The following is a 69,881-nucleotide window of genomic DNA, read 5'->3' as shown; positions in this document are numbered from 1 at the left end:
AAGTATCCCTTCCAATTCATGATAAAGTGGGAGGTGAAGTAGCCATATGTCTCCCATGCGTAGTCCTTACCTGCTCCTTTTTATCTTGCCTCCCTCTGCTGCATGCTCCATTGTGGCCAGAGATCTGATATGCACATTCTCTTAGGTCAAGGGTGTTGAACCTCTTTCAACCTGAGGGCTGAATACCATTCAGAGATGCTCTTGGGGGCCAAGTTCCAGTGGTGGGTGGAGCCAAAGGCAAAAGGGGTGGAGCCAAAATACCAGCATGTTGTAACTTAAAGCTCTTATTCTCAGTTACCAAGCCTTAAGAGAGGCCTTTCAACCTTTTAGAAGGGAGAAAAACTGCACAAAAGTTGGGAAAGTACCAAAAGATCAGTGGTTTGGGGGTGGGGGGACAGAGGGCCTGGACTGGGAATCCCGGGGGGGGGAGGGGCAGATGAATTCTGGTTTCGACCAATGAACTGCCAGTCACTGCAAGTCCCTAGATTATGAGATCTCTGAACCAGGACAATTCCCCTTCAACCAGATTCGCTTGAGGGACAGGACCACTCCGCACCAGTGCCTGCTCACAGATGTAGGCAACACACTAGATGGGAACGGGGAGTGCTTGGCTCTAGCTGCAAGGGTTGCCCCTTTAAGGCTGTTCACTCCTCAGCAAAGCGGTGGATCCCAGGAGGGGTAATCCGGTCCAGGAGGGATATAAGGGCTCAGTTGGCAGGGAGAGGCTGTCTGGCAAACAGACAAGCCTGGGGATCTGTCCAGGGTCCTGAAATCCCTGTATTTGACTGCCCTTGTTCTCCAAGAATCTTCATCTTGAACTGTATTCTGCCTGCCTGTTTCCTGCACCATCCACTGCCCTCAGCTTCTCGGATCTTGATTGCAGATTAGCCAGTGCCTAGTTGCTTCTTGCTCTCCCTCACATCAGCTACGGATCAGGTCTCCCCTCCTCCCTTCTCCAATTCTTTTGCCCCAAATGGCACATATCCCAGGCCCATGTACTAAGTAGAAGCAATGATAGACAAGTATGACAATGGCTGAGGCCCACATGCCACAGGATTTGCCATTACTGTCATTGTACCACTTCTGTGCCCCATCCTGCAGGGATCAGTTGTGGTACATATTGTATTTGCATCCCAGGCTTCCATCAGGGTGGATTCATGGATCAGGGTTACTCTGCTTTAGCCTCACAATCGTCCAATTGAGAGGTTGAGCAAAAGTGGGTGACACAGCTCAGCTCATGGCTGAGCAGCAACTTCATCTCTGAGGGCCAACCCTCTATCCATTGCTGCACCCTACCATTCTATACATCATGATTACAGGACACTGCAGTGTAACACTGAATTGCCCCTCCGTAGGCCAGATACAGGAACGACAGGCTCATTTAGGTTCTAGTTGAACAGAGAAAGAACCATGCAATGCTAGGCCAAGATCTTGGGGATTCATTACAGCCACAGGATATGGGGGTTCCTCCATTGTTACAGTAGGGGTGCACCCCATTCTTCAGTGGCAGCCACCAAGACTGTGTATATATGGGTGCACATGCAATGCTGATGGATGTACAATACTTTAGACATGCGTTAGCAAGAAAGCTGTGCATAGGTCTATTTTTAAGCTTCCTTGTAATCTAAACTTATGTATATTTACTTGGAAGCAAGTCCTACTGAGTTACATAAGGTTTCCTCCCAAGAATAGGTGCACAGGATTGCAGCCTAAATTCCCCAGCTCACTTTGCCAAATGGGATGTAGGTTCTGGAAAGCCTGATCACTTAAAGTCTTAGCCTAGGGGTGGGCAATTTGTGGCCCTCTAGATGTTTTGGCCTATAACTCCCATCAGCCCTAGCCAGCATAGCCAGTGGTGAGGGATGATGGGAGTTGTAGGCCAAAACATCTGGAAGGCCACAAACTCCCCACTCCTGGATTAAATTAAAGTACTCGCATTAAACCTCTATTTGCATGGTTATGTTTTGTTGTTGTTCAGTCATTCAGTCGTGTCCGACTCTTCGTGAACCCATGGACCATAGCACACCAGGCCTTCCTGTCCTGTGCTGTCTCCCGGAGCGTGCTCAAGTTCATATTCATTGCATCGGTGATGCTATCTAGCCATCTCATCCTCTGCCCTCCCCTTCTCCTTTTGCCTTCAATCTTTCCCAGCATCAGGGTCTTTTCCAGGGAGTTTCCTCTTCGCATTAGGTGGCCAAAATATTGGAGCTTCAGCTTCAGTATCTGTCCTTCCAATGAGCACTCAGGGTTGATTTCCTTTAGGATGGACTGATTTGACCTCCTTGCAGTCCAGGGGACTCGTAAGAGTCTTCTCCAGCACCACAGTTCAAAAGCATCAATTCTTCGGCGCTCAGCCTTCCTTATAGTCCAGCTCTCATAGCCATACGTTGCTACTGGGAAAACCATAGCTTTGATAGACGGACCTTTGTTGGCAAGGTGATGTCTCTGCTTCTTACTATGCTGTCTAGGTTTGCCACAGCTTTCCTCTCAAGGAGCAAGCGTCTTTTAATTTCACGGCTACGGTCACCATCTGCGGTGATCTTGGAGCCCAAGAAAATAAAATCTGTCACTGCTGCCATTTCTTCCCCTTCTATATGCCAGGAAGTGATGGGGCCAGATGCCATGATCTTCGTTTTTTTAATGTTGGGTTTCAAACCAGCTTTTGCACTCTCCACTTTCACCCTCAACAAGAGGCTCTTGAGATCCTCTTCGCTTTCTGCCATTAGGGTGGTATCGTCTGTGTATCGGAGGTTGTTGATAATTCTCCCGGCAATCTTAATTCTGACCTGTGATTCATCCAACCCGGCATTTCTCATGATGTACTCTGCATATAAATTAAATAAGCAGGGTGACAATATACAGCGTTGTCATACTCCTTTCCCAATTTTGAACCAATCGGTTGTTCCTTGTCCGGTTCTTACTGTTGCTTCTTGACCCTCGTACAGGTTTCTCAGGAGACAGGTAAGGTGGTCTGGTACTCCCATCTCTTTAAGAATTTCCCACAGTTTGTTGTGATCCACACAATCAAAGGCTTTAGCGTAGTCAATGAAGCAGACATAGACATTTTTCTGGATTTCTCTTGCTTTCTCCATGATCCAGTGAATGTTGGCGATTTGATCTCTAGTTCCTCTGCCTCTTCGAAACCCAGCTTGGACTTCCGGTAGTTCGCGGTTCGCATACTGCTGAAGCCTAGCTTGTAGGATTTTGAGCATCACCTTGCTGGCATGTGAAATGAGCGCAATTGTATGGTAGTTTGAACACTCTTTGGCATTGCCCTTCTTTGGAATTGGAATGTAAACTGACGTTTTCCAGTCTTGTGGCCACCGTTGAGTGTTCCAAATTTGTTGGCATATTGAGTGCAGCACTTTAACAGCATCATCTTGTAGGATTTTAAATAGCTCAGCTGGAATACTGTCATCTCCGCTAGCTTTGTTGTTACTAATGCTTCCTAAGGCCCACTTGACTTCACTCTCGAGGATGTCCGGCTCAAGTTCAGTGACTGCACTATCATGGCTATCAGGGACATTCAGATCTTTCCTGTGTAGTTCTTCTGTGCATTCTTTCCACCTCTTCTTAATCTCATCTGCTTCTGTTAGGTCCCTGCCTTCTTTGTCCTTTATCATGCCCATCTTTGCACAAAATGTTCCCTTGAGATCTCCGATTTTCTTGAAGAGATCTCTAGTCTTTCCCATTCTGTTGTTTTCCTCGATTTCTTTGCATTGTTCATTTAAGAAGGCCTTCTTGTCTCTCCTTGCTATTCTCTGGAACTCTGCATTCAGTTGGATATATCTTCCCCTTTCTCCCTTGCTTTTTGCTTCCCTTCTTTCCTCAGCTACTTGTAAAGCCTCCTCAGACAGCCACTTGGCTTTCTTGCATTTCTTTTTCTTTGGGATGGATTTAGATGCTGCCTCCTGAACAATGTTATGGACCTCCGTCCATAGTTCCTCAGGCACTCTATCAGGTCTAATCCCTTAAATCTCTTCCTCACCTCCACTGTATATTCATAAGGGATATGATTTAGGTCATACCTGAATAATGGTTATGTTTACTCTGGGCTAAAAGAAATCAATCATATTGTACACCAGAGTAACATAATTCTGCATTAAGAAAAGCTGAATCCTGCAACCTGTATAAGTTAAGCAAATTGTTTATTTGGTAGCATTTTGCATAATGTATTCTCTCTGTTTGAGTTACAGTGAAGGGTAAGGGGCTACAACAAGTCTTGAATGCTTCTTCCAGATACCTAGAAATCTTTCACCAGGTGTTGCCCACACGCTTTCAAGAGGACTGGAAACTTATTTTTTAAAAGGAAAAGAAAGCAAGCTAAGAATCTCAAGTTTTGATTTCTACTCCAAGCACCAAACTATGCAGATGAGCTGAATTATTACTGAATCTACACAGCTGTACCTGTTACGTTCAACTGCAAATATATGTGTGTGTATATATATGTATGTATATATATATAGATATATAGATATATATACACACACACACACACATACATACACACACACACACCTACTTTGGCTTAACAATTTTGTGATCTGGACTATTAGCCTGCAATCCATAAATAATTTATGGCAGAATATTTCCATTCAGATATCTACAGTAGCCTCTTTTCCTTTGGCCTGAGGTGCCTCACGGTCCCATTTCCATCTTCCAGCTCTCCTATGGATGTCAGCAGCAGTTAATGCCTTGCATAACTCTTTGCCAAACCCTCTAGTCCAGGGAGGGGCAGAAAGTAGAAAGCCCCTGCCAGTATGGCCAATGGTCAAGAATGCTAGGAACTGATGTCCAAAATGTCTGAATATCTTCCTTCCTTTTCTAGTCATCTGGGTTAACCCCATTCTAAATTTGGAGGAAGGCAAATCAAATTTGGCCCTTGTCCACTTCTATCTTGAGTGGGTTCTCTGGTGTATAAGGAAGTTTGAGAAATGCATGTAGGTTCTCTCACTGGTTGCACAGTCATGGTGCCTCTTCCCTTGGTAGGTTCTCAGGTGCTTGAGAAGGGCCAAGCTGACATTGAAACTCCTCTGACACTGAGGGCATTCATGGGGTCTCTCTCCTGTGTGGATTCTCTGATGTATTGTCAGGTTTGAACTACGATGAAAGCTTTTCCTGCAGTCTGAGCATTTAAAGGGCTTCTCTCTGGTGTGGGCCCCCTGTTCCCTAATAAGATCTGAACTGTTCCTGAACCACTTCCCGTGCACTCACAGGGCCTCTTTCCTGTGTGAATCCTCTGATGGACAAAGAAGCTCGAACTTTGGCTAAAAGACATTTGGTACCACTCACATGCATATAGCCTGTCTCCCATGTGTGTTTTCTGGTCCCTGATCAGATAGGAGCTGATGCTGAAGGTTTTCCTGCAGTCTGGGCACTTGTGGGGCTTTTCTCTGGTATGGGTTCTCTGATGGGATGTGAGATTTCAGCTCTGATGGAATCCTTTCCTGCAGTTGGGGCATCTATAGGACTTACCTCCCACATGGAGACTCTGATGGTTAATGTGGGTCGAGTGGTCACTGAAGCTTTCCCCACACACGGGGCACACATAAGGCTTCTCCCCAGAGTGGAGCCTTTGGTGAGTCATCAGGTATGATACTTGGCCACAACCTTCCCAACATTCTGGGCAGAGACAGAGCTTCTCTCCTGTGTGGCTTCATTGATAAGTCAGCGATGCACTGACGCTTTTGCCACAGTCCCTGCAGAAGGCTGGCCTCTCTTCGATGCAGAGGCTTGGCGGGAAGAATCCTTTTGGTTCCTGGTCCGCACTTCTCCTTGGATAACCATCAGGCGAAGGGGATCCCCTCTGGAAGTCCTGCCCATGCACCCAGGAGCTTCCTGGAGGAAGATTCTGGGAAACAGCTATTTCAGATTCTCCAGTATCAACCTGTTCAGCTCCAACTGCTCTGGGTCCTCCAGCTGAGACTCTTGTCCTCATTTTCCATTGTTTTCACTAGCAGGCGAAATAATTCGCATTGACCTGAGACTTAATAAGGAACTTTTTCACAAGACCTGGTCATGCAAAAATCAAGCAGGTGAAGCTTTTTTCACCACATATATTTGTACTTATGTTGTTAATAATAATAATGATAATGATAATATCAGCAGCAGCAACAACAACAATATAATAATTTTTAGCAACTGTAAGAATTAAAGCACTGCACGTGCATTACCTAGTAGTAATCCTTACAACTCACTGGAAAAGACCCTGATGCTGGGAAAGACTGAATGCAAAAGGAGAAGGGGGCGGCAGAGGAGGAGATGGCTAGATAGCATCATCGATGCAATGAATATGGACTTGAGCACGCTCTGGGAGAAAGCGCAGGACAGGAAGGCCTGGCGTGCTATGGTCCATGGGGTCACGAAGGGTCGGACACGACTTAACGACTGAACAGCAATCCTTACAACAGGGGTGGGAAATGTGACACACACACACACACACACACACAGTGTTGTTGGAGTGCAACTCCCATCAGCCCAAGCCAGCAAGGGCAATGGTGAGGGATGATGGAAGTTGTAGTCCAATAACATCTGGGGGACCACACATTCCCCATCCCCTGCCTTACAACAACCCTCTAAGGGAAGTCAACATTATTATGGCCATATAACAGGTATTGCAACAGAAGTTGACATCTGACAACATCTGGAGGGCCAAGTGTTCCCCATCCCTGGCATATACATACTATCACTGAAACTGAAGATGTTTGTCATTATTTACTGCACTGACCCATCTACAATTTCCCAAGCAAGAAATTCATGGGCAGTGCAGGGGGGTGGGGTGGACGGGACACACAAATGCCCCTGCAGACAAGTAGCTCACTTCCTAGACCCCTGCGGATATTTGAAGGAAAGTCACTTTTCACATACAAATTATAATTGAATCATAAATTAACATAAGGCTGCATCCCTAAGTGGTGCTGCAGTGAATTTTATCTCCATCAAAATCAATAGGATACACGTCAGAAAAAATAAATTTAGGATGGGTCTGTTAATGTCCCATTGTACTATCATTTCTCTTTCAGAAATCTAACAGGTGGAATAAATTTTGCCCCAAGAATTGTTCTTTTTCTGTTCTTTTCTTCTGGGGCTGCTACTGAAGAAACTGCTTGGAGGTTAGGGGAATTTATTATTTGTGGTATTTATATACTGTTTTTCAGGTGAACCTGACAAAGAGGTTTACATAGTGAAATGGCCCCCTCAAACCTGGCAGTGGCACTGTTCGATGGATTTCGATCTAATCCAAGAAGGTATTTCTTATGTTAACTGTAACTGGGTCCCAGGGAAGTCTGTCTGCCTACAGGTCAAGGAAAAACTGAGCAGATGTGGCACTCTAGAGCCTCCTTTCCCAGTCTTCAGTGACTCCCTGCATACATATCTCCCCAATCCTAGCAGGGCTGTAGCCATGGGTGGGGAGGTACTATGGGCCTGGTCCTTCTCAAGAATATTCAGACCCCTCCCCTGAATTGTCAGCTTTCTTGCTTGCAAGTCCCTAGTCCTGTTGGTGAAAATATAAAGGCAATGTTATACCCAATTGCTCACTAAGAAGTAAGCCTGCTATCTTCCCATGCTCTGTCCAGTGTACAAAGGCACTGAGATAACAGGCAAGAATTAAGTGCTTATGTTTACATTTGGAATTTTAAAAGATTTTTTTAAAAAACATATTAGTCATCTTTAAACAAAGTTAAAACGATTTGGCTGGATTTACATTCTGCCTGTTCTGCATTCAGTCCCCTTGGCCATGGTGTACTCTTAGCTCCCCTCAACCAAATTTCTGGCTGCTGGACTACTTCCAAGAGGCGAAGTACTTTATGGCTCTTTTCTGCATGTCCCCCGGTTTGGAAGTCTGCAGCTGTTACAGCATCAAGGGCTTCAGAGTCGAGGATTAGTTCTAGATGGAAGAGTCCCCACCACAGGGCATCTCCTCTCCTGTGTGAATTCTCTGACGAATCACAAGGACTGAGCTCTGACCAAAGCTTTTTCCATATTTGCGGTCCTTATCAGGGGATCTCTGCAGAGGGGCTTTTCTGAGCTCAAGAGAGAGGCCCTCATACAGAACCATTTATTGCAATGATTACATTTCTAGGGCTTGACCCACATCTGGGTGGTCTGACAGGAAGCCAGGTTGGGAAGCCAGGGCAAGGGCACACAACAGACCAAGTGAGGTGATATTTAAGCATTTTTATCCCACTTCTAAGGCACCTTACAGAACATTATAAAATACGAATAAAACATCACCAAAATATAAAATTCAACAGTTAACAAAATGTTACCATCCATTCAACAAAATGAACAACTCAAATACCACTTTAATGTCTGAGAAGAAACAGCAATGTTTTAACTTCGCACCTAAAGTCTAGCCTGGCAAATTGTTTGATGGGGGCAGACAAACAAAAAATTGTTTAACTCCCATAACTAGGCATACCCACCACCTTGGAGTAACTCAACATGGTGGGGCACCTTGGAGTAACTCAAAGGTGTGCATGGTTGCATACCAACAGAAATTGCTCCCAGATCTTCTCTACCTCTCCTGTGCTTTTGAAGTTTTTTGAATAAACAGTATGTGTTTTCTGTTACTTTTTATATAGCCAAGAGCTGGCTCTTTTACCATTATGTGCTATATAAAATACTTACTGTTTATTCAAAAAACTTCAAATGTTAAGCAATGGAATTTTGTACCACAAGGCGAGAAGATGACCACCAACTTAGATGGCTTCAAAAGTAAAAGGGTTAGACAAATTCATGGAAGATAACGCTACCAATGGCTCCTAGTCATGTTGGCTGCATACTACCTCCAGAAACAGAGACAGCATGCCTCTGTATACCTGCTGCTGGGGAACAGCAGCAGGAGGTTATTGCTCATGTCCTGCTTATGGGCTTTGCATAGGCATCTGGTTGGCCATGTTAGACTGGTGAGGCCTTTGATTTGATGTCCAGCAGGATTCTTCTTATGCTTTTGTTGCATTGATTTCTCTTCCTCCTCCTCCTCCTCCTCCTAATAGATTTTAGTATTTTTACTTATAGTCTTCTGGTATGCCGCTTTGGATGCATTTTTATTTAGAAAAAGCAGGATACAAGGAAATAAATAAATAAATAAATAAATACAACTTTGAACAGTGATTTAGGGAGCAATCCTATGGCCACTAGTCAGTGGCTCGATAGCCATAGGATATCTGGTTTTCCAGGAACCGACCTCAGAGCCCACGCTCTGAACTTCCCACACTTCCGCATTGCCTTGCAGGCAGCGCGGAACAGCCCTGTCCTCTGTGCTCGCAAGAGGAGTGAGGAGTGGCCAAAATGGGGTGTTCCAGGGCGGGGAGGGTGGAAATGCCTGTACGACACATCCAATGTGTCATACAGCAGGCTCCTCCCCCGCTCTGCCCTCCAATTGGCTGTTGACAATTGGCTGTCTAGCTGAAAATGCAGGGCAGGAGAAGCGTGGAGGGAACGATCCCCTCCATGCTTCTCCTGCCCTGCATTGGATAGGCGGTCACCTCTGAGTTCGGAGGCGGCCACCTATCTGCATAGGATTGCGCCCTTAAAATATTATTTATTTATTTGATCTGTACCCCGCCTTTCCACCAACCTAATAGCCCTCAAGCTGGCTTACAATATAGGAGCTAGAAAGCATTTACATAAAAACTTAATAGTAATTTTGCAAAGTGAAGTTTCTTCCCTTCTCAAATATAGTTTTTTAAAAATGTAATGATTATCAGATTACCAAGTGGCTGATGAAGCATTCATTGGCAATTGTTCAGGGCCGGGCTAATTTGACTTCAAGGAGAGTTAGGGTGCAATCCTATGCATATTTAGGCAGAAAAAAGTCCTACAACCCTCAGCATTCCTCCACTCAAACATGCTGGGAATTGTTTAGACAGAAAAAACGCCTACAACCCTCAGCATTCCCCAGCCAGCACGTGTGGCTGGAGGAATGCAGGGAGTTGTAGGACTTTTTCTTGTTTTAAACATGTATAGGATTGCACCCGAATAACATCGACAGTGCAATCTAAAGCCATGCCTGCTCGGAAGTAAGTTCCGCGGAAGCCAAGGCGTTTAGGGCCGCAGCCTCACAGGACGAAAATATCCCCTGCAGTTTGTGTTTTAGAATTACAGGAATTTCCACTGCCTAGACGAGGCCATCTCGCGGGGAAGGCCGGGTTTATACGGGAAAGCGCTTTCAGTCTCGGGTTAACTCCACGGCACTTGTCCGTAACTCAGTATGGCGCTTCCCACTCCGACTTATGAAGTCGTCCCGCGGAAGACTAACGGCTTGTCCTTTTCCTTCGTGTTTACATATTCCCGCGGCGAGCAGCCTGGCGAACAACTCCCAGGCCTACAGGCCCCTTATACTCCCCCCTCCCCCTGGATGATGGGAAACATCGAAGGCGCAAAACGGCGCCGCTGGCTGGACGACGGACGCCCCCATGTTGTACGGACAAGGGACAGGTAACGGGAAGGGCGGCTGCTCGGCGCGGCGCTTCCGCTTCCGCCTGGGCTGGGGTTGGCAATTGGAGCTCAAGGTAAATAGAACAGTCTCCCCCCCCCCCCCCCCCCGTAAGCGTTTAGCTGGGAGCGTCTCTGGGTGGGGAAACGGGGAAATAATGCAGAGGAGGGGGTGCCGCGGGCGCCGGTGCAGAAGGTAGCAGGGGCGCTTGAGCCAGGGCGGCCCCGCGGTGGGAGAGCGCGCTGGGGTTTAGGCTGGGGCCACTCGGGCTCAAGTCTACGCTCGAGCCTGAAAGCTCGCCGGGCTGGGCTGGGCTGGGCTGGGCTTGGGCGGTCATGGTCTCGTAGCCTCCGCGCCTCGCCTCCAAAACACGAGTGAGAGGGATAGCCGTGCTCAGCCTGTGCTGCAGCCAAAACACGAGGAGCCCCTTAAAAGGCTAACAAATGTATTCTGGCGTAAGCTTTTGTGGATTAGAAGCCACTTCATCGAATACATGAAGTGCTATCCTATTATTATTATTATTTGGTGCCACCGATGGACAGAGTGCTTTCGCAGGGATGGGGAATGTTTGTTGGACTCCAACCCCCATTAGCCCCAGACAGCATGGGCAATGGTCAGAAATGCTGGGAGCCGAAGTCCAGCAACCTCTGGAGGGCCACAGATTCCCTGTTCTCACCCCTGCTTTACAGAGTAATAAGAAAAAGTGATAGATCTCTGTCTTGAGGAGCTTACCACTTTGACTGGGATGTGAGTGGAGATAACACATGAAGGGATGGGACGATGGAAGTGTTGGTAAACGAGGGAGGTATATACCCTCAGTTCAAGTGTACGTATTTAGTCTTCGCTTCAGTAGTGGATGGAAGCTGGGGGATTATGCCCAAGGCATCATGCAAAAGGTGGGCTTTGAGGAGAGATTTAAAGAAAGTGGGAGAGGGAGCATCATAAAGGGGATCAGGGGGTCAGTTCTAGACACAGAAGGCAATTAAAAGTTTGCCTGTTGTCTCTTCTTTGATAATCATCAGAATCCCATAGAACGTATAATGAGAAACCAGTTCTGAGGTTTGTGCAGTTTTGATTTCACAGCAATAATACACAAAGAAAGAAACAACTTATGTTGCAGGTATGGTGATGGTTGCTGGAAATTAATTTGGTATATATCCTTATAGTTCAAGGTAGCTGGATGTATGTATGTGCCCGTCCATAAATAAACAACTGAACACAGTGCGTGGGTTGTTGATAAGGAGTAGTAGAAACAGAGCTGAGCTGGGGGTCTCAGTCACATGGGCATCACAAGGCACAGAAATAGGCTGCTGGCATTTGAGAACCTGGATTTTCCATTTCAGACACATGTATGTTCGTATGTAACATGTATGTAAGTTTAAAAAGGCTTGGGATGTGTCTACTTGAAGGACCATCACCTGCCTGTCCTTTAAGACAGGGTGGGCAACTTGTGGCCCTCAAAACATTTTGGCCTATGACCCCCATGATCTCTCACCATTGGCTAGGCTGGCTTGGGCTGATGGGAGTTGTAGGCCAAAACATCTGGAGGGCAACAGATTGCCCACTCCTGCTTTAAGATCAACAGCTGCACCCCTCTTGTGTGTGCCATTGCCTTCAGAGACACAGTTGGGACTTTCTCAGTGGTAGCACCCTCTATGTGGTACTCCCTGACCCAGGAAGTTAGGTCATCTTGTTTTTGATCTGTGTTCCATCATCAAGTGAAGGCATTTCTCTTTCAAAAAGCATTTGACTCTGCTTTTGCTTCATTTTATGTATTGGCTATTTAGGGTGGTTCTTGGGGGGGGTGGGTTTGCATTTGCAGCTGCTTTTTGTCTTTTAATAATTAGTTATTTTTATATTTTGTAAGTGACACCTTTTGGGGAAGGTGAAAGCAGGGGTTGAGGGACTTTCTTAAATAAAATAAATCAAATGTGTAAACACACCCTTGGTTTGCACCTGGGAGTGGGACATCTGTTTTCTGTTGCCTTTTCCAAAGTAATTAATTTTTAACTTATCTCCTGTTTTTGTTTCCCGCTCAGCCCCATCTATGCTTGGCTGCTTCAGTTCTGCAGGATTTGCTGCTGGATGCGGCCTTGGAAGAGGTGCCTTAAGGGTGTGCAGTGGATGGGGGGGTGGAGGATATGCCTGGGGGGGAATTTTCTCCACCCCCTCCGTGAGTGAACTTCTGCTGTGTGTGCCTCCCTCAGCTAGGGAATCTTTTGGACCAGAGCACTTTAAGTTTCCCAAAGACTTTGAGCCAATCTGACCACCCTGGAGGTGCCCCATCGCTCCCCAGGCCGGCACTTTAATTTCTGCCTCCTTTCTTTGCTGCATGTGCCAAATGCATCTTTGCGAACCAACAAGCCCCATGCCAGCTCTCTGCAGATGGGCCTGGCATTAAAATGGTGCCTGCATTTCTGTGACAAGGCCGACCCATCCAGAAAGGGAGGTTGCAGAGGGACGGTGGAGGGCCTGGCATGGAGGGCTCCGACCAGCGGTTGGTGCTGGGCATGAACATGGGCGATGGGCGGCAGACGCCCCCTGGGGAGCTGCGGACACCCACAGAAGAGAGGGAGGAGCAGAGAACACCCGTGCCCAACGCCATTTGTGATGGGGATGGGGATGCCAAAAAACCCCAGCGGAAAGAAGAGGAGGAGGAGGAGGAAGAGCTTGACCCCCGCATCCAGGTGAGGCAAAGCTAGATTTTTCTTCTTTCTGTCGTACGCCTGAAGGGCAAGCTTGGGCATCATTGCTGCATGTGAGCTCGTATTCTGGTTCACTCCAAGGTCCTATAGCAGGGGTGCAGAACCTCTTTCATCCTGAGGGCCAAATTCCGTTTTGGAGAAGCTTTCAGGGGCCACATTCCAGTGGTGGGCGTGGCCTAAGCCAAAAAGGGGTGGGGCCAAAAATACCAGCGGATTTTACCGTAAAGCTCTTACTGCTGGTAACTAAGTCTTAGGAGAGGCATTTCAGCCTTTTCAAATGGGGTGGGGGGTGGGACGTAGAAGCCTGGAAACATGGGACCCGTGGTTGGGGGAAATGGGGTGCAACCTTCTGAGAACCCCCATGGGCTAGATTTGGCCTGCGGGCCTGAGGCTGTGCACCCCACCATATACAAAGCGCAGACATAAACTGGCTGAACTGTTCTAGTTCTCCCCTTGCCCCTGTTGCCGTGGAAAGCCGAAGAGTTGCTGACCAACCAGACATCTGTAGAATGTCCCAGTGGGTTGGGGGCTGAGGGGCAGGTTTGGTCTCGGGGCTAGTTGCCAGAAAGTTCTGAGGAAAAGCAAAACTTCTTTGAGCAAAGGTCGGCATTAGTTTGACTCTGGCATCCACGTGTTTGGGCCAGCCTTGGTGGCCAACCTAAAATGTTATAGTCACCTGGACTGTACCGTCTTCCCCAAGGGGCACGGTGTAGCAACCCTTTAGAAACAAAGTGGCTGCCCTTGCACTAGAGTTGTTGCAAGGATGGGGGTTCACTTGGGAACCCCATTCACACTGCCCAAGGAGGAAAGGCAGGATGAAAAATGTAATACATTTAGGGTACGATCCCATGCATACTTAGACAGAAAAATGTCCTACAATTCCCAGTATTCCTCAGCCAGCAGGTTTCTGGCCTTTGTTGTTTTGTAAAAAAAAAAAAAAAGGGAGGGGTTGTGGGCTGGGGAGTCCTATTTAACAAATTTAAAGAAACAAGAGAGGATCTTGACCCTAGACTTCTCTAGGGTCTCTGTGGGTCCTTTTCTAAAATCTCTAGGGTCTTTTCCCATTATTACTTTCGCCCTTTTCACCTGGATGGATTGATTGTTTTCCTAGTGGCCATTTTTGGGGACGGGAAAGCTACTTGATCCATTCATTTTCACTTATTTATTACATTTCTATACCACCCAATAGCCAAAGCTCTCTGGGCAGTTTATAGAAATTGAAAACCTTAAAGACAATATTGTACATAATATAAGAACTGTTTACGTACAAACATATAAACAGACAACACACACACACACACAATTTTAGCAAACAACAATAACAAATCCTAGGAACCAATTAATTCAAAACCTTCTCTATGCGGCTTAATGCCTGAGAGTAAAGGAAGATCTTAAACTGGCGCTGAACAGATAACCATGCTGGTGCCAGACAGGACTTGCTGGGGAGATTGTTCCATAAGCAGGGGCCACCACCAAGATAGCCCTCTCCCTTACTGCCGCCCTCCAAGCCTCCCTTGGAGGAGGGCCTATTTACTCTGATGGCATTAAGAACCAGCAGCAGATAGAACACTTGGGCTGGGGTGGGAACTGTTGCCATCTTGTGTGCCCATGCCTCCTGCCCCCCAGTGGTCTTTCTGCTGCTTGAAGCCATAGCGGAGAGGAAGGACACCCCCCGACACACTCCTTTCAGTGTGATCTGCCGCCAGGTTTTCCTTACAGCCATCTGGGGGTGGTGGCTTTTGGCTGGAGGAAGGCTACCAGATGAAGGTTAATAGTCCTGTTTTGAGGAGCCTGCAATGAGAGGCAGGGCTGATCCATGTTATTGTTTTAACTGTTTGTTGTGAGCATCCCCAGAGACTGATAAGGGTGGAAAGAAGGGCAATGCATGTTTTAAATAGAATTTGTGACTTTCCATCATCCATATTGGGGGGTGGGGGGTGAAATTGGGAGCCTGCATATTTCTTTCCTGCCTTTCCTTTCCTTTCCTTTCCTTTCCTTTCCTTTCCTTTCCTTTCCTTTCCTTTCCTTTCCTTTCCTTTCATTCCATCCATTCTTCTAAAATGGTTTTTGGAAGCTAGCATCTATTAGGCAGAATGGATTATGTCTGGCAAACAGCTGTATGCAATTTTCCAGCACTTATTCTGAGTGAGAAATAGGGGATATAGTGTGTGTGTGTGTGTGTGTGTACACAAGTATGTGTGTACACAAGTACACGCAACCCCTCCCAGTTGAGGAGTTGGCTGAGAAAGGGTTCTGGGCCTCATGTGATCCAAATGGGCCTTTCTGCAAAGACTACAGTGTTTAGCCTGGTGCCTGTCTCTTGAGCCTCGCTTTCCGCCTTTCTGACCACAGGAGGAGCTGGAACACCTCAATCAGGCCAATGAGGAGATCAACCGCGTGGAGCTGCAGCTGGATGTGAGTGAGGCCGTGCTCCCCAAGCCCTTTGAGCTTCCCTTCCCCATCTGAACACACGCTGCCTTCCGTTCCTTCCTTCCCCAGTGCCAGCTGTCTGCTTGATGGATTACTGCAGCCATTCCCAACCCGGTGCCCTCCAGATGTGTGGGATTGCCACTCCCATCATCCCCAGCCAGCATGGCCATTGTCTGGCTGGGAACGATGGGAGTTGCAGTCCAGCTCTTGTTGAGGGTACTAGGTTGGCTGGGCTAGGGTGTGTTTCTGTGAAGCTGCAGGCCAGCGTCTGCGGAATGGAAACGACAGCGCTGCCTTGCACACGGTTTCATGCTCCGCCCTCGCTACGGTGAGTGCCGTAGCCCTCTGGCGAGAGTGAGCTGGTAGGGAGACAGGGATTGTCCCTGCTGTTGCAGTGCACTTGTAAGCGCCGCTCAACCATGGGGAAGTTCTCTGCCCTCCCTCCAGCTAGGAAGACTTGGGTTCCTGACGTCGTCCCCCCGTGCAGCTCTGACTCAGGAGGACCCGCAACGATGGCTGCAGAAGGGCTTGGCCCGGACGTGGGCTGCGACACGGGTCGTGATGAGCCAGAGAGAGCCAGTCTGCCAGTAGACCCCTGCTCGGGGATCCCCAGAGACTGCCTCTCCCCCGTAGCCTCACGCTCCACATTGGTGGAGCAGCAGCACAGGCAACAAGCCAGGAAGGAGCGAATGGTGAGGAGATGGAGTCCTAGGCTCCAGGCCAGGAAAGAGGTAGCGCCTGAGATGGGCCATCTGGCCTGAGTAACCCCAAAGGCCTCGTTTGGACTCCAGGCCTTGTCAGAGCAAGTTGCTCCCTCAGAGCACTCCGAGGGCCTGTGATGCCAGCCTGCCTTGCCCTGTGGGATTCTGCTCCAGCTGTCTTTGTGCTGAGCTGCAGAGGCACTCGGAGCACCCCGGCAGCTCCATGTCAAACCAAGCCCAAGCGTTGTGGCTCTGCGCCAGAGGGGAAGTCTGGGACTCCTTTGGGCACTGAGGGAGGGAGGGAGAGAACAGGAATTAGTCTGGCTGGCACTGCTGCCAGATAAGGTCTTGGCACTGCCCATTCGCCTGGAAGGTTTTGCATTAGAAATATGTTTTTAATGTGGAATTTTATTGTTTTAAACTGTTCTGGTATTGTACATCGCCCAGAGTGGCTGGGTGACCAGCCAGATGGGCGATTAATAAATTTAATAAATAAATAAAATGCCCCCTGACTTCCCTTCCAACCCCTTTCCTCTACCACTGGGGCTACCCCGACAATTTGAGCAATGAAGGGGAAACACCTCCCATTTCCATCTTTCACTCACCCTAAGCCTGCTGTCCTATACTAACTAGCGAGGAAGCCCTGATGAATTCAGTGGAATGTATTTCTGAGGAGACATGTATAGGATTCCACTGGAAGCCGCACTTTGGTTCGCACAGATAGGATGACACAGTGGTGCAAATTACTATTTGAAGCAGCTTCCCCCCACCTGGTTCCCCCAGGATGTGTTGGACAACAACTGGTTCACTGGGGGTTGTAGTCTGACACATCTGGAGGGCACCAGGTTGGGGAACGCTGGTTTAAAGGATGGAGGGGTGATTTCATCTGCATTTACTAATATGAGAATGCAACAGATTTGTTTTTAAATTAGAAGAAATATCAATGAATAAGCACGGCTTAGTTTAAGCTCATTCCAGAGCTTGTTTTAGAGCTTCTCTTGGGAACTCTTGAAATGAGCAATAACATTGGTTCTTGGGCTGATTAAAAATATAACAAATACATTAATTACATAAACTCTGTACACCTCCCTTCCCATGCACACCCATCTTACTCTTTGAGAACTGCTGCTGTAATAGAATTCCATGGGTTGGATCCAGGCTGAGGCATGTGTAAAGTAGACCCATTTAAATCAATGGAGCAAGTAAGCTGTGACTAACTTAAATCCCAATGATTTCAATGGCTCTACTCTAATCATCGCTAAGTCTGGATCCAGCCCTTAATCTTAAGGCTGGGGGGTGGGCAGGAGTTGATGCAGCGATTCCACGGTGCAATTGTCATGTCAGCTTTGAGGCTAGTTTGCTGCCACCAAATTACTTCCTGATCATGTCAGCCACTAGGAATTCATGGGTAATTCATGTGCCATTAATGAACCTCCGTTGGGGCCAGTGATGCTGGTGTGGGAAGTAGCTATGTGATTCAGGTATCCCACATGATCTACACTTGTACATATGACTGATGCAGCATTGGAGTCAACCACAGGAAAGAGGTTTTGGGCAGCCATGCCACAAAGGCTTACAAATCGACCAAAGATCAGGATTTTTTTTTAAAAAGGACTGTTCTCTCCACACTGATGTAGCTTGTGCCCTTGGTTTCAACAGGAAGCCCGTACCACGTACCGGAGGATCTTGTCGGAATCTGCAAGGAAGCTTAATGCTCAGGGCTCCCAGCTGGGCAACTGCATTGAGAAAGCGCGCCCTTATTACGAGGCCAGGCGCTTGGCGAAGGAGGTATACGTTCCACTGCCTTTGCGCTACTGCACTGCTGAGTCTGCCGCTGTGCCCAGCTGTCTTGGAACAAGATGTTTTAAAGGATCAGAGCTTGGGTTCAGGATTCCCCTGGACTCATTTTGGGCAGTAGACTCTCAAGTGGGCTCTCCCACACTGGAGGCATTCAAGATGAGGCTGGACAGCCATCTGTCAGGGATGCTCTGACTTGGATTCCTGCATTGAGCAGGGGGTTGGACTCAGTGGTCTTGTAGGCCCCTTCCAACCCTACTATTCTATGATTCTAAGTGGTTGCCAACGCTCAGAAGGGCCTATCCTGATGTAGTAGCCTCTGTTTGTATGAGCAAGGAATTCTGAGTGGTTTCAGCCCTACAGATCCACCCTACAGGAACAAATAATAACGGTGCTATTTTGTGAGTTGTGTTTTCTTTCAGTTTATGCCTTAGTCCTCTAGGGCAGTGGTTCCCAACACTGAGTCTCACCCAAGGTTGTTGGACTACAGCTCCCATCATCCATAACCATTGACTATGTTGGCTGGGGCTGATGAGAGTTCTGATCCAACAACATCTGGTCCAACAAGGTTGGGAACCGTTGTTCCAGGGGCCCCTGCGGTGGTTTACAAAATAAAAACTGTATGTTTGATTTTACCCCCCAGAAAATATAAGATTCACCAAATGGTACAATTTTAAAAAGGGATTCAGCTGGATCCACTTATGGAAGAGAGCCACTGACCTTGCGGGGGGGGGGGGTAGATTCTCTTTGCATTCAACTCATCCTCTGCCATCCTAAGTGTATAAAATCAGAGGCTGAAATGGGTTTGGCATGTTACTGTCACAGGATAAGCAGCCCCTCAGTGTTTTATGAACCATTTTGAAGAGGGGGGTTGTCATGGGAGGCTTTTTGGCAGAAGCCTGGGTTTTTGAGCTGCTTTTGGCAGGGGACCAGGGCTACCATGCCATCCGCGCCCTTCCTTTTACCTGTGAGAAATCTAGAAAGCTCAGTGGTCACCTAGCAACAGTGACATATGATCCTGCTCCAGCTTTAAAGGGCCAGACATATCCTGTCTGTAGTGTGGAGAAAGGCTGAGGTGACAACTCACCATCAGGAGCCACACAGAATGGGCCTATTCACATGACACATCAGCTCACCATGGGTTATTTAACCCACGATGAGGCTGTGGGGCGCATGTGGCCACCATTTTGAATACACACCCCATCCCGTTTGGAGATTGTCGTGTCATGTGAATCCAGCAAGCCTGGGTTATGTGAGATTTAAAACAGACCATGGGTTATGCGAGGGCTGTTTAACCCTTGCATAAACCACACTCTGGGTTCACGTGACATGACAAACCCCAAGCAGGGGTAAAAAAAACAAATACCTCACAACGAACTGCTGTGCGCTGTCCGAATCTGGTCAATGTGTCTGTTGATGGACTGGCACAGATATGGGGGTTGGGGGGTGGCGGCAGAGTGTGTCACATGCTTGACTGCTCCTCTGTCCAAGATAAAACCTCATTGCATATACAAAACTAGCCTGTTGGAAAGGAGGGGTTTTAATCTAGCCTTTTCTCTGACATGCTAATTTTATATGTGCGCAAAGCTTGTTTGAGGGGATGGGGGAGCAGTCCAAGATGCCCTGCCTGCAGTCTGAAATGGTACAGCCCAGCAAGAGCTGCGCTGTGCGATTCTCCTGATCGTGCATTTCAAGTCGCAGAACAATTTCTCAGATTCACCCTCAAGATAGAAGTGTGTATGAAAGAGACAGGGAGACGACGTGGTTGGGGGAAAGGGAGAGTGTGGTGGGGAACAAAGACTCCTGGTCCTTTTCCCCAGCTGCATGCAGGGAATGTGAGTGTTTTTGTTACATTGACACCTCATCCTCCATCCCGGCAGGCACAGCAGGAGACCCAGAAGGCTGCGCTGCGGTATGAACGGGCGGTTAGCATGCACAACGCAGCCCGTGAGATGGTTTTCGTGGCTGAGCAGGGAGTCATGGCGGACAAGAACCGGCTGGATCCCACGTGGCAGGAGATGCTCAACCATGCAACTTGCAAGGTGAAGTTCCTGTTCTGGGAGACTATCTGGGCCATCCTATCTGGCATAGGATATGGTGCCGCCGCCTCTCTACCGATTGGAGGAAGAATCCACCAGGCACTTGCGGGGAATATGGGAGGACAGGACAATCAGGATACAAGTTAACAGCTGAGACTCAAAGGTTGCAACCCAAATTCCTCTTATTCTGTAGTCACGTAAACAATGCGAGTATGTTCAGTGAGGCCTATCTTGGCCTTGTTTTTTCTATTCTTTGCCCCTCCCCATCGCTAGCAGAGAGAAGAAGAAACATAAGCAAAAATGGGTTTGCTATCGTGCCTGAAGGATAAAGTTTGTTAAGTGTGTGCAATAGATAAAGAATAATGGAATTGCCTTTTTATGGCTCAGAACTTGGCTTATAAGTGGCATGTCAGGCCCATCAACACTTGCTCACATACTCTGTAAGCCGTTGCTGCTTCTCTTTCTTTGCAGTTGCCCATTCGTATTTTAGTGATAGCTGTGAGTAGCCCAGAATGGTCTATATGAGGGATGCATATCTTCTGGCCTGGAGGCCTAATCCAGCCTTCCAACATTCAGCATGGCTTCCAAGCCCCACTCCCTGGAGGAATCCCTGCTGTTACTCCAATCTGAGATTGGAGAGAACAGCAGGGATTCCCCTGTGTGCCCCTCCCAGCTGCTCTTCCCAGCACTAGCTGAGTCCCTTTCTGCCTTGCCTCACTTGGCACGGAGAAAGGCACAATGGGTGGGGTTGGGACAATAACATCAGTGGGCTCAGGCTTGGCCACGCCCACTGACTCCATCCGGCCCGCAGAGAACCTGGTGGAGGGCCCTCCATTCTGGTTCTGCACACTTGGTCTGCAGGTTTGCTTATCGTATTGTGCATGTGCATGCATCATTACAGCTACTGGATCATGTGAGTGGATAGGGCAAGTGACGATCTCTGGGGCAGTAGGTTGGAGAATGGTTGGAGCTGGGGTGTGCGGTGTATCGATCTTGCCTTCCATCCCTGGAAAACCTGCCCAGTGACTTGCTCGTTTCAGCGCCTTGATCAGAGAATATTGCCATGTTACCGAGCTTGTGCCAAAGCCACAGGACGGCCAGGGAGATGTTGCTTTTTAGATGCAAGTGGAGCGGCTGAGGATTGTGTGCGAGGGCAGCTCAACTGCAGGCCTTGTCGTGCCGCATTGCAGCTCTGCACGTGTTTCACATCACCTTAGCTGGTGGGAGCCGAGTGGCCGTGGAGTGGGCCAGGAGGACCTAGAGATCGTGCCCAGTATGGGCTCCTGGACCAGAGGGCATCCTGGCTCTGACCCATTCCCTTCCTTGCCCTACAGGTGAATGAGGCTGAGGAGGAGCGGCTGCGCAGCGAACGAGAACACCAGCGTGTCACCCAGCTCTGCCAGCAAGCTGAGGCCAAGGTGCAGTCCCTGCAGAAGTCCTTGAAGCGGGTCATTGTGAAGAGCAAGCCCTACTTTGAGCTGAAGGCCCAGTTCAACCAAATCCTTGAGGTGAGGCCCCCGAGCCTGCCCTGGTTCCCATGCCCCCAGCCCACTCCAGGCGGGGGCCATTCCAGAGCAGGCCTGACCTGGGGAGCAGAGCACAGCCAATCAAGGCAGTTTAAAAAAAAAATTAAACACAAATCAAATAGACATAGTAAATTCTTTAAAACCAACCTTAAAAACCATAACTATTGCAGATTTACCCAGAGAATGGCTCCCAAAATCAAATATTAGGAGAAAGGGTGCAAAATATTCTGTGAGGACATTTCCAAGAAATGTTTTTTTAAGTCTGAGACAGGAAGAATCTGGTTTCATAAAGTACTTTCCCAGTCTGAAATGGGTATTTTTGTCACCATTGTAGCCATTTATACCCACCTGAAATCCCACTGTGAAACTTAGGTGTCCAGAATTCAAGATGTTGTTCGGTCGTTAAGTCGTGTCTAACTCTTTGTGACCCCATGGACCATAGCATGTCAGGCCTTCCTGTCCTCCGCTCTCTCCTGGAGTGTGCTCATTGCACCGGTGATGCTATCTAGCCATCTCATCCTCTGCCGTCTTCTCCTTTTGGCTTCAATCTTTCCCAGCATCAGGGTCTTTTCCAGTGAGTTTTCTCTTCGCATTAGGTGGCCAAAATATTTTAGCTTCGGTTTCAGTATCTGTCCTTCCAATGACTGATTTGACCTCTTTGCAGTCCAGGGGACTCGTAAGAGTCTTCTCCAGCACCACACTTCGAAAGCATCAATTCTTCGGCGCTCAGCCTTCCTTATAGTCCAGCTCTCACAGCCGTACGTTACTACTGGGAAAACCATAGCTTTGATTATACGGACCTTTGTCGGCAAGGTGATGTCTCTGCTTCTTACTATGCTGTCTAGGTTTGCCATAGCTTTCCTCCCAAGGAGCAAACGTCTTTTAATTTCATGGCTACAGTCACCGTCTGCGGTGATCTTGGAGCCCAAGAAAGTAAAATCTGTCACTGCTTCCATTTCTTCCCCTTCTGTATGCCAGGAAGTGATGGGGCCAGATGCCATGATCTTAGTTTTTTTAATGTTGAGTTTCAAACCAGCTTTTGCACTCTCCACTTTCACCCTCAACAAGAGGCTCTTTAGATCCGCTTCGCTTTCTGCCATTAGGGTGGTATCGTCTGCGTATTGGAGGTTGTTGATAATTCTCCCGGCAATCTTAATTCCGACCTGTGATTCATCCAACCCAGCATTTCTCATGATGTACTCTGCATATAAGTTAAATAAGCAGGGCGACAATATGCAGTCTTGTCGTACTTCTTTCCCAATTTGGAACCAATCAGTTGTTCCATGTCTGGTTCTTACTGTTGCTTCTTGACCCTCGTACAGGTTTCTCAGGAGACAGGTAAGGTGGTCTGGTACTCCCATCACTTTAAGAATTTGCCACAGTTTGTTGCGATCCACACAATCAAAGGCTTTAGCGTAGTCAATGAAGCAGAAATAGACATTTTTCTGGAATTCTCTTGCTTTCTCCATGATCCAGCGAATGTTGGAGATTTGATCTTTAGTTCAAGATGCAGATGTGCAATTGGGAGAATTTGGAATTCTGCATGGGAGATGCAGTGACTTACGAAGCTGCCTTATACCGAGTCAGACCCTGGGTCCATCAAGCCCAGTATTGTCAAGACTGACTGGCAGCAGCAGCTCTCCAGCATTTCAGGCAGGAGTTTTTCCAGCCCTTCCCTGGAGATGCCGGGGATTGAACCTGGGACCTTCTGCATGCAAAACAGGTGCTCTACCCTTGAGCCATGGCCCCTGTCTTTGGAGTGGTGGATCACAGTCATCCATGCATGTGGGTCTCTCTCCCTGCCTCCACCTCCCTCTCCCTCTGTGTTCTGTCAGATGTGGAATGTCATAATGTAAGCTCCCCAAGGCAGAGTCCTGTATTCTTGTACTCTCTAAGCAGGGATGGAGAACCTTGGCCCATGGGCCAAATCTGGCCCACCAAGCTGGCCCATCCAGCCCACAGAGAGCCTCCCCGAAGCCCTGCTCTCAGAAGGGAGCAGGAGAGCAACTGAGGCAGGGGCTCAGTTAGTTTCACTTCTCGATTGGGAAGGGGGAGGGGGAGTGAAGCCAGCTCCAGGCCCGGCTGGTGCCTTGAGGTGCCATCTGAGCCCGCTTTGCTCCTCCAGGCATTGCTTAAGTGCTTTTCTCTGTGCCTCCCTCTGCAAGCAGAGTGCAAGAATGGGGCTGGATGATGTCGGGGGTTTGGATTGCTTCCAGGAACTATCCGGTTCCCCACCTGCTCTAAAGCACCACGCGTGTTGATGGCGCGATATTAGTGTCTCTTGCCTTTTGTTCTCTGGTGTGTAGGAGCACAAGGCGAGGGTGACATCCCTGGAGCAGCAGGTAGCCCAGGCCAAGATGCGCTACTCTGTGGCCTTGCGGAACCTGGAGCAGATCAGTGAGCAGATCCACGCCCGGCGGCTCCAGCGCCTGGTAGGGCGGCGGGCTTCTCCAGTGGGTGCAGAAGCCAGCCCAGCGCTGCTGTATGGAGGGATGGTGCTCCCTCCCGAGCCCTCCGCCGACACCCTTTCGGTGCTCAGCTTCCAGACCATCGCCTCTGACCTGCAGAAGTTCGACTCGGTGGAGCACCTGCTGGGGCTGTCTGACGCCGCCAGCCTCAACAGCGACGAGCTGGAGGAGAGGGAGCAGCGGCGCAATGCCCAACCCCACCCCTTCAAACACCACCGCAGCATCAGCCTCTGACATCGCCTCGCTCCTCCCCGCTGCATCCCCTTTGCATCCTGTCCTGCTGGAGAAGGGGAGGTGGTCAGGATCAGAGGCGCAAGGGGTAGCCGCAGAGGGGGGCAGCTCTGCGAGTGGGCAGGTCACATGGCGCCTTTGGCCTCACCCATCTGAAGGGCAGCCTGCGGATGGATCCTTCCCTCCGTGTAGCCTTTGGCGCAACCCTGGCTCCTTGCCATCTCTCCCACTACCAGCACTGTGGGCTCATCCAGGCCCTGGTTGCTTGGAGACGTTGGCATTTTGGCCCCACTGTTCTTAGTGTATCAGGCTGCCGTTTTCCACCCAGCATGCACCTGTTTCCTGGGAGCACTGCATGCTGGAAGTAATTCTGCACCCTTGCACATTTCTCCTAGCTTGTTGGGTTATTCTTGGCGGTGCCTCATCGAACTCAAGGGAAGCCAGGAACAGGGAGGAGAGGTGTGCTGTTTTTATGTGTGATTGTTCTTGTGTTGATAGTTGGGGAATGAGAAGACCAGGTGGACTGCAGTGGTGTTCGTGTACAGATGCTCCCCTGCTCCTGTCATTGCATCCTAGGGACCCCCACTCCACTTTCATTGACTCCCCCCCCCACTGCACAAGGCTGTACAATATGGCCTTTTTAAATGGAACTCTGGGGCCCCCCATGGGGCTTCAACACTACAGTATAACAAGAGGCATGCCGTTTGTCCCTCCCTAGTCCGCTTGGTTCATCCCAATTTGCCATCTGTGCTTCTTGGGATGTGATTTGCACTAATAAGTGGCAAAAGGTGGGGCTGGGAAGTCAGTCTCTCTCTCTCTCCCTCCCCCAGAACTCTCCCAGCATTTTGCAGATGGTGGCAATTCCTGCCTCTCAAACAGGTTTGCTGGACACTGGCTGTGATGAGAACCGGTTGCGGGTTTGAGGCAGCCTGATAGCAACTCTGTATATGTGTATTTGTATGACCGGCTTCTGCTGTGTATTTTATTTAAAGTAAAGTTTATGCCCTATGGAGAACCTTTTCTCAGTCTTTCTCTTTTTTGACCAAGTACATCAAGGAACAATGTGTTTTCCCCCAGGCTGTGGTTCTGTAAAGCATGGGGGGGGGGGGCCCTCCCTGGCTTAGACATGTCCAGTTGGTGGGGGGCGGGATCTGTGGCTGTTCATTAGCCCTCACCTAATATTTTCCATGTGTGTTGAGTGGACCACAAAATGGCCCAAAGACATTTTGCTGCTTGAGGTGAAGAACAAGATGGCGCCCTTCCCATCTCATGTATAAAAGCCAATGACTGGCAGTTGAAACTTCAATACTTGCAATAGAACAGCATCTTCCACTGCACCTGAAGGCTGCAGGCTAGCTTAGGGGTCATAGGGCAAGCCGAGTGGCACAGCTCTCTCTTCCAAAAGCTTACTGCTGCCTCCAGACATCTGCCGCTTGAGGTGACCACCTCACTCTGCCTAATGGTAGGGCCAGCCATGTTCCTGCCCTCATTCAGATACCTCTTTGCTGGGAGGGGATGGCATTTAGAGTGGCCAGGTGTCCTACTTTACAGAGGCCAGTTTTCTGTTTGAAGGCATCCCGTATTGGAAGGGCTGTCCAGTCCAAGTCTGGTTTAAAGATAAAGATCCACAGGGAGCGCCCTTAAACTTACCTATCCACAGTGAGCACCTGGACAGCAACTGCGCAGGCACACAGGTCACCATGGCAGTGTTCCCCACTACAGTGAGATGTACTGGATTTAAGTTTGAATTATTATGTCTAAATCTGCACCTACATATATAAACTTGCATATGCAAATGTATGCAAATTGCTGTCTCTTTTTGCATGATGCAATTCCTCTTTTTTTAGCAATGTTTAAGTGGTCGTCCTTGATGGCAGCTGCCAGCCTCTAAGAGGCCCAGGATCGCTGTTGATGATGCTAAGCCTGTATAACTGACTGCGTTAGCAGCAGGAAAAAATATTGTGCCAGGGGCTAATTTGGAGGAAAACGTTAATACCACCATCACCCCCATGTTGTTGGGCTTTCTTTACATAGCCATGCAGGCACACTTCTGTTATAGGGACCCACCTGATTTCTTGAAAGACCACTTTTACTTTCCATTATCCCCACAGAAGGAGTCTAAATCAGCACTTATGGTATCATGAACTTCCGATGTTATTCCTTAGTTATCTAAAGGAAAATAATAATTAAATGCACAAAATTTCAATCCATTGCATAGCAAACCCATATAGACAGACTGCTCAACAAAACAATAGAAAAACATTTCCAAGCAGAGGACAACCAGAAAAAGAGTTGCAAAAGCAAATACAAGAAAAATATAGAAATCTTGATGTAACAGCTGTTATTTGCCTTCTGATATTGAAGCATTGAACATCTTAGTTTCCCAGAGCTGCTTTTACAGATGGAGACTCATCCTTAATTCTGGCTGCAGCCTTGTGTGAGTAGGTATTTGTCTGCCATTTTAGTCCCTATGTAGCATATTTGGATGAGCTCAGTTCTCAAGGGTATTTCAGGATGTTTCAATCTAACCAGGGACACCATCTTCCTCATGAACAAAGAAGTGGGCCTCTCACCTCACACACAGCCTGGAAGCCGGCAAAGATGTGACGGGATTGTTCCTCAGGCAAATTGTTCTAACCAATTTATATGTATCACTTGACACGTTAACCCATTGTTCCTTTGAACAGGGCAATTTCCTCATGGGTGAAGCAATCTTTGTAGCAATATTTACAATGCGCACACACACATATTTAGCAGTTTGGTTTGTCCCAGAAATTTCTTGCAGCAACCCAGTCACAAAGGCCATTCCCATGATATAGAGAGACATACTGACATAGCATTGGTTGACTTGACTACTGTCCCCAACCTGTTTCTTCACATTTCACTATGGCTGAGTCCATATTCATCTGCCTGCTTTCACAGGCTGGATGGGAATGGGGTTCGCAGTTTTCTCCCTCTGTCTTCACACCAAAGGAATGCTGCTTTTAAATAAGAACAATCTGAGATTCAGTTATTCCCAGCATGCTCTGGGCCTCGTGGTCCCAGGGGAAGGGGGGGTGCTTTGTGGAAGGAAGAACCCCCTCCCCATCCCTCACACACACAGCGCATAAACTTCTACTTTTTGAGCATTTTTTAAAGCACTGTAAAGCACTACAACAAAAAAGAAATGGTGAGTGCCTCCAAAAGCCCAAGATAGAAAGCTGCCTAGAAAAAGCATTTGCAAAACACCACTCTTTCTCACCTCACAGCCCTCTTATCCCGATTCCATCCAGGCAATGGAAGTGTAGGTTCAACTGCAGCAGCAGCTGAGCAATTTCAGAGAAGAAAGAAATGATTTTAGCTTCCTTGATGTCGAGGGAGGGACTTTTGGCTAGAGAGCAGAGTGGGTCTCATCTCCTCACACACCCCAGCCTTTGGGGACAAAGTAAGAGCAGAGGGAAGCGAGGGGAAATGGAGCCATCCACACAAGAGCACAGGTTAATGTTGCATCCCCCCGACTTCAAAATGGATTGCTAATCCCTCCCCAATTGAAGATCAGTGACAGTCACTACAGCAGAATTTAAAATTATCTGTCAGGTATTAACACATGAGCTGCACTAGAACCTCTCCCCACCCCTATCCCTCTATTTTGTACAGTTCTTCCACATGAGAGTCTTTGATGTCCAACCGGCTCCTTATTGAGGCATCCCCCCATCTACGTCAGTTATTTATGGGTGTTTGCCAAACTGCCATAGGAACTAGGAAGCTGCCTTATACGAGGTCAGGCTATTTGTCCATCCAGCCCAGAATGATTTACTCTTGACTGGCAATGGTTCCCTGGGGTCTCAGACAGAGGGTTTTTTCCCATTATCTGCTACCTGACCCTTTTTTCAATGGAGATGCCCGCATGCAAAGCGTGTGCTCTATTACTAAGCTGTAGTCCTTCCCCAAGTATAAAGTGCTCATGCGCTGCATAATCCAGAAGGTGACCTGATCCTGGCTCAAAGGAGCTTACAAGTTAAGAAACAAAGAGGGCACAGGAGATGAAGAAATCAAGAGAACATGACATCTGCATAAGGCCACCCACTGCTACAGCAACATGACAACAATGTGCCAAAGGAGGATGGATCCAGGCCTAATGTTTCCCAGTGCTGTTTTGGAGTTAGATCAGCAGTTAGCAAGCAGGTTTGTATGGAACATCACAGAGGGTGTGTGAGTGAGGGAGGATTCATATCTATAGCAAAATAAAGATAGGTCAGCTGGCTATATTCAAGCTGGGGTGAAGCAGGTTAAAAGAAAAAGCAAGAATCAGAGCCAAAGCAGCCTATGACATGCTTAAGAGATTTCCTAGGAGAGGTCCAAGAGAAACAAAGAGGATGGCAAGTAACTTGTAGGCCTGTTTGCTTTCAGTACTGTCCATTTGATTAGTGGGTGGTACAGTCAGTGACTAGGCAGAGCCAGATCAGCCAGCAAACACACACACACACACACACACACACACGTGTACGTGGGGGAGGGGGAGGCAAGGAGGAGCTTTCAGTCCCACCAATCATTTTACACTGTTGAGAGCCATAAAGTTAAGAGAGCCACGGGCTCCCTGTTTTGCGGAGGCAAGAAGAGGTGGCATGTATCCATTGACCGGGTTTGATCCTGCTGATGCCCATGAGAGAGAAATTGTATCTGTGCTCCAGCTGTGGGAAATATTAAACTTAAAATTATGGCTAGTCTACCTAGCAACTGCTTTTTTGTTAGATGTAAGAGGTAGGGGAGGAGGCCCTGCTGTCTATATGGCTGCCTGCGTGGAAGGAAGGAGGGAGGGCTGTCTGGGTTTTCAAGAACAGCACACTAGTACCTCTAATACAGGGGTAGGGAACCTCTTTCAGCCCAAGGGCCAAATTGAACTCTCAGGGGCTGCATTCCAGTGGTCGGTGGGGCTGAAGGCAAAATGGGTGGGGGCAAAAATATTAAAAATACCACCCTATTGTAGCTTAAAGCTCATACTGCCAGTGATAAGCCTTAGGAGAGGCATTTTGACCTTTTAGAATGGGGAAAAACTGCAAAAAAGATGGGATACCACGAAAACACTGGTTGTTAGGAGGAAAGGGAGCATGGCCATCTGGAGAGTCCTAGGGGGCAGGATTGGGCTCCTAGGGGGGGCAGATTTGGTCCCCAGGCCTGAGGTTCCCCAGCTCTGCTCTAATAGTTGTGTAATAATAGTACACTGTTTAGTCCTATATAATAGTGCTATGTAAAAGTGCTTCTTCCAAGTGCTCAAAGTGTCTTGCAGACATGATCACAGCAACCCCTCCTGCAATCCTCTAAAGCAGGTGAATATTATTATCCTCATTTCACACACGGGGGTGAGGAAGGATGAGACAGCAGTATGCCTAGGGCCAGAGAATGATTTCCTGGCTGAACTTCCAGCTTGCAGCTCATGTTTATAAGCACACACCACTACAATAATCAGTTTAAGACCGTAAGAAGGTAAGAACAGCCCTACTGGATCAGACCCAGGGTCCATCTGGTCCAGCATTCTGTTCACACAGTGGCCAACCAGCTGTCGACCAGGAACCCACAAGCAGGACACGAGTGCAACAGCACCCTCCCACCCATGTTCCCCAGCAACTGGTGTACATAGGCTCACTGCCTCTGGTACTGGAGGTAGCACATAGCCATCAAGGCTAGTAGCCATTGATAGCCTTTTCCTCCAGGAATTTTTCTAACCCCCTTTGAAAGCCATCCAAATTGGTGGCCATCACTACATCCTGTGGTAGTGAATTCCATAGTTTAACTATGCGCTGTGTGAAGGAGGACTTCCTTGTATCTGCCCTGAATCTCCCACCCATCAGCTTCATGGGATGACCCTGGGTTCTAGTATTTTGAGAGAGAGAACAGTGTCTCCCTATCCACATTCTCCACACCATGCTTAATTTCGTAGACCTCTATCATGTCTCCCCTTACCCTCCTTTTTTCCAAGCCATACAATCCCAGCTGTTGTAACCTTTGCTCAGAGGGGAGATGCTCCAGCCCTTTGATCATTTTAGTCGCCCTTTTCTGCACTTTTTCCAGCTCTACAATACCCTTTTTTTAGGTGTGGTGACCCAAACTGTACACAGTATTGCAAGTGTGGTCACACCATAGATTTGTATAGGGGCAGCAGGATATTGGCAGTTTTATTCTGAATTCCTTTTCTAATTATGCCTAACATGGAGTTTGCCCTTTTTACTGCAGGTGGGATAACATTTTCATTGAGCTGTCCTGGTCGGTCACTGCTAGCTCAGATCCCGTCAGGCGATACTTCAAGTTGGGTTTTTTTGCCCCAACATGCATCGCTTTACACTTGCTTACATTGAACCACATTTGCTATTTAGATGCCCATTCTCCCAGTTTGGAGACATCCTTTTGGAGCTCTTCACAATCCCTTTCTGTTTTAACCACCCTAAATAATTTGGTGTCATCAGCAAACTTGGCCACTTCATTGCTCGCTCCTAATTCCAGATCATTTATGAACAGGTTGAAAAGCATCGGTCCTAATATAGATCCCTGTGGGACCCCACTATTTCCTTCCCTCCATTGGGAGAATTTACCATTTATTCCTACTCTCTGCTTTCTGTTCTTTAACCAGTGACTGATCCAAAAGAGGCCCTCTCCTCTTATTCCATGCCTGCCAAGTTTGCTCAGGAGTGTTTGGGGAGGGACTTTGTCGAAAGCCTTCTGAAAGTCCAAGTAAAGAACGTCTACCAGATCATCCCTGTCTAGGGCAATCTACATTACAACTTTAAACTGGTTTCAAAACTGTTTTTTAGCGATTACAGCTACCAAATACAGGAATTCTGGAAACTGTAGCTCTAGGAAGAGGGGCTGCTTGGGCAGGGGACAGGGGTCTCTAGCAAAGAATTCTCACTACCCTCATGAAACTGCAGGATCCCTTTAGATAAACTGATTTGAAACCATTTTAAAGTTGCAATGTAGATTGCCCCGTACTGACACTCTCAAAGAACTCTAAAAGGTTAGTGAGATGGGACTTACCTCTGCGGAAGCCATGCTGATTCTTTTTTAGAAGGGCTTGTCCTTCTATATGCTTACTAATTTTATGTTTAATAATGCCTTCAGCCAATTGTTTGTTTGGGCAGCACTACACCAAGAAGAGCTGCCCCTGTAAAAATTCCCTTTCATACACAACTGTTAAGGTAGCAGAGCTCCTGTCTTCTTTTGCATCTGGTTACCGTAGTGCTCCCAGAAGAAAGAATTCTGGATGATTTGGGCACAAACACTTGTCGGGCAGTTTGCTGGCTTGTATGGATGCAAGAGGCTCCCACAATTCTCCTAGCATGAGGTGAACTTTGTATTTTCCAAAAAAATCTCTATTTTGGGAACAAGAGATTGGCCAAATTTAAAATATACGATTTCACCGTCTCTAAATATGAACATGTGCTTTCAAGACTGCAGGAGAAATCAGTATTTTTCTAGTTAATTTTTCAAAACTTGTCAGGAGGGCATCCTTCGAATCCTACGGAAATTGTAGACTTCTTTGGATTTACTTAGGCTGCAATCCTATACCTGCTTACTTGGGAATAAGTCCCATGGCACTCAATGGAGTTTACTTCTGAGTAAACCTGCAGAAACTGCTATATTAAACAATCAAGGGGTTAGAATACTTTCCCCTATAAGCAATGCTGAAGCATGTGGGGGATTTTTTTCATTTAGGAAAAAGATGGCTAATGTGTATGTGTGTGTATGGGAGAGGGGGGCACATTATAGAGGTATATAAAATTCTGCATGGTGTGAAGGAAGTGGACAGAGATACATTTTTCTCCCTCTCCCACATCACTGGAAATTGATTGGCAGTAGATTCAGTAAAGAGAAAACAGCACACAACTCATAACAAAATTATGGAATTCACCGTCTCACGATGTGCTGATGGTTCCTGGTGTAAATGGCTTTACAAGGGGATTAGAGAAATGCACAGCGGCTAGGGCTGTCAGCAGCTTTGAGCCACAATGGCTAAACAGAACCTCCATCCTCAGGGGCTGTGTGGCCCGGAGCACCAGTTGCTGAGTGGGGGCAGTTGCAGTAGGGGAGGATAGGTTAAGTTGTTGCCCTCATCTCCTGCTTGTGGGCTTCCTAGAGGCATATGCTTGGCCACTGACTTGAAAAAGCAGAAGAAAGCGGAATATGTATGAAATGATGCTGGAGCAGTCCTGGGATTGTAAGGGAAAAACTGGAGGTTCACACTCTGGTCTCAGTCCCCCAAAGGAACCTCTCCTACAACATCAGGGCCAAGGTGAGACTGTTTAAAATAGGTGTGCTATATTTGGGATGGCTCTGCATGAAGGCTGGTGGAAGGAAAGCAAAATTGGCTAGCTGGCTGATAGTAAAGGATAAAGGTAAAGGTGTCCCCAACCAGTCGTGTCCGACTCTAGGGTGCGGTGCTCATCCCCATTTCTAAGCCGAAGAGCCAGCACTGTCTGAAGACGCTTCCGTGGTCATGTGGCCGGCATGACTGAACACCGAGGTGCACGGAACGCTGTTACCTTTCCCGCTGAAGCGGTACCTATTTATCTACTTGCAATTTCTTGGATAGAAAGAGCAAAAATGAAGTATATTGCAGTTCATACTAGGCCGAAATTAACCAAACTTTTAAAAAAATCTGCCGAAAGGAAACCCAAATTCTATACTCAACATTCTTATTTTCAGATGTTCTTATTGTGCATATTTGTTCAGTTGACATGTACACTAACTCTCTCTCTCAGCCTTGAACAAGAGTTGGCAGGCAGAGAGTGAGCTCTAGAAAAATAAGAACGGAAATCATGAAGGATGGCCATGTGCTAAGCCAGGCACAGAAGCTCTGTTCCCCTTAAACACTGGAGCGTATTGCAGATGCTGCCTCTGTGGTTTCAAGCATACCTTTTGCAGTAAGGATGGGCAGAATCTTGGCTGCTTGAGAACAAGAGATTCGTAGTCATGCAAGGACAAGGGCAGGTATGAGAATCTCTCTCTGTGTGTATTGAAAGAAGATATAAACCTAGCAAATTAATTCAGCTTTGCAGTGTGGATGAAAAAAATGAGTTCAGGACAGAAGGAGGTACAGAAATGGACAATTCACAGGGACAAATGCTACAAGTGTGCTGAATAAGGGAAAGGAAAGGAAAAGATATAGGGGACCTGTGACGTAGTAAAACAAACAAACAAAGGAGCCAGAATTTCTCCAACCAAGGAAGGGGAAACCAGGGGTTGGATCCAGACTTAGTCATATTTAGAGTAGACCCACTGAAATCAGTGAGACTTAAGCTAGTAATGATTAACTGAAGTCCCATTGATTTCAATGGGTCTACTCAAAGTATGACTAAGACCCAGCTTGCATGCCACCACAACCCATAATTTAAAAAAATATTCCATCCCTGGGTTGTTTAGCACTGCATCCGAACCTGATCTCTGCCTTGCCTCTCCCACAACAAGCCAGAGAAACAATCCTAGAGCAAACCACGGGTTCTTTCTCTGGCTTGCTGGAGAAGAGACAAGTCGGAGGCCTGGGTCTGGATGAAATGCTAAGCAACTTCGGAACAGTTCTGGTTCCCACCAGCTGCAGGAGTGACTGGGCACGAAGCACCAGCACACTACCTCATTCATGACAGCCCATAATTCAAAAAATTATGGCCTTTCGCGATGTGCCCAAGTGTGGATGCAACCCCAGGGACATAGCAAGAAAAGCAAACTGTCGGGGTAAGAGCAGAAAAGAATAGAGCAGAAGATGTCTGACTGCTGCGCCAAAGACCTGAAGCCTGGAGGAACAATGGTGAGGAACAGAAGAACCCGGTGGATCATACCAAAGGTCCATCTAGTCCAGAATCCAGTTTCCTAAATTGGCCAACCAGACGCTTCTGGGAAGCCTACAAGCAGGGCATGCAGACAACAGAGAGGGAGTTACATGGCCAAGTCAGTGGGAATGGAAGGCAGGAAGGGCAACCCAGGAGGACTGTGTACTTTGTCATGGGGCTCTGTGGAAGGAGAGAATTTATAAGTGAGAGGGAAGGACAACAGACTGGGGTGCAGGACCTCTTTCAGCCAGAGGGCCAAATTCCATTTTGGAGAAGCTCTCGGGGGCAGCATTCCAGTGGGCCGGGCCGAAGGCAGATGCAGCAGGGCCAAAAGACCAAAAACACCAGCATAGTTTAACTTCAGGCTCTTACTGCCTCAGGAGAGGCCTTTCAACCTTTCAGAATGGGGAGAAAACTGCACAAATGATTGGTAGCCGGAGGAAAGCGGGGGGGGGGGGTTGGGGAAGGGGGGTGGTCTTCTGAGAACCCTAGTGGGCCAGATTTGGCCCTCGTGTCTGAGGTTCAGCACCCTTGGGGCAGGGGAGAGGGAGTGAAGGGGAAGGGGCTAGTTTATCAGAGAAGGGGCCTGGGCACTGGATGGAGCAGGAGAAGGGAAGGATGGGTGTGGGAAGCCCCGGGATGGGAAGGAGAGGGCCCAAGGCAGCTCCAGAGCAGGGATGGGGAGGGGCGACGGGGAAGAAGGGAAGGAGGGCAGCATGGGGAGGGGGCCAGGAGAAGCAAAGGAGGCCGAGAAGGCTGAGGCGGGCAGAGGGGTGGCAGGCCTGGTGGTGCTGGCAGCGAGCGAGGGAGCAGGGGTGGCCCTAGGGCCAGCCAAGGCCTTGTCGTTGCCATGGGTGCGCTGGTGGCGGTTGAGGTGGGAGCTGCGGCTGAAGCATTTGCCGCAGACGCTGCACTTGTAGGGCTTCTCGCCGGTGTGGGTGCGCTGGTGGATGGTAAGCTCCGAGCGCTGGATGAAGGCCTTGCCGCACTCCCCACAGGCGTAGGGCTTCTCGCCCAGGTGGATGCGCTGGTGCTTGATGAGGTTGGAGCTGACGCTGAAGCACTTGCCGCAGGCTTCGCAGTGGTAGGGCTTCTCGCCGGTGTGCATACGCCGGTGCTTGGTGAGGTCCGACTTCTGGATGAAGCCCTTGCCGCAGTCGCCACACTTGTAGGGTTTCTCGCCCAGGTGGGTGCGCTGGTGCTTCAGCAGGTTGGAGCGCACGCTGAAGTTCTTGCCGCAGTCCTCGCACTTGTAGGGCTTCTCTCCAGTGTGCATGCGCCGGTGCTTGGCCAGTGCGGAGTTCTGGGCAAAGCACTTGCCGCAGTCCACGCAGGAGTAGGGCTTCTCGCCCGTCTGTGTGCCTTGGTGGCGCACGCCCTCCCCGCCGCCCCTCCCGCACTCGCGGCAGGCCGGCCGCTGCCACAGGAAGCTCTTGCCACAGTCACTGCACTTGCAGGGCAGCAGGGTGCCGCGGCGGCGCACCCGCTGGGCCCCCACAAAGCCACAGTCCATGCAGCGGCAGGGCGGGCGCTCGGCGCTCCTGTGCACGCGCTGGTGCCGCTCCAAGTGGGAGCTCTGCGAGAAGCCCTTGCCACAGTCTCCGCAGTGGTAGGGCTTCTCGCCCACGTGGATGCGCCGGTGGCGGTCTAGGTGGGAGCTCCAGGCAAAGCTCTTGCCACAGTCCTCGCAGGCGTGCGGCTTGGCGGAGTCATCCGGGTGGCGCGTGCGCCGGTGCTGCAGCAAAGCGCCATTCAGCCCAAAGCTCTTGCCGCAGTCTTTGCAAACGTAGGGCTTCTCGGCGGCGTGGTGGGCACGCCGGTGCTTGGACAGCGCCGCGTTCTTGTTGAACCCTTTGCCACAGTCATCGCACTGGTAGGGCTTGGCGCTGGCCTTGCCAGCCGGCGCGGTCACCACCGCCGCCAAGCAGCACTTGCACGGGCCAGTCGCCAGGATGCTGCCGAAGTGCGTGCGCCGGTGGCGATCCAGGTGAGAGCTCCAGGCAAAAGCCCGGCCACAGTCCTCGCAGACGTAGGGCTTCTCGCCGGTGTGGATGCGCCGGTGGCGCTCCAGGTGAGAATTCCAGTTGAAGCCCTTGCCGCACTCACCGCACTTGTAGGGCTTCTCTTCCAGGTGCTGCTTTTGGTGCTTGATGAGGTGGGCCGGGAGGCCAAAGGCCTTGCCGCACACGTTGCACTCGCAGGGCCGGGCCGGGCCAGGGCCAGGGCCGCTCTTCTTGCCCGCGTGGGTGCGCTGGTGCTGGATGAAGGCCGAGCCGACGCTGAAGCTCTTGCCGCACTCGGCGCAGCGGTAGGGCTTGGTGCTGGTGTGGCGTCGCTGGTGGGTCACCAGGGTGGAGTTGAGCCGGAAGCACTTGCCGCATTCGTTGCACTTGTAGGGCTTCTCCGCGCTGCTGCCAGCGTGCAGCCGTGAGCGCTTGCCGAAGCTGAAGCCCTTACCACAATCGTGGCACCGGCCAGCGTGGCCGAGCAGCCCATGGTGGCCACGTGGGGAGAACTTCTTGAAGCCCCGGTGAGGGAGCGGCTTGCCTTGCTTCTTCCGCAGGGGCTTCTTTGGCTGCTCCTGTGAGGCCGGCTGGTCTGGGGCATCATTGCTGGCCTTCTGCTCAGGCTCACGGGCCTCCCTGGACTTCTCTGCTGGCGGGTCCTGCTGAGCATCTGCCTTCTCAACTGTGCCCTCGCCTCCTCCATCCTGCTGTGGCACCACCTCCTCCTCTTCCCCTCCTTCCTCCCCTTCGGTCCTATTCTCGTTGTCACTCATCATCTCATCATCTGCTGGAACAACGAGAGAATCCAGTAACTCCTGGGGTCTGGGAAAGGAAACTTGGGAGAAGGGAATTGAAAAGGCTGTCACAGATTGATAGACCTGACATCACTGCTCATTGTTCCCCGGACCACCCTCTGCCCTCTTGAGCCTCCTCCACCCCACCTCCTTCCACCTCAAGGACCCAGCTGCTTGGGAAGAAGGGACCGCCCAGTTCAGCCTTCCCCCAGCCTGGTGCCCTCCAGATGTGTTGGACCACAACTCCTATGATTCTCAGCCAGCATGGTCATGCTGGCTGGGAATTGTGGGTACTGCAGTCCAACAGATCTGTTGGACCGCCAGGCTGGGGGAAGGCTGAACTAGTTCACCATCTGAACTAGTTCACCTCCTGCCGCAGGCTCAGTTTCCCCATCTATAAATTGGTTCAAACCACCGCACAGTATGTTTTTTAAGCAACTCCCACACAGTTAGGAGACACCTGAGCCCCCTTTTTCTTTCATTGCTCGGCTGGTCGCCAATCTATTTCAACACAACCACAACCACAGCCATACATGCACAATTGTGTTTATTCCAGGTGTTTCAATACGCACACTGGCAAACAGACATATCAATATACTAAATAACAATACACAATTACAAACATGAATATCCACTATGGAGTACCAGCAGAATTCTATTTCAATGACACAACGTCTTTTTCAAGTCAATGTGTGATAAAATTCCAAGTCCCCGGGGAAATTCTTTTTGTTTGCCTCTGTACAATCTGTTGCCAAGTCGAAATCTTCCTATTCATTCGATGATAGCATAAATTCTTCCAATCATCAAACCACCTCCGCCACAAGCCAAGCATTTTGGGTACTTATCACGGCCCAGCCATCCAGGGTTCAGCTGCTCCTCCACAGCCCAAGGACAGAAATACATGTTCACTAGATACGTTTGTAATTGTACATTCTTATTTAGTGTTTTGACATTTTAAAACACCTGGAGTGGATACAACTGTGTAAGTATAAAGGGGTTTGGTTAGGTTGCACTTGAGGATATTGCTGTTTAGATTTGGATCCCAGTCATTTCAACCTGCTGACTCAGGAGCACAGGCACAATCCTGGGTGGTGGGGTGTGTGCGTGTGTCTATTATGGGTGCGCCATTGAAATCAATGGAGGCTACACAGTAGAGGTGCCTGACAGATCATGCCCTCTGTGTTCCCAGAGCAACCTGGCGGATCTGGCTCATCATCTGCAAGCAATTAAAGAGAACTGCAAAGAAAGGGTAATTGCCTAGCAACCATCAAATCTGTATCCAATTTCCTTTCCCCCCCACCCTCCCCCACCCTGCTTCCCCTCTGCCTGTGCAATTTTCTTTCCTTTTTTCTTTTGGTCTCTTGGTACTGCAGGGGAACCTCAAGTGTATTTTGCTGCTCAACCCAACTCTTTTACAGGTGGTTTGTGTTTTTCCCTTGCTGGCAAATGGCCTCTGCAGGGATGGGGATTTTGCTTAGAATCCTGTCCTTCTTTAGACCAGTGTTTTTGTTTTCATTTTCCCCTTCAAAGTTTCTGCCTTCAGCACACCCTTTCCAGGAGGGCTTGGCTGCTACTGAGGAAGTTCAGAGTTGGTTCATGCAGTGTCCTGAGCAGTTCTACTGGGCCTGTCACCCACATCATCCATGGGCCCTATTGGGCCCTAACGCAGCCTTGTATTTAACAACTCGTCTGGTCACCACAGGTGACCAAGAATTCCATGCAGGCGAATGAATGGGCTAGTCAAAGAGGGACGGATTTCTGTGTCCCTCCTCTGACATTCTGCTTGGTTTCTGTGCTGGCCATGGATGAAAGGAAGCCTCTTCTTCTGTGACCAGTACAGCAATGCAGTGGGCTGGTGGAGGAGGGACAGATCACTCTGTCCCTCTTCTGCCATTCCCCTAGTAGAGGGCAAAAATGTTTATTAGCCTGCTAAGAGGCTAGTAGCCCATGTCCCATGCTGGTTGCAAAGGTGGGGGCTCCTCCTCCTCTGCTACATGCTGGGAAAGACTGAAGGCGAAAGGAGAAGGGGACGGCAGAGGATGAGATGGCTAGATAGCATCACTGATGCAATGAATACGGACTTGAGCACGCTCCGGGAGAGAGCCCAGGACAGGAAGGCCTGGCGTGCTATGGTCCATGGGGTCACGAAGAGTCGGACACGACTGAACAACAATGCGAAGAGAAAACTCCCTGGAAAAGACCCTGATGCTGGGAAAGACTGAAGGCAAAAGGAGAAGGGGACGGCAGAGGATGAGATGGCTAGATAGCATCACCGATGCAATGAATATGGACTTGAGCACGCTCCGGGAGAGAGCGCAGGACAGGAAGGCCTGGTGTGCTATGGTCCATGGGGTCACAAAGAGTCGGACACGACTGAACGACTGAACAACAACAACAACAAGTTTTGTGGGCTTATTTAGAAGGCTGCCCTAACACACCTCTGAATCTCTGGCTTTCAGGGAACAAGTGACAGTGGTGAGCAAGAAGCTTGCCTACCATCACCAATTCTCTCACTGAGCAACTCCTGGGTTACCCAGGACCCAGGTTGAAAACCTCTGCTACTCTATAGCTCCTACACACGTCACAAGAAGCACCGAAAACTGGAACGCATACGACGTCACACCGCTGGTCCTTCTAGCTCAGGACTGTCTACACCAGCATTCCCCAACCTGGTTTCCCCCAGATGTTTTGGGCCACAACTCCCATTATCCACAGCCAGCATGAGGGCACCAGGTTGGAGGAGACTGGTCTACACTGACTGGCAGCACCTCTCCAGGGTTCAGATGGAGATCTTTCCTGGCCCTACCTGTAGATGGCAAGGATTGAACCCGGGACCTTGTGTGCGCTTACCACTGATCTAAAGCCTTTCCCCTCGGTGGAGAGGATCCCTGAAAAGTGTGAAGGAGAAACTGCACCTCCCTCACAGGGAGATGTGCAAACTCCAAATGCATGTGAATCTCCCCGTCAGAGATGTGCAAAGTTCTCCATCACACGTTACGCGGAACTGCGAGTCATGTGTGTATCTATTTCTGCCTCTTCTCATCACTTGTGAAAGCAGCTCCAACACACTTGCCCAGAAAACTTTGCTGTCTCCTATACACGCAAGGACCTGGAGAGGCATGATCAAGAGCAACACTCCGCAACCTGGTGCCCTCCAGATGCTTGGACTACAACACCCACCACCTGACCACTGCTGTGCTGCCTGGGGCTGATGGGAGTTGTAGTCCAACACATCAGGAGGGCGCCGGATTGGGGAAGGCTGATCAAGTGGAACGAGGAGGAGAACTCAATAGCCTTTGGTTCCCCCACCCCCACCCGGCTGACTTACCAGGCACCAGTCCTCTTCTCCTGTGAGACTCGGCAAAAGCTGTTATCCGGGGCCAGCTGATCGCAATTTCCTCTGCTGTGGGGTTGGGGGGAGAAGAGGGGGAAGGGGAGGATGTAATTTAAAAGAAATGAGATGCAGTGCCTTGATCGACCCAAGTCATTCTGCCTCAGTTAGGACCAACCTCAGGAGCCAGTCAGTTCCACACACAGGGCCACTGGGTCTTCCAAATATTAGGCGCTTTGTGCATTTTCCACTCTCATCCACCCAGAACGCAAATCCTCAAGAGGAAGGTCCAGTCTACACATGCTGCAAAATAAGATGGCAGAATGCACTGGACCACTTCAGAGTGCAGGAAGGGGACCACCTCCTCTGACGTGGTGGAGTTTTAATGCTCCTCTATATTAAATGTAAACAGAAAACCAGCCTCGCAGACAAAGGACTGGCTTAGAACCTTGCTCCCTGATGTGCTAGCTCTTCATTTGCAGGGATTTTTTTTTTTTTTTAATGTGGGGGAGTGTTCAAAAGTGGCATGCCCCGCCTCTAGTCTGAAGTAGTACCATCTACTCTACCACCTCATTCCCATCTCCTTGTGCTATGTGTGCACACCCTCCTAAGTTAGTTCTAATTAAGAATAGCTCATGCAAATGACCTATACTGGCCATGCTGGTTGGGGCTGACAGGTGTTGTAGTCCAAAACATCTGGAGGGCACTAGGTTGGAGGAGGCTGTTCTAAATCTTCAGATCAGGGATGGGGAACCTCCGGCCCATGGGCCTGATAAGGCCTGCAGGGATTCCCCATCTGGCCCAGCGGCTGCTTCTCCTCTGCTACAGAGGGAAAAGCTCTTATCTCCAGTCAGCAGCTGATCGGAGATCAGAGCTTTACCCTGTGGGGTAGAGGGGGTGGGGCCAGGGGAGGATGCTGCTGAGTGATTCAGTCCTGCTCACGAGTGGGCTTATAACATGGGCAGGGCGGGTGGAGCCCCACTTGTGTCCCCCACCTGCTCAAACGCTCCACTGAAATAACAAGCATTATTCCCCTCCACTCTTCCCTGTGTGTCCTACTGCCAGAGTATCTTATCAGTCATTTCCGACCTCTCTCTGACCAGTGCCTGCACAGTGGAGACTTGCACAAGGTGAGCAGCTGCCGGTCGGGGAGAACTCTAAGAGATCAGAAATGACCAATAAAGCACTCTGGACAGCGCTGCACCGTGTGCAGCTGGGTAGCACCAGGCAGGCAGGCTGCTTCTCAGCGCTGACCCACCCTCCTGTCATATATGCCCATAAATCCCCCCATCAGGTTTTCAATTTGTTTTTATTATTACATTTATATCCTGCCTTTTTTTTCCTCTTGCAAAGAACCCAAAGCGGCTTTCATGGTCCTCCTCCCCCTCTCCATTTTATCCTCACAACAACCCTGCAAGGTATGTTAGGCTGAGAGTCAGTGCAAAGTCACCCATGACTGAGTGGGAACTAGAACCTGGATCTCCCAGGCCCCAGTCCAACACTCTAACCACTACACCACACTGGTTCTCCATGGCAACCATGGAGGAAACTAGATGCCCCCAGCCAATTACAACATTTTAAAAACATTCCCCTCAGCCAACTGAAGTATTTTAAAATATATAGATCGTTCTGGACATTCTCTGTGGAGCAAGAAATTGATGGCCATTTCTTCTGCCTCAGAGCTGCAGGGAGCACATTTTGTGAGCAATGAGCAGATCATCATCGGCCAGGGCTGGCCCAAGACATTTTGCTGCCTGAGGCGGACAAGATGGCACCCCCTCCCGTTCCATGGAGAAAAGCTGACTGGACCGGCAGGTGAGTCTGTCTTCAACACAAATTATGGGACAACTTTATCCACTGAACTTGAAGGCAACAGGTTAACTTAGGGGGCAGAGAGTAGGCTGCAAGGCACAGAGTTCTCTCCTTGAACACCTTGCTGCTGCCTCCCAGCATCTGCTGCCTGAGGTGACTACTTCACCCTGCCTAATGGTAGGGCTGGCCCTGTCAGCAGCAGCACACATACTCCCAGGACAACAAGCAAAGCAAACTTGGCCCTCTTGACCAGTGTAGACAGATCGAGTGTGAGTGAGTGTGTCTGTGTGTGTGTGTGTGTGTGTGTGAGAGAGAGAATCAGGCCTGGGGACCCCAGCTCTCATTACCCTGCAGACCTAAAAAGGTAGGTATGATCACTTCCTATTCTTTTTGCTAATTATTGTCTTTTTGGTTTTGTTTTGGTCTATTTTAATATCCTTTCTGCATTTTTAATGTCATTTTTGTACTTGCTTTTTAAAAAAATCTGTTCTGGTTGCCTGGGAAAAGGTGTTTTTTCCTTTCTGTCTATGTATGCGTGAATTTGTGTGAGGGGTGTGTGTGCAGATGTGCAGCTCCCACCACTCCAGCAGACATCTAATGTTGCCCCCAGGGCTGAAAAGGTTGTGCACCTTTGCTTTATAAGAGCATGAGAAGAGCCCCACAGGACCAGCCAAGAGTCTACCATTGTTTTTCCAGCAGTGGCTGCCAGATGCTTCTGGGAAGTCCACAAGCAAGGCACGAAGGCAATAACCCTCAACCACTGATGCTCTCTAGTAGCTGGTATACAAAGGTAGACTGCCCCAGAACATAGAGGTTCCATTTAGCTGCTATGGCTAATCACTCCATGCCTTTGTCTAAATCTCCTTTTGAAGCCATCCAAACTAGTGGCCATCACCACATCCTGCAGCAGTGAATTCCATAAGTTAAACCAGACGCTACGCAAGAGACCCAATCCAAGGGTTGCTTGGCCCATCTGTGTGGGCTCAACAATTCCCTAGCAATGTATCTAGTTATAGGAGAGAAAGAAGGAACTCTTACCCAGAGATATGACATTCTCATAATTCTCCTGCATGTCGTCTCTGGGATCCAGGATAGCTCCCACAGTGCTTCGCCTGGAGAAGAAGGCACAGTCACTCCCTTCTTTGCAGGTCACGTTAACTCTTGCAATAACAATCCCTCCCCCTTCCCGCCCCACACACACGCAGGAGTGTTGCCAGCCAAGGATTGTTGCTAGACACTTAAAAGTTTTGAGGGCCAGGCCCATAGTACACAAATCTGCATAAAATCTGCATATGCTAATTTATATCTATATGTGCAAATTTGGAAAGAATTACGATGATGGATTTCAATTTCTCAAGAGGGAAAAGCAGCCAATTAATTCCTCATCCAAACCATCTCAAGTAAAATAAATTCTTCAATTAATTTGCACCCTTGCTCCAGATCTTCTTGAACCAATGGGGAAAGTTTTTTTCTAAGCTTAATTGCTATGCAGGGAAACCTTTGGGGGAGGGTGTATTGCAGCATGAGGGGAAGGGAGAAGCAACCCTTTCCTCCCTAGCTGCAATCCTCTTTGAAAATTGCCACCTGCAGGGCAACTAAGCTGAGGAAAAACACCCTTCTGTTGGCACCAAGGAACACGTAGGGCTCTGGGGAATAGATTGGCACCCAGTGGAATGAATTCAGGGCTGGGCCCCCATGGGCTCAGGTCTGCCTATGTCCCTGTGTTTGCCCCCTGGGTGTAACCCTGCTCCCCTAATCAGATTGTTAACAACAACATCAGGATGCCATAAGTAGCCCACCCAGAAATGACACTGCACAATTTCTTTATAAATTGCTTTCACGCTTCTCCTCCCACTCAGTGTGAAGGCGCTGGGGGCTATCATCAGGAGGTTTGGGGTGCAGTGTCATCAACATGCGGATGACATGCAGCTCTACCTCTTGTTTAAATCTTCACCAAGGTTGGCCGTAGAATCCCTGTCCAAATGTCTGGAGATGGTGAGTAGCTGGATGGGGAGGAATAAGCCAAAGCTGAACCCTGACAAGACCGAGGTACTTTTGGTGGGAGACAAGAGGAGGTTGGGGGATGTTGACCTGGTGTTGAATGGGGTACAGCTACCCTTGAAAGACCAGGTCCGCAGCCTGGGGGTCATTTTAGACTCCCAGCTGTCCATGGAGGCTCAGGTGTCAACTGTGAGCTGGACAGTGCTGTACCAACTCCATCTGATACGGCAGCTGCGCCCCTACCTTCCCGACCATCTACTCCCATCGGTAGTGCATGCCCTGGTCTCCTCTCATCTAGACTACTGTAATGCACTCTACGTGGGGTTACCCTTGAAGACGGTTTGGAAGCTGTAGCTGGTACAGAACATGGCGGCTCGCCTGATTAAAGGCAGCCGCCTGTGTGATCACATCATTCTGGTGCTGAAGGAGTTGCACTGGTTACCAGTTGTTTTCCGGGCCAAATTCAAGGTGTTGGTTTTGACCTTTAAAACCCTATATGGTTCTGGCCCAGCCTATCTTAAGGAGCCCCTCCAGGAACACCAGACAGGCGGCTCAGCAAGATCAGCCTCGGATGGCCTTCTCTGTGTTCCATCAGCCAGGACAGCTAGGCTGGTGAGGACGAGGGAGAGGGGCCTTCTCTGTGGTGGCCCCCACTCTGTGGAACTGCCTCCCTAGGGAACTCCACCATGCCCCCTCTTTAATGAGCTTCCGCCACGCATTAAAAATGTGGTTGTTCAGGCAGGCATTTGGGGTAGGTTAGGGTATTTTTAGAAATATGATGTTTTAATGTAGAACTTTATTGTTTTATAACTGTTGTATTGCTGTACATCGCCCAGAGTGGCTGGGTGACTGGCCAGATGGGCGATTAAGAAATTCAATACATAAATTAATAAATTCAGCTTTCTAAGAATCTGGAGGCCAGCAAGGCCTTATTTAATGTTGATCGATTAAAAGGACAATATATACTCCATACAGCTCACTGAAAAAAACATGCCACACTATGAAAATTCTACAGCAAGATAAGGAGGATACTTTTTGCAACCTGAACAACGTCTTACGCAAACATGCGTATTGTTCTGCGTTTGCTAATCTTCTAAGTTAGCAGCCAGCACCGCATCTTGAGGCAGAGGGTTCCGCAAGTTTATCATGTGCTGTGTAGAGCAGTACTTCCTTTTTGTCTGTCCCAAATCTAGTGCCAATAATTTTCACTGGGTGACCATGAATTCTAGTATTACAATGGAGGGAGATAGAAAAAACACACCTGTATCCACCGTATCCACACTTTCTCCACATCATGCATTATCCATCCATATGGGAAAAGAAATAATATCTTCTGCACAATGCACTAAGCCAGCCATTGACAGGAGGGACCCTGGTTCAGAGGCAGAACACATGCTTTGCATGCAGAAGGTCACAGGTTCAATCCCCGACATATCTAGTTAAAAGCATCAAGTGGTAGGTGATGGGAAAATATCCCACTTGAAACTGTGGAGAGTCACTGTCAGACACAGTAGTAGTCCAAGGATAGACAGCCTGTCACCCTCCAGATATTTTGGACTACAACCCCCATATAATCCCTGACCATTGGCCACACTAGCTGGGGCTGATGGGAGTTGTAGTTCAAAGCATCTGGAGGGTGCTGTGTTGCCTACCTCTGGCAGTAGACAGTCCTGGACAAGATGGGCAATGAGTCTGCCTTGTAGGTAAAAAAAGCAGGATTCAAATTTAACAGACAAACAAATAACATTGAAATAAAAAAGTTTCTTAAATCCCCTAATCCATAGCTCAAATTGCCAAGGGGCAAAGCACCATGTAACCAAGATGAGGTTGTCTTACACCAAACTGCTCAATCCCGAGTGGCAACCAAACGTTGGCACTGTATTTACAATTACTGAAGTGCATTTGGATCTCCATTCCACCTTTCAGGATGAAGAGTGCGGAAATTCATCCTCTGGCCCCCCTGATTGTGATTACAGCTACTGTGTCAAGCACATAAAAAGTGTAATCCTATGCAAATTTAGACAGAAAAAAATCCTACAACAGAAAAAAGTCCTATAACTCCCAACATTCCCCAGTCAGCTGGCTGGGGAATGCTGGGATTTGTAGGACTTTTTTTCTGTATAAACTTGCATAGAATTGTACCCAGGAGATAAATAATAATCTTATTTTAAATCATGTTGAGAGTATGTGGCCATAAGTATGCAAATAGGCCATTTTTTTTTAAGTGACACCTAACGTGAAAAAAAAAACCCAACAAGCAGGGGTGGCCCAAGTCACTTTGCTGCCTGAGGCAAAGGACAAGATGGCGCCCCCTCCGTTCCACACACAAAAGCCGACTGGACTGGCAGATGGATCTGTCTTCAACACTGATGATGGGACAATATCCTCCACTGCCCCTGAAGGCTGCAGATTAACTTAGGGGGTGCAGAGCAGACCCACAGCATTCTCCTCCAACACCTTGCTTCTATCCCCCAGCATCGGCCGCCTGAGGCAGCTGCTTCACTTTGCCTAATGGTAGGGCCAGCCCTGTCTACAAGGTGAGTGAGCGAGAGCACTGAACCAGGATGGTAGTTAGTCTAGATTCATTAACCCATCATTGCGGGAAGCGGGGGGCACACCATGAAAGTGATTATACGATTCAAAAGGCCTCTTAGCCAGTGGTGGAGCACATGCTTTGCATGCAGAAGGTTCCAGGTTCAATCCTTGACACCTCCACTTAAAGAATCTCAGGTAGCAGGGCTGGAAAACACCTCTCTGTACTTGAGATGCCTTAGACCTGGGTCAGCTGCTTCTAGTCAGAACCTGGGCTACATAGGACGTTTCGCAGTGCCAGCCCCAGGCCTTTGAGGGCACTTGGGCAAACCATCCTCCATGGGCCCCTCCCTCAGTGAGTCGACCTTCTCGCCACCATGGTCACTGGCTGCTGTTGCCCCTCATCCTCTTTCTCATCCCTGCTACCACTTGCTTGACAGGCAGAGAGCCAGGGAGCAAGTAGGCAGCGGTATCTGCTGCTCCTCCTTCTCACTACCACCGTTGTCTGGGCCAGAACGAGAGGCAGGGGAACAAGCAGGCTGCCATGGTGAAGAGGAGGAGCAACTCCAGTGGATTTTTGTTGGTGGGCCGCTGCTGGGGTGTGGGCTCTCGGCAGATGCCCGCCCATGCCTTCCCTTGTTGCTCGACCTGGTTGTCTGACTCAATATACAAGCGTTTCACAGGCTGGTGAACCTGGTGCCTTCCAAATGGGTTGGACTACAGCTCCCATCATATTGGCTGTCCTGACTGTGGATTATGGGTCTTTTAGTCCAACCCATCTGGAGGGCACCAGCCTGGGAAAGGCTGTAGTGGCAGCTCGCTTGAACTCCCTCCATCTGGGAATTCACTGCCACACTAAGCCTGTGAGGTGTGCTGCGGCTAGAGAGTGTTGGGTTTGTGTTTGAGGAAACCCAGGTTCAAATCTCATTCACGGCTTTGGGCATGCGGCAATTCTCATTCCGGCCTACCTCACAGGACTGTTGTGAGGTTTAAAAAAACAAAAAACAAAACAAAGCTGCCCTGAGCTCAGAGGAAGGGTGAGAGGGCTACACATGTGATAAATGGCAATATGCACTGGAAGGGTAAGGAATTAGTGGGTTTTTATTTTTCCTTTCTTCTACATCCCTTCATTGGATGAACTGACAAGCCCACTTCCGCCCATTCATCCATCCATCCATCCATCCATCCATCGCTATCGGTCTTGTTTGCCTTACCCACTTTTCCTGGACGGCAGGTCTCTTTACTGTTGCATAGCGAGGCGTGTGGTCGTTTGTGCTGCAGCCTGATCCACTCCTAGTAGTAGGAACCCGAGCCCGGGCGTGTGAACCAACGGAGCCTGAACGCGGAGTCCGATCCGGAGTCGCTCTCTTTCCTGCCCATCCCCAGCACTTTGGCCGAGTTCTCTTTCTTTCTCTCGCTCTCCTTCTCTCCCTCTTTAGCTCCTCGATTATCTGGTGCTTCCGGATCAGGAGTGATTAAATGCCTGTCTGCAAAATGGGGGGGGGGGCACTCGTCAATTTTAGTTTTTTAGCTGTCAGCCATACACACTCTCAGAGACATACACATAAAATTGCAATCGGTTGCAGACCGGCTTGGTATTGCAAGGACACAGGAAGGGGCTGGAGCAAGCGGCTGGTGGTTGGGATCTGATGGTGAAAGGAGAGGAGGGGGAGGCAGGAAGGCGAGGAGGCGGCTGCGGGGGGGCGGAGGATCATAAAGAAAAGAGAGAAGATCAGAAATCGTGGTGGCGGTGGGAAGGGGCTGCCTCCTTGCATTTCAGCTGCAAACAGATTCAAGCTGCCTCCGCTGCAGACTCGCAGTTGGGGGGGGGGGTGCCCTCCCAGTCCCAAAAGGTTGGAGATCTTATGCTGCGCCAAAACGGCCTTTAATAAAGATCTCGAGCCAGGCAAGACACTTTCTCATTGTTTGAATTGTTCGGATCGGAATCCTAGAGCAGCTTCACTTACAGCCCCCGGGATCTGCAGATCTTTTTTTGGCTCCTGGGCCGGAGAAATCAGGTAAATGCATATGAGGAGGAGATCTGTGGATGGGCAGAAAAGTGACCCTGTACAAAAAGCCGAACCTCCCCCCTCGCCCCCCCCCCCGGCTTCCACAACCTCCTGGGTAATGGGTAGGGGTACGGTAGATCAGCGGGAAAAGAAGCGGGGGGGGGGGGAGTTAGGTCTAGAGTTGGTCTTTTTTTAAATTATTGACACATGATCCTGTTAAACTCATAGAAGGGGTAGATGCAGTTTCCTTGTCATCGAACCGAAGAACAATGGTCCAATCAGCCCTGTGGGGAATCTTTAAAAGTTTCCGAGATCCCTTCTGAGATTTGCAAATAAATTAAAAAAAAAACCCTCCAGCCTAATTCTTTGCCATGCTGAGGCTCCTTTGTCAGGTTCCAGCCTTGCTGCGACACACACTCCTCATACCGTGATTGGTAAAGGCTCTTGAAGATCCCCATAAAATTTCTAAGGATCTGGATTTGACATTAGGTCCTATTAATCCTCAAATCCCTGTTTTTAAATTTACAATAAAGAAAGAAGTATTCCCCGTGTGATAGACTTGGAATGGACACATCGATGTTTACAGCTGCTCATCTGGGTGGCCTTGGGCATATCTCTGCCTCTTAGCCTCTGTTTCTTCCCTTCTGTGAAATGGGAATAAAAGTGATCTATCTCACCATTCTTATGGACATGGTGTGGTGTTGGATCCAGGATCTCCCTTCCACAAGAGGAAGGGCCTTCCACAAGGGGAAGGGCTCCTCTTGTGGAAGGTCCCTCCATCCAATTTTTGGGGACCCCCTATACCACAGCTCACCCCATTCAGCAGGGTCTCTCTCTATCATTTTCAGGGAGCTGGAGGGGCTGCTGTGGGAAGGAGGGGGCCAAGGAAGTCCACTTCCGCCAACACAGTTCATCCGGCTTAAATCTGGATCCAATCCACCGAAAGGAAATCTGGTTACCCATCCATGATCAGGCACACAATAAAGAGCTCGTCATATGGGGCCATCCTTAGGCTTATTTCTATCTCATCCAAATAGCGGATGGGGGATTTGCAGAGTTGTTGAGCATGGCACAGTCCAAATGGGATTGGCCCGTGATTAATGCAACCCTACACACAAACCTTGCCTCTTTACCCCACCTAATTTAAGGACAGTGTGTCTGGATGCTACACAGCCACATAGGGAGAGCCACCCAGGAGTAATAAACCTCTTGGTTTTGATGCCTGTTTGGAACTGCAAAAACAGGAGTTGTCCGATACTTGTAACGTCACAACATAGTGTTTGTGGACGGCGTTCATGTTGGTGGGTCACAGGTTGTGTGGGACTGCTGTATCCCAATCTGTACCTGCATTGACAAAAATACTTCTCTCCTAAGAGTACTTGGATTACTTTTTTTAATATTGCCCCATCCACAGCAGAAGGGAGGGAGATGCAAGATTTGGTACCTGTGAATAGAGCAATGTGAGTTGTCTATTTTCTAATGTATTTGTGTGTGTGTGTGTGTATTTATATACTCCTCTATATCTCCTCTTGGGCCTTTGTGACAAAAAGCTGTGCTGAGAAAGGTTATTTGCTTCTACAAATGCGAAAAGGAGCAAAACTGCATGATTTAGCCACAGCAGCATTTTGTGGCAAGTGTCTTGACAATGGGTCTGGATTAACTATTATGTTAAATAAGTTATGGTGTCAAGCCTCAGCCAGAACGAGCTCTTTGCTCTAGTGTTAAATATCTCGGGTGTTCTTTAATGAGCTCTTCTGTTTATTACGCAGTTTTCTTCGGATCATGATAATCCCTCATCTAAAGACAGGGGAGCAATGTGTGAGTTCCCAGCTGTAGGAAGACTTAAGGGTTGCACATGAGGGTACTTTCCTTGATTTATCATCACTCAGTTATTGTGGACATAATGCCTTGCAGCTAAATGTGAAAACTGTGTTTGAGGTCATGTGAGGTGAGGTGGAAGTTCTATCTTTGGTGGCTCATTCATAGGACTCATCACTTGATGGCTGCCCTTAGTCATCAGATGATGGGCATCCATGTGTGAATTTCCTCCTAGAATCCTGGCAGCTGGTTCCATGGATTAGGTGCTCCTTAAGGTCTTTAACCCTTCTGTCATAGTTATAGTTAGGATGGCTGAAGAAGGATGGATTGTGCTCTATCCTTCCAATGCATTTTTAGGTAACATTCAAGGTTTTGTTGTTGACACACAAAGCACTAAAGGTGAAGTACCATGTCTTGGTGGAGAACACCTGCTTCATGTGCACAAGGTCCCAAGTTCAGTCCCAGGCATCTCCAAGTAGGGCTGGAAAAATTCCTGCCCCAAACCCTGGAGAGCCACTGCCACTCAGTGACAATACTGAGCTAGATGGACCAATGGTCCAATTCATTATAAGGCAGCTTCCTATGTTCCCAGTTCAGGACCAGGATACCTAGCTGACCACTTTCCCCTATAAAGACTCAGTTGACCCCTGAGATCTTCTGAGGAGACTTTTATTGGTTGTTCTGCAACCAACAGAGTGTCACTAAGTAACAGCACATAAGTAGGCCATCTCGGTAGTGGCATCCACCCTCTGGAACACCCTCTCATGTGTTGTTTGCAAGGCAGAAACTGGTGAACTTGAAATGCCGCTTGAAGACATAATTGTTTACACAGGCTTTCTCTGACTTGTAATGGACTATGGCACTGCTCTGTTTTGTAACTGTTTTGGTTTAATGTTTTTAATTATTAATTTATTGGGTAAAATCCAATGCAAGTCATACTTAAAGTAGACCCTTTGAAATGAATGGGACTCAAGTTAGGCATGACTACCCAAAGTCCCTTTCATTTCATTGGGCCTTCTCTAACTAGGATTTATGCTGGATTTCACCCATTATTTTATAATGTTCTTGCATTGTTTTTATATTCATTTTATGTTCTATATGTATAGAGATTTTAGGGTATTGTAAACCATTTAGAGATTTTAGGATATTAAGCGGTATAAAAGTAGTATAAAGAAATAAAGTGAGAAATCTAATTCTACATTAAAGATTATGGATAGGGTAATAGTGGTTTTTATTTCAAGCGTACACAGAGTCCACTAGTCTGATCTGGTGTTTTAGCTCCAGGGATATCTTACTCCCACAAATAATTATAACACTCTACCTAGAGTCCCTCCCGAAAGGCCAAATGATCAAGCAATAGCGATATTCTGTGTAAAAAGAGAAGTTACAAACTAAAATCAAAACTAGGTAGGTATACTTAAATTACTTTGTGACAGAATTTCGGTGACGCTGCCCTGGTCATTAGACTCTTGAGTAGGACAATGCCAGAATAGTAAGTACTCAGTGTGTGTGATGGTCATTCTTGTTTCAGGAGCAAGTGACCTGTGAGAAGTTGGCTTGGGGTCAGATCATGGAGGATGAATGGCTAGTTGCAGATTCTAATCAGAAGCCTGTTTTCAGGGAAACTCGCCAGGAGACCTGTGAAAGTCTGGTGGCACTACGTAAGTACCTTTTTTCATAACAACAGAAGCTCCCAGGCCAAAGGAGGCTGTGCTGTGAATCCCAGGAGCGATACTTTCTCTGTTTTGGAGTTTTCTACAGAGTCTTGCAAGTTGTGCTTGTAGTAGAAACTGTCCAAGCTGATAGCTGCTACAGGCACCTAGAGGCTACTGAGCATGTTGGGAGACTTGTTCAGAGGCTGCTGTGTGAATCAGAAACACAGAAGTAAAAGCGGTGGGGTGGAATGAATAATTCCTACACATCTCTAGGAAGAATCTGTGCAGTAATCCGAATTTTCACAATGTAACCAAAAAAACTACATGCAGCATGTTTGCATGGCCAGAACTGAAGACAACATAGGCAGAGTCGAATCTGCTTTTATGGGAAATCTTTTCCTCAAATCTTGCCCCACCCAGACTGGGTGAAACAGGACAGCAAGCCAAAAGATAAAGTCCAAAAAGTGAAAAATAATGGATTGAACTGAGGGGAAATTGAAAATGATGTCCCAACAGTTGGGCTCAACAGAGCTACTTCTGGGAAGCAGATCCAAGCAAATCTTTTTATTTCAAACTAGCTCAGAATGGAAGAATTTTGCATGCTAGTAGACACTTTGGGGTAGTCAGTACCACATGCAAACCCTAGATTGATACACAGAGATACAAAATTACATCAGGGTGATTCACACATGCATATACATATGATTTTCCTACACTAGGATATGGTACACTTGATGATGGACAGCTGGATAAGTGAACTGGCTCCACTGAGAATAATGGCAGGCAAAGTGGTATGAAAGTCACATCTGCGGTGTTAGATCTGTGATTCACACATGTCAGTTGCACTGATTAAGGAATGGGTGTGTGAACCAGCTCTTATTCTTTGACATCTCTTTGACGTTTCCTTGTTAGGAAACAGAAACCTAGAACCAAAGGTTACATACAGCATGTCAATCTGTCAACTGAAGCAGTTTGTTCAGGCAGGTCAAACTTAGGAGCTGATTACACATAATCCAGAGAAATGAATACAGCAGACCAGGCATGGGCAGAAGGTAGATCAGGTTCTGCTGTAGATCTCCTGATGATTTGCATGAGATCAGCAGGGGGTTCTGACTCCCAATGGTTTAACGATCAGTGGCGACAAAAAGCCTCCCCACCCCCAAATTAGGTTGCTAAAATCAAGAAAGCTGGGGGGATGGAGAACAGAAGTACATCTGTTTGTGTGAGGATTTGTTTGGAAGCTCTAGTTCCAGTACTGAAAGCAAATTCCTGGGCTGAGCTTGTGCTCAGAGGCACCTTGTTCTGCAATTCTACGTCTGCCTTCCTGAGCTATTCTTTTGCACCTTGCTCCGGTTGGTGGATCTTGGATTTCTAGCGAAAAACAGTTCCCATAAGCCTAAAGCAGGAGTGCAAAAAGTGCAGCCTGCTGTCAAAGGAATCCCTTCCCTTATCTTTGATCTGTCATCAGAGATCCGAGATGAGGGATTCCCTTGCTAGCCCTAGCAAGAGAAAACCCAAGCTTGTGTTTGTGAGTGCATGTGTATGTACGCACGCATGTGCAGCTCCCTGACACGATGCAGCCCTCGGGGCCAAAAAGGTTGTGCGCTCCTGGCCTAAATTCTGCCCACCCCTGCTGTAGACTATATTTTGGTGACAGCAATTACAAATTTGCACCAGATGAGCAAGTGGCTGGTGCTATGGAGATGGTGGTTTGCAGTCAGAAGCAGCCACTGAAGAAGGTAGATCAGAAAAGCACAGGGTTAAATATACCCAGCAACACTGAAGGCCTAAATCTCTGCTTTTCCTTCTTTAAGCAGGACCTCCAAGTTCCAAACCCGGTGAGATTTTCTTGGTGGAAGAGGAGGAGGAGGAGGAGGACCCTTGCATCCCAGAGCCTGGCAACAGGGAGAACAAAAGGAGAGCCAGTTTAGGTGAGGACGGCACACAGCCAGGGGATCCCAATTTTTTTCTTTATCGCATCTTCCATATTCTCTTCATTTGTAGTCTGTTGGCCTTGAATCATGAATCTTACCCCCTTTTGTTGTCCTCCCCCCCCACACACACATTTATCAGGTCAGTGCATTGGATCCAAATGTAGGTGTGTGCAATGGGTCTGGCAGAAGTGGACTTCTCATGGGAAGGTGCCTTCTACTGAGTCAGACCGTTGGTCCATCTAGCCCGGTAATATTGCTACTGACTGGCAGCAGTGGCTCGCCAGGGTTTCAGGCAGGATTCTTTCCTAGCCCTGCCTGGAGATGCCAGGGGTGGAACCTGGTCCTTTCTGCCTGCAAAGCATGAGCTCTATGCCCCCTCTCCGCAGCAGTTCCTCCAGCCTTCCTAAAATGCTCCTCAGAGGGTCAGGGCACCCTGAATGGGGTCGGCTGTGCTGCAGGGGGCTGAGAAGGAATCTCCAAACTCTGGTAGAAAATCCTGTGCCATTTACCACAGCCTACTCCATTCAGCAGGATCCACCGACCTTCCAGGTCGCATTTTAGGAGGGCTGGAGGGGCAGCCATGGCAGCGAAGTCCACTTCCACCTGACCTGTTGCATGTGCCTAAATCTTACCCAGTGCTTATTGCAATCCTGTGTGTGTGTGTGTGTGTGTGCGCGCGCGCGTGTGTGTATATGTATGTATGTATGTATATCTATCTATGCTATGCTACGCTACGCTATGCTATGATCTGTGCATATATAGTGTGGTATGTTGCTCAGATGTGGTCACACTGAGAACCATGCCTTTCATACTTTTGATGGAGGGGTTTTTGTTTTTCAAACCCATTATTTAGCAGTCAAGGTTGAGAGAACAGTCTGGAAGCAGCTCATGAAGGCTTTTATTATTTATTATTACAGCTGTCACCTAACTTAAGAAATGTCAGTCAATTCAAACATAGGTGTTTTACATTGCAATCTTATGCATGTTCAACTCCTAGGAAAGTGTGTATCGTATTGCACACAACCAGAGTTGGTACCTTCTCCTGGAAGTAAGATGTTGGAAAGGGTGGATCAATGGATTGGCCCAAAACCTGCATTGTCAAGACTGATTGTTGGATTTTCTTTTACGCTCAAGTTCTAACTAGACACCTCCCCTCTGGTAGGGGAGGTACTTTTCTCTGGCATATTGGCTTTTGGCCTTCTTGTTCTGTTGCCCATTCATGTAATACCTTACTTGGCTCATTCACTTGAGCCATTCTTTGCATTGTTGGATTGTTACAGATTTGGGTCTTTGCTGAGTGTTATCAATCTATAGTTCCAGTATTTAGGAAGCTTTTGGCTGCCAATTAACTACCCACACTTCAAACAAAGCGTACACCAAAAATTGTTAAGGGTGGATTCAATTTTGGTTTTGCCCTAACAAGAATTAGTAAAGGAAAATCTTTTTTGATCTATTTTTTTATTTTTATTAGAAATATACTTGTAGCATCACATCAACTTGCATGAAATGGCATTAAAACATATCTTGATGTTAAACAGAGCTTTGCGAAAGATTCTTAGATTTTAATAGCTTAATAAAAAATAGAATTTCTTAACTGTTTCTTTAGTACTTAAAAAAGGAGAGATCTCATTCTAAGTACCAAGTTCCCCATTCAGTGCTGAATAGGCTATTCAGCTGACAGGTACAGAGTCCTGGTGAGCTTCTAATAAGAAGGTCCCACATTCTAAAATCAGCACATATTTATACTTTTTTGTGTAGAAATGTCCTCATTACTAATATTATCCACTGTCCCATAAATTAGGGCTCACAGTCTTAATTATCTCACTGTTATTAAACATTCTTTAAAATTAGAACATACATAGATCAATTTTAAATTAAACCTTTGAGAATATAACTTCTTACTCAGAATTTGCCAATTAAACCTGAGTACGTAGTTTTTTTAGCCATCTGTGTATCAAGCTTTTTGATGTGTATACCTTACACAATACTTTTTGCTCATTAATTGTTAAGAGAAAGCTTGAAGTACACTTTTGACCTGAAATAATACAGTCTCACAGCTGTTCATTACTCAAATAACTTTTTGGCCCAAGTGATAAGGCTTTAGCTGAACATTTTCTCTTTGGATGCCATCCAGATCAATTTGACCATTACTTTTTATGCCAGCTACCCACAATTCATTGTGAACTTGCTTGCGTCTTCTCTATTGATACCAGTTACCTTACTGTTTATTTAATTCTCTGGATTCCTAATTACCTTCTTTGTAACAAGCTTAATTCCCTGAGATTTGCAGCTCCAAGACAAGACAACTTTTGCTTTCTTGTGGGGGGAAATTGTCACTTTCTTCAGCAACCATTTTGAGCACATTGAGGGCTGTGCCACCAAACTCTTGTGGCAGATCCATGACTGCATTGCACCTCAGGGAAAGAAGCCCCTTGTTCACTCTGGTCCTCTGCTTATCGGACACTTATATGAGTGAAGGTTGCAAAACAATAATGAATTTACTTCCTTGTTTCTGATCTATTTATCATTTTGTAACCAAATTTTCAAATCTATCCACATAGCCAGGGCTGGGTGAAAATTCCTGGTTGCATGGTTGCCTGGGCACGAGAAAGTCTGAAAATATGCAATGATGAGGGTTAGAAATCTTAAAAATTGAAAGCTGAGATTTGGAATAATCTAACAAGGGCTTACAGAACACATTGAAAGTACACTTGGGAGTAAGCTTCCTACCAGCCATGTGTTGGCTGTCCCTTCAATACACAGATCAGGGTGGGGAACTTCAGGCCCAGAGGCCAAATCTGCCCCTCTTGAGGTCCCAGTCTCACCCTCTGGCGTTCCCCAGATGGCCATTCCCCTTCCTGTGGCTCCACCCCCTTTCCACCAACCGATGGTTTGCTAGTTTCCTGGCTTCTGTGCAGTTCCCCCCCCCCTTCTAAATGTTTGAAATGCCTCTCCTAATGCTTAGTTACAAATGTGCTGGTATTTTTGTGGATTTTAGCCCCACCCTGTTTGCCTCTGGCCCCGCCCACTGCTGGGACGCAGCCCCTGAGAGTGTCTCCAAACTGGAACTTGGCCCTTGGGCTGAGAGAGGTTCCCTACCCCTGAAGTATAGATGGTCCCATCAGAAACACTGTTGTCCTCTGTCTCTTCCAGCAGCGGAGGGACTGGGCAGCGAGGAGGAGGAAGAGAGTGAAGAGGAAGATGTTCAGCAGCAGGACAGTCCCGAGGTGGTGGAGCTGGATGCCAGCATGGTCCCCAGCACCTGTAAGAGCCTGCGGTGGAGGGTGGTGCAGCAGGTTGGCGGGGGCAAGGTGCTGGCAGGGGAAGGGCCGCCGATCGTGGTCCTGCAGAAGGGCTACCAGTGCGAGGACTGCGGCAAGGTCTTCAGCTGCAGCTCGCACTACAGCAAGCACCGGCGCACGCACACCGGTGAGCGCCCGTTCCGCTGCGGCGACTGTGGCAAGAGCTTCAACGTCAGCTCCAACCTTTACAGGCACCAGCGGGCGCACGCCAGCACCAGCGCCGCCCCCGTGCCTCCTGCCCCACCCCTGATGCCCACCCGCGGCTTGCCCTACCAGTGTGCCGAATGCGGCCGGTGCTTCCGCCGCAACACCGAGCTGGTGACCCACCAACGGCTGCACACCGGCCGCCTGCCCTTCCAGTGCGGTGACTGCGGCAAGAGCTTCTCGTGGAGCTCGCACTTCGCCCGCCACCTGCGGATCCACACAGGCGAGAAGCCCTACCCCTGCAACGAGTGCGGCAAGCGCTTCAGCCGCAGCTCCCACCTCTACCGGCACCAGCGCACCCACGGCACCAACGCGGCCGCCAACGTCACCCGGGCCTACATCTGCACCTACTGCGGGCGCAGCTTCAGCACGACGCTGCACTTCGACCAGCACCAGCGCACCCACCGGGGCCGCAAGCCCTACAAGTGTACCCTCTGCGGCAAAGCCTTTGCCGACGGGCTGGCGCTGGTGAAACACCAGCGTTTGCACCTGATGGGGGGCGACCAGAGCCACCAATGTCCCGAGTGCGGGCAAAGCTTCGGGGGGCGCTCGCAGCTAGCCCGCCACCGCCGGCTTCACGGCACCGCCGACAAGCCCTACGGCTGCGGGGAGTGCGGGCAGAGCTTCAGTACTCGTGGCCAGCTGGCCCAGCACCGGCAGCTCCACATCTCCGCCGACAAGCCCTACCACTGCGGGGAGTGCGGGCTGAGCTTCACCTGGAGCTCGCACTGGGAGCGGCACCGGCGCATCCACACGGGAGAGAGGCCCTACTCCTGCGGGGACTGCGGCAAGCGCTTTGGGCGCACCTCCCACCTCTACCGGCACCAGCGCACCCACGCGGGGGGCCAGCCCCACGTCTGCCCAGACTGCGGCAAGAGCTTCAACAGCACCTTGCATTTCCAGCGTCACCAGCACACCCACCACCTCGACCCAGACGGCGCTCAGCTCCCCACCCACGCGTGTGGGGACTGTGACAAACCCTGTGCCGACGCCTCGGCCCGGCTCAAACGCCAGTGCGTGCATGCGAGCGAGAGGCCGTACCCCTGCCCCCAGTGCGGGCGCTGCTTCCGCAGCACCTCCCACCTGTACCGGCACCTCCGCAGCCACGCCCACCGGGCAGGGGAGACTGTGCTCATACCAGCGTCCACACAATGCAAGAAGACTGAACCTTGCTAAGGAGGCGAGCAGCTCATCCGTCCATCTGAGAGAGCACTAGGCTCCATGGGGCGGGGCGGGGGGAGAGACGCGCCCTGGCTTTGGCAAACCTTCGGTGCTCCTAAGAATTCCCCAGGTGTAAGAGTCCAATCCAAAGTCCATTGGGGGCTGTTACTGTCCAAATACATTATTTGGCCCAATATTCCCTTTTCGTTTCTGAGGTACGAAGGATGTCAAACACAATCCTATCGGACTAATTTAGATTGCCATAAGGGCAGGCAAAAGTTCACCTAACGTTTATCGGGCTCAAAAGAATTCTGTCAAACACAAAAGCTTTCTCACACCAGCACTTACCCGGCCTTGCCCAGAATATCATTTCCCCTGCTTTGTCACTCCTCTCCTTTGGCTCCAAGATGGCAGCTACGATCCCTTCGGTTCTTAGGGGCAGGCTGAGCACACCAAGGGAGGCCTTGTCCGCATGACTTGTGTTTTGAGTAGCAAAGAGGCCGTGTCAAAGAGCAAAGGGCTTTGGAATTGGTTGTGAGCGTATCTGCACACCAGGCCAAAGAAGACTGTTCTTCACCAAGGATACTCAGATTCTGTGCTCAGAATAAAATTGTGGGAATCACACCCAGCCTTCATAATGGCACTTAGCTGCCATAACCAATTCGGCTGGGTGTTTGGATTATTTGGCATGCTTGTGGCAAGGGTTTGGAGGGGTCGGGGTAGGGTTGGCCAAAGGAGGGAGAGGTGGGTAGCAGAAACATTAGAGAGGGACCACAGGAAACTGTATTAGATCACAATAGCCCCACAATACTGTTGGTCCAACAATATCTTGGACCAGCTTACCAAGTCATACTTTGTTTCCTACGCAGCTGCCGAAGGCTGCTCCAAGAAATGTTGGTTCCTAGGGTGGAAAATCCAAATGGCACCTGTAACCCCTTGCTAATGAACACAGTCAACCAGGAAGTTCTCCTGCACAGCCCTCTTGCAATGAAGAGGAGCTGCACAGCAGCTCCTGTTCATCCAATGGAGCTGGTGCAGGAGAGCTGCTTGGGGAGTTGTGCCGCATGGCATCAGGTCTGTCTGTCTCCGTCACTGTTGATGGCACCCCAAATCCAGCTTCCTGAGCCAGCTGCCTCACCTTGCATCACAGCAGGTTGTGCCTTTGGAGCTGGCTAACGTGGGCCCCTTCCTCAATGACACTGCAATGACATCAGGCCTGCGGTGGCAAATCAGCTTTATGGGGGCTAAATGGATGGAAGTAGAAGTTGCCTGGACCCGCCCAAAATGTTCTGGTTGCCCAATAGGAAGCCAAGCAGCATCACAACAGGAGAACCCAGACCTCTCCCTGCAACTAACCCAGGGGTGGGCAACTGGTGGCCCTCCAGATGTTTTGGCCTATAACCCCCATGATCCTTCACCACTGGCTATGCTGGGTAGGGCTGATGGGAGTTACAGGCCAAAGTATCTGGGAGGCCACAAATTGCCCACTCCTGAATTAAACTATGAAATACACAGAAATTATTTTCCAGCTGGGAGACAGCACCCCTAACAGAAAACTGTACAGACCTCCCAGTTTTCATTTCCAAAGCTGAGAAATAGGAGTAGCCTCAGCGTCTTTAAAATATCTATCCAGCCTTGCTCCCTTTGCAGAGAAAACCTGACAACCTGAGCAAAGGCCTGGTCTACACAAGCAGCAGAATGACATGGCAGAGCCATGTGACTTAGAATGGATCGTGTCATTTCAGACTGCAGGTGGGGGGCTCCATCATGGGCCCCTATAGAGAACTCTCCTTGAAAGGAGAAATTCATGCAAAGCAGGGAATGATCTGGGATAGAGCCATGCTGCCCAATGTGCTAGCTTTTCTTTGTAGGAAGCAGTTATACGGGGCAGCACTCAAACATGGCTCACACACATCTGAAGTGGCACAACCCACTGTACCCCACCCCCCATACTGCTGCATGTGTGGACCAGTCCTGACAAAGAGCTCAAAACTGCACAGAGTTTGGCCTGGATAGTTGTCCCCAGCATAGGCTCCTCCCTAGCCCCCAGCGGCTCTGTGCCATTGTGGCAATGCTCTTGTGCCATAAACAACAGCCTGACATGAAGCCATTCAGCAGGTGAAACTTTCCACCCCTCCCCACATCACCTCCATGTGGGGAAAAGTTTACCTGGTTGAATTGCTGCCTGTCATGCAGCCAGTCAAGATACAAGAGCTCTGTGAGAAGGACGAGCAACGGGCTGGATGTGCCTGATCTCAGAAGCTAAGCAGGGTCAGCCCTGGTTAGTACTTGGATGGGAGACCGCCTGGGAATCAGGCTTCCTGCACTAAGCAGAAGTTTGACTCGATGGTCTTCTAGGCCTCTTCCAACCCTATGATCTATGATTCTATGACAAGATGGTCACCCTATCCCTGCCACTAGTCCTTTCCTTGCCACAATGTTCTGGATTCTGCAAAAACAAAGAACACCTATGTCAAAAATGGGACAAAATGATGCAAAGTAAATGGCTTTATGTAGATTTCCTCAATTTACGTGATATTCTACATATAAATCTGGGTTTGTGTCTGCACTAGCAGTTTCTTTAACCCGAGATTTGCCCCTGCCAACAGGAGGAGTTCTATTCCGTGCTCATCTACATTGCAAAATCAAACAAATTGGAACCAGTTTTAACTCTCAAGAGACTTTGGGAACTGCAGTTTTGTGGAGGTGCTAAGAACTTGCTGTATGTGACTTCTGATCTTGCAGTTTCCAGTGTCTCTTGCAGGAGCCACGCCATTGAACCCAGTTTTAAGTGTGTAGTTTACATATGGATAGCGTTAAAAGGACATTACACAACATGCAGCAGAATGTCATGTTAAGGCTGGACTACACCACTGGAGTTCTGGAGTTTAGATCTCCCCTATATTAAACACTCCCTGCAACAACAACAACAAATCACAGCAGGCAAAGCACTGAACTAGAACCTCTTTTCCTGATCTGCTAGTTTTCCATTTGCAGAGACCTAATTTTTTACCAGGAGAGCAGACAAAAAAGCCCTCCACCAATATTCTGAAGTGGTACAGCCCATTCTACCACCTCATTCTTCTGCATGTCTAGACCCAGAGCCATTCCATAGCAGAGCCTTCTCCAGCCTGTTTCCCTCCAAGATGGCTGCCCGGAGCATCCTGGGAGTTGTAGTCCAACACATTTGGAGGTTGCCAGGTTGGGGAAGGCTGCCATAGCAATTCCAGGCAAACCTGCTCTCAACTGCCATGCAAACATTTCATGAGTTGTTCTTCCTGCTTTCAAGACAGCCCTGCCTGTTCACATTTTAAAAATATTGCTATAGATTTATAGGGCTAGTTTACACAATCAGCAAAACGTGGTAAATGTTTGCCTGGACTGTACCACTTCAGGCTGCAAGTAAGGGGTTGCATGTCTGAATATGCTCCCGTGGATAAAAAAAGGCCCTGTACACAGACAACTAGCAGATCAGGTGGGGAAACTAGGCAGAACTCTTGTCCCTGCCTTGCTAGCTTTCTATATGCAGATTCTTCCTCTTTGGCTCGAAATTATACAGTCTAGCTTTACCGTGATTTTGCTCAGTATATAATTAGCCCACTTTGTGGGCTGATGGACAGGAAGATAGGATAGAAATATAAAAAGGTGGTGTGTACTAAAATATGCCTTATACTGAGTCAGATCAAGGGTCCATCTTGCCCAGTATTGTTTACTCCAACTGGCAGAACCTCTTTGGAGTCTTTCCTTTGAATAGGAAATGCTTGGGATTGAATCTGGAACCTTCTAAATAGGAAAACATGTATGGACTGCCACTGAGCTATAGCCCTCAACCAGAGGGTATATTTTGAAGCAACATGAGTCTTTTTAAATGGACTTTGGATTGGGCTGTGAGGGAGGTAATATATTAGGTGGGTAGATTAGATAGCAGAGAAGTAGAGCAGAATGGTGTAGTATCAAGGGATTCAGATGATATGTGGAGCAGGCTTAGGATCTTTTCTCACATCGCATGCGAACAATCCCACTGGAACAGCAGAAGCAGATCCCTACCCTACCCATTTATAAAGACAAAGTGAGTGCTTAGCACAGCCTTTCCCAACTTGATGACCAGATGTGTGGGACTGCAAATCGCATTGTTCCCCTGGGGTCCCACACATCTGGAGGATACCAGGTTGGGAAAGGGTGTGCTAAGCAGTTCCGTCACCTCTCAGTGCCTCAGATCTGGCAAACGTGGCTCTCGGTAGCCGAGCCAAAATAGCAGGAAGGGGACGGCAGAAAAGTCTGTCTGCAAAGCCATCTTGGTAATTTTCTGTATACAGGATGAGCTGAGACAAAGGTTGCTTTCACAAGAGACCCTGGCTTACTTTCAGTAGGTGGCTTGTGCATTTCCTGCATCCACACAATGATTCCACATGGGGCATGTTCAGAACCTGTTTCCCTTCCTAGAGAATTTCTGCATTCTTCCGGTTCCTTTCTCTACTACTTCATGTTTCCCTTCCTGCCTCTTTTGTTGTCATGTGGCTACCTGCCTGCACCAGAATGACTGCATTTTCTGGAAAGCACTTTGCTCTCAGAGGGTTTTCCATGGTCAAAACATCCCAGCCAAGCCCTCAGAGTCCATTTTTCAAGGCTTGTTGAGATTGTATGTATAGTACTTGAACACTTGGGTACACAAATCAGGAAGCCAAAGGCCAGCATTAAATGCCTAACTTCGACATCACAGTTAGGGTTGCCAACCAGCCAGGAAAAAAAAGCCTAACCTGACTTGCTCCTCTTGTCCCTTGAATAGAGGTTTAATCGGCAGAAACCAGCCATGTGGAGCCATTTTGTAGCAGGGAGTCAAAAATTATTACTGCTGATCACTGAAGATCAAACTGCTGTTAGAGGGAGAGGGAGAGGGTCTGCTTCAAAAAACAGATAATTGTGGATAATCCATCCACGGTGTCCATCTCTTTTGTTTCCAAGGAGCAATGCAGCACACTAGAGGGAAATGTATCTGCTATTCCAGCTTTCCCCAACCTGGTGCCCTCCAGATGTTTTGAACTTCAATTCTCATCGGCCCCAGCCAACATGGCCAATTATCAGGAATGCTAGGAGTTGTAGTCCAAAACATCTGGTGGTCACAATGTTGGGAAAGGCCGTGGTATTCCAAAGAAGGGTCAACCCCATATACTTGATCACTCTGAACAAAGCCCATTCACAGCTCTGTCCCACCCACTCCTCTCTGGCCATCATGCTTGCCACACCTTCCCACTTTTTCTGGAAGGTCCATTGTGTTTTGATTCCCCTCCTCTTACTGGGTTACAGTTAAGGCAAATGAGGGAGGGATGGGGCACTTACAGATTGACCAAGAAGTGGTTCAGGAGCAGCTCTTCAAAGTGTTCCTCCGCCCCCATAACTGTTGAAACTGGTGATGAGAGCAGAGAGATGATGGCAGCAGAGGTGCGGCAGGGGGTGAGGATGGAAGTCACCTATAGCTAGTTTTACAGCCTCCCCCAAGAGCCCAGCTTAGACATGTCCACCATGTTCAGGACAGAGATGGCTATGCAACAAAATAGGGCACCAGCTGTACAGAACCCCAAACAGGCAATGCTAATAAAGCACACAACTGGAGAATGATCAAACTCACAAGAGCAGGAGTACATAATTGTGGGGATACTCAAATGGAACAAATAACATGACCCGACTAGTAAGTACCAATCATAGATGAAAATATGACATACAAAAATATGAATATGGTGTACAAAAATATAGACAATACTCTTGAGAATGGCTGAGTAATTCACTTAGGGATCGGCTGACCATATGAACCGTTTTAAACGGGACAGCACCATTTTTTTCATATTTCCCGACCGTCCCGTCGTTTTAATATAAATGTCAATTTTGTCCCGTTTTTAATTTTTTGTAAAAAAACTGAACGCGTTTATCATAAGGCTCTATGCTAATCAATGCGTGCAGTGAAACTACTAGTGTGACGAAAGAGGAAGTTCTGTTTACTGTATCCAGTCGGGGCCAGGCTTCTTGAGCTAGCGACGATCAGACGCCGCCCCCTGGCTTGTCTGCAGTGGCGGGGAATTCAAGAGGCGGTCGCTAAGCCCCCTTCAGCGTGTGGGAGCCAGGAGGGTGAGCCTTACTGTTATTTCTACCATCATTCCATCCATAGGGATTCTTTCTGCCCTACATTCAGTTTGATTCAGACTTTTCAGACTCATATTTCGGTTCAACAGGCTGGTAGCTATTTTTTTATTACAGCGGAACTCTCCGCTGTAATAAAAACCCCGTCCCGTTTTTGTCATCCCAATATCCCGTTTTTCTCTCAAGGAAATATGGTCGGCCTGCTTAGGAAGCAATCCTATCTAGATAGGCAGCCACCTCTGAACTCGGTGGGGACCACCTATCCAAAGCAGGGCAGGAGAAGCACGGAGGGGATCATTCCCTCCGCACTTCTGCCCTGCTTTTTTGGCTAGACAGCCGATTGCGGCTGTCTAGCCGTGGAGGACGGAGCGGGGAAGGAGGCTGCTGTACAACACATAGGATGTGTCGTACAGGCAGTTCCGGTCTCCCCGCCCTGGAACACCCCCAGCCACGCCCCTTTTCAGCCGCTCCGCACTCCTCTTGCGAGCACGGAGGACAGGGAGGCAGCATGGAAGTTGGGGGGAGGTCGGTTCCTGGAAAACAGCATAGCCTATGGCCGTCTACCCACTGTCTAGTGGCCATAGGACTGCTCCCTTAATTACTGAACACGTATAAAAATTCATGTTCCCCATATTTCCAAAACATTACTTTAAACAAAGACTGAAAAATCAAAAGAAGGAGTTCTGCAAACATAGATTTTTCAGTCTTTGTTTAAAGTAATGTTTTGGAAATGTGTGACCGTAACATGGGGAACATGAATTTTTATATGTATTCAGTAATTCTTATACCAATGTTTTAAGTAAGTCCTTATACCAATGAGGTATAAGTCCTTATACCAACTCAGTAAGTCCTTATACCAATGTTTTAAGATATGTTTGTATTGTTAACGTGTAACCTTATATGGACTTTATGGTACTTTTCACAGTCTTTGAGTCTAAATTCTGAAGATGTCACTGCGAAACAGGATTATACTGGGCTCCTGTAAAGACCAAGACCATCATCTACGTGTACATAAAGATTCTCAGTTGTTGTTTATTCGGTCAGTTGCTTCCGACTCTTCATGACTTCATGGACCAGCCCACGCCAGAACTTCCTGTTGGCCGTCGCCACCCCCAGCTCCCCCAAGGTCGAGTCCATCATCTCCAGAATATCATCCATCCATCTTGCCCTTGGTCAGCCCCTCTTCCTTTGGCCGTCCACTTTCCCTAGCATCAGCATCTTCTCCAGGGTATCCTGTCTTCTCATCATGTGGCCAAAGTACTTCGGTTTTGCCTTTAATATCCTTCCCTCAAGTGAGCAGTCTGGCTTTATTTCCAGGAGGATGGACTGGTTTGATCTTCTTGCAGTCCAAGGCATTCTCAGAATTTTCCTCCAGCACCACAGTTCAAAAGCATCTATCTTCCTTCGCTCAGCCTTCCTTATGGTCCAGCTCTCGCAGCCATAGGTTACTAGGGGGAATACCATTGCTTTAACTATGGGGACCTTTGTTGTCAGTGTGATGTCTCTGCTCTTAACTCTTTTATCAAGATTTGTCATTGCTGTCCTCCCAAGAAGTAAATGTCTTCTGATTTCCTGGCTGCAGTCAGCACCTGCAGTAATCTTTGCGCCTAGAAAGACAAAGTCACTGCCTCCACGTTTTCTCCCCCTATTTGCCAGTTATCAGTCAAGCTGGTTGCCATAATCTTGGTTTTTTTGAGGTTTAACTGCAACCCAGCTTTTGCACTTTCTTCTTTCACCTTTGTCATGAGGTTCCTCAGCTCCTCCTTGCTTTCAGCCATCAACGTGGTATCATCTGCATATCGAAGATTGTTAATGTTTCTTCCAGCGATTTTAACTCCAGCCTTGGCTTCATCAAGCCCAGCATGTTGCATGATGTGTTCTGCATACAGGTTGGATAGGTAAGGTTAGAGTATACAACCCTGCTGTACTCCTTTCCCAATCTTAAACCAGTCCGTCGATCCGTGGTCTGTTCTTACCGTTGCTACTTGGTTGTTATACAGATTCCTCAGGAGGCAGACAAGATGACTTGGTATCCCCATACCACCAAGAACTTGCCACAATTTGTGATGATCCACACAGTCAAAGGCTTTAGAATAGTCAATAAAACAGAAATAGATGTTTTTCTGAAACTCCCTGGCTTTCTCCATTATCCAGCGGATATTGGCAATTTGGTCTCTGGTTCCTCTGCCTTTTCGAAACCCAGCTTGTACATCTGGCAATTCTCGTTCCATGAATTGCTGGAGTCTACCTTGCAAGATCTTGAGCATTACCTTACTGGCATGTGAAATAAGTGCCACTGTTCGATAGTTTGAACATTCTTTGGTGCTTCCCTTTTTTGGTATGGGGATATAAGTTGATTTTTTCCAATCTGTTGGCCATTTTTGTGTTTTCCAAATTTGCTGGCATATGGCATGCATCACCTTGACAGCATCATCTTGCAAGATTTTAAACAGTTCAGCTGGGATACCGTCATCTCCTGCTGCCTTGTTATTAGCAATGCTTCTTAAGGCCTATTCAACCTCACTCTTCAGGATGTCTGGCTCTAGCTCACTGACCACACCGTCAAATCTATCCCCGATGTTATTATCCTTCCAATACAGATCTTCCATATATTCTTGCCACCTTTTCTTGCTGTCTTCTGCTTCTGTTAGGTCCTTGCCATCTTTGTTTTTGATCATACCCATTTTTGCCTGGAATTTACCTCCGATGTTTCTAATTTTCTGGAAGAGGTCTCTTGTCCTTCCTATTCTATTATCTTCTTCTGCTTCCACGCATTGCTTGTTTAAAAATAATTCCTTATCTCTTCTGGCTAACCTCTGGAATTTTGCATTGAATTGGGCATATCTCCCCCTATCCCTGTTGCCTTTTGCTTTCCTTCTTTCTTGGGCTGCTTGCAGTGTCTCAGCAGACAGCCATCTTGCCTTCTTGGTTTTCTTTTTCTTTGGGACGTTTTTTGTTGCTGCCTCCTGAACAACGTTGTGAACGTCTGTCCATAGTTCTTCTGGGACCCTATCTACTAAATCTAGTCCCTTAAATCTATTCTTCACCTCCACTGCATATTCATGAGGAATATTAGTGAGCTGATATCTAACTGATCTGTGGGTCTTCCCTATTCTCTTTAGTCTGATTCTAAATTGTGCAATAAGAAGTTGGTGATCTGAACTACAATCAGCTCCAGGTCTTGTTTTTACTGACTGCATAGATGTCCGCTACCTTTGGCTACAAAGGATGTAGTCAATCTGATTTCGGTGTCGACCGTCTGGTGAAGTCCATGTATAAAGTCGTCTCTTAGGTTGCTGGAAGAGAGTGTTTGTTATGCACAGTGAGTTGTCTTGGCAAAATTCTATCAGCCTATGTCCTGCTTCATTTTGTTCTCCCAGACCATGCTTGCCTGTAATTCCAGGTGTGGTTTGACTACCCACCTTAGCATTCCAGTCTCCTGTAATGAAAATAACATCTTTTTTTTGGCATACTATTCAGTAGGTGCTGCAGATCCTCATAGAACTGATCTACTTCTGCTTCTTCAGCATCTGTGGTTGGGGCATATATTTGGATCACTGTGATGTTAAATGGCTTACCCTGAATTCGAATTGAGATCATTCTGTCATTTTTTGGATTGTATCCAAGCACTGCTTTAGCCACTTTATTATTAATTATGAAGGCTCCTCCATTTCTTCTGTGGTCCTCTTGTCCACAGTAGTAGATCTGGTGGTCATTTGATGTGAAGTGGCCCATTCCAGTCCATTTCAGTTCACTGACACCCAAAATGTCTATATTTAATCTTGACATCTCCCCAATAACCACATCCAAATTGCCCTGGCTCATAGATCTTACATTCCAGGTTCCTATTCTCAGAGTATTGTCTATATTTTCGTACACCATATTCATATTTTTGTATATCATGTTTTCATCTATGGTTGGTATGTACTAGTCAGGTCATGGCATTTGTTTCATTTGAGTGTTTCCACAATTATATACTCATGTTCCTGTGATTTTGATCATTCTGCAGTTGTGTGCTTTATTAGCATTGCCTGTTTTGGGTTCAGGACAGCAATGGACCATCCTTTCAAAAGAGGTTAGAAATCAGAACAGCTTCTCTTAAGAAAGATATATCCCACATGTAGAGAGTTGCTTGTGAACTGCAGCCTTCCTCAAGAGAACCAATTGCTCCTGAAGATAAAACCTGTGGTGGTTTAGCCAGAATTTCATGGTTGGCTGACTGGAAAGATTGCTGCCTTTCTGATCCAGCAGTGTCTGAAGTGAGCAGGAATTTGTGTGTATGTGTGTGTGTGTGTGTTGTGAATAAATAGACTAGGGGAATAAAAAAAAATAAAAAATCAATCTTGTTCTATGTTGAGTGCTGTGTTTTTTCCCTCCCAGATTTTATCTGGAAACAGGAAGGATGGATGATCTTGGGGTTAAGAGTCTCCTTTAAGACAGGATTAATGAGCAGATCCAGTTTCCCATGGGTTGGAATAGCACCTAGTTTGGCACAGCAAAGCCTTTAAGAGTGCAATCCTATGCATGTTTAGACAGAAAAAAAACCTACAACTCCCAGCATTCCCCAGCCAGCATGGCTGCCTGGGGAATGCTGGGAGCTGTAGGACTTTTTTCTGTCTAAACATGCATAGGACTGTGCCCTAAGCAAACTTATGCAACTATCAGAGTTGGACACATTGTGCCTGCTCCATCTGAGTGAAGCCACATCTGCTGGCACCTCTAGGCATGATCCTTTCCATGGTGCACCCCTATAGCCCCCTGAGAGACAGGTCTGCCTACTCCATTCCTGGGGGGGGCACGAGGGGGCGTATAACTGTCCCTTCGCCTACTAATCTCTGGCTTCAAACTGCATTGGCTGCAAAGCTATGCTCATATTAAGGAAGTCTCTCCCTAGTGACTGAAGATGTTACTGCAAGCTTCAACCACACAGACACATTAAAATTAATTAAAGTTGATCAATGCATTAAAGAAAACATAATAATCCCAAGGTGCACACCCCTAGGGTCCTCTTAGTATGCATGCCAAGTTTCAGATATCTAGGTTTCATGGTCATGG

General features: G+C 48.3%; 3 protein-coding genes and 1 pseudogene across 7 annotated transcripts; 2 read left to right on the top strand and 2 right to left on the bottom strand.

The window, feature by feature from the left end:
• Nucleotides 1-4,892: 4,892 nt before the first annotated feature.
• Nucleotides 4,893-5,587, bottom strand: LOC146355142 (uncharacterized; annotated as a pseudogene).
• Nucleotides 5,588-10,489: 4,902 nt separating this feature from the next.
• On the top strand, nt 10,490-25,353 carry SH3BP5L (SH3 binding domain protein 5 like). 3 transcript variants are annotated; one of them, XM_084840748.1, is made up of 8 exons: nt 10,490-11,267; nt 11,464-11,561; nt 12,481-13,128; nt 15,499-15,561; nt 17,937-18,065; nt 19,955-20,116; nt 21,448-21,621; nt 23,946-25,353. In XM_084840748.1, the coding sequence occupies exons 3-8, from the start codon at nt 12,919-12,921 to the stop codon at nt 24,339-24,341; spliced, it is 1,134 nt and encodes a 377-aa protein (XP_084696874.1). In that variant the 5' UTR covers nt 10,490-11,267; nt 11,464-11,561; nt 12,481-12,918; the 3' UTR covers nt 24,342-25,353. The 3 variants fall into 3 exon arrangements, with proteins under 3 accessions (XP_084696874.1, XP_084696873.1, XP_084696872.1); XM_084840747.1 differs by having other exon boundaries at nt 10,490-11,337; XM_084840746.1 differs by lacking the exon at nt 11,464-11,561 and having other exon boundaries at nt 10,490-10,517.
• Nucleotides 25,354-33,309: 7,956 nt separating this feature from the next.
• Nucleotides 33,310-48,183, bottom strand: LOC146355140 (uncharacterized). The gene is made up of 4 exons (XM_084840699.1): nt 47,826-48,183; nt 43,117-43,190; nt 40,264-40,338; nt 33,310-36,976 (listed from the first exon to the last, which is right to left on the bottom strand). Exons 2-4 carry the CDS (start codon nt 43,148-43,150, stop codon nt 34,701-34,703), a joined length of 2,385 nt encoding a protein of 794 aa, XP_084696825.1. The 5' UTR covers nt 43,151-43,190; nt 47,826-48,183; the 3' UTR covers nt 33,310-34,700.
• A 110-nt stretch (nt 48,184-48,293) lies between these two features.
• LOC146355139 (uncharacterized) lies at nt 48,294-65,014 on the top strand. Of its 3 annotated transcripts, none has more exons than XM_084840728.1 (4): nt 48,294-48,629; nt 51,970-52,099; nt 53,911-54,024; nt 57,184-65,014. In XM_084840728.1, the coding sequence occupies exons 2-4, from the start codon at nt 52,009-52,011 to the stop codon at nt 58,707-58,709; spliced, it is 1,731 nt and encodes a 576-aa protein (XP_084696854.1). In that variant the 5' UTR covers nt 48,294-48,629; nt 51,970-52,008; the 3' UTR covers nt 58,710-65,014. The 3 variants fall into 3 exon arrangements, with proteins under 3 accessions (XP_084696854.1, XP_084696852.1, XP_084696853.1); XM_084840726.1 differs by having other exon boundaries at nt 57,181-65,014; XM_084840727.1 differs by lacking the exon at nt 48,294-48,629 and adding an exon at nt 49,807-50,080 and having other exon boundaries at nt 57,181-65,014.
• The last annotated feature ends 4,867 nt before the right edge of the window (nt 65,015-69,881 follow it).

Source organism: Heloderma suspectum, chromosome 2 (assembly GCF_057233095.1).
Source record: "Heloderma suspectum isolate Gila_16-S chromosome 2, 16-S_ref, whole genome shotgun sequence".
Taxonomy (NCBI): Eukaryota; Metazoa; Chordata; class Lepidosauria; order Squamata; family Helodermatidae; genus Heloderma; species Heloderma suspectum.
The sequence above is the reverse complement of the archived record's forward strand: the minus strand, read 5'-3'. Positions and strand labels throughout refer to the sequence as shown.

Coding starts and splice junctions, on each gene's coding strand:
- SH3BP5L (XM_084840746.1), top strand. CDS start 12,919: ATGGAGGGCTCCGACCAGCGGTTGGTGCTGGGCATGAACATGGGCGAT. Junction 13,129..15,498: donor AGCTTGACCCCCGCATCCAG/GTGAGGCAAAGC, acceptor TTCTGACCACAG/GAGGAGCTGGAACACCTCAA. Junction 20,117..21,447: donor TCAACCATGCAACTTGCAAG/GTGAAGTTCCTG, acceptor CTTGCCCTACAG/GTGAATGAGGCTGAGGAGGA.
- LOC146355140 (XM_084840699.1), bottom strand. CDS start 43,150: ATGCAGGAGAATTATGAGAATGTCATATCTCTGG. Junction 40,339..43,116: donor TGAGAATGTCATATCTCTGG/GTAAGAGTTCCT, acceptor CCAACCCCACAG/CAGAGGAAATTGCGATCAGC. Junction 36,977..40,263: donor GAGAAGAGGACTGGTGCCTG/GTAAGTCAGCCG, acceptor CCTTCTCCCAAG/TTTCCTTTCCCAGACCCCAG.
- LOC146355139 (XM_084840726.1), top strand. CDS start 52,009: ATGGAGGATGAATGGCTAGTTGCAGATTCTAATCAGAAGCCTGTTTTC. Junction 52,100..53,910: donor TGAAAGTCTGGTGGCACTAC/GTAAGTACCTTT, acceptor TTCTTTAAGCAG/GACCTCCAAGTTCCAAACCC. Junction 54,025..57,180: donor CAAAAGGAGAGCCAGTTTAG/GTGAGGACGGCA, acceptor TGTCTCTTCCAG/CAGCGGAGGGACTGGGCAGC.